General features: G+C 36.8%; 1 protein-coding gene across 2 annotated transcripts; it reads left to right on the top strand.

The window, feature by feature from the left end:
- Positions 1 to 47,754: 47,754 nt before the first annotated feature.
- Positions 47,755 to 65,002, top strand: LRFN5 (leucine rich repeat and fibronectin type III domain containing 5; the record flags this gene model as incomplete). 2 transcript variants are annotated; one of them, XM_079778762.1, is made up of 4 exons in its annotated part: positions 47,755 to 49,139; positions 51,705 to 52,417; positions 59,411 to 59,454; positions 64,985 to 65,002. In XM_079778762.1, the coding sequence occupies 4 exons, from the start codon at positions 47,755 to 47,757 to the stop codon at positions 65,000 to 65,002; spliced, it is 2,160 nt and encodes a 719-aa protein (XP_079634888.1). The 2 variants fall into 2 exon arrangements, with proteins under 2 accessions (XP_079634888.1, XP_079634887.1); XM_079778761.1 differs by lacking the exons at positions 59,411 to 59,454; positions 64,985 to 65,002 and having other exon boundaries at positions 51,705 to 52,647.
- Between the last annotated feature and the right edge of the window lie 7,087 nt (positions 65,003 to 72,089).

Raw genomic sequence — 72,089 nt, 5'->3', positions numbered from 1 at the left:
ATTGTTTCTCCCTTTTCCTCTTCCCTTTGACATACTTTTACCTGAGTTGAATATTTACCTTTTCCTTTTTGAAAACCAGTTTTTACCTTAGCACTAGCTTTCCCTATCATGTCCTAAGCCCCTTGCCAAAAGTTTATTCTCCTTGGCTCACAGATTTCCCAAAACCTCTATGCTAACATTCTTTTAAATATTAGTGTTTCTTTGGTAGTAGTGGATGACCGTACTATGAAACTGTCTGCACATTTTTATTGTCACCAATGAACTGTCATATTGGGATAAGTACCATGACTCCTCTGCCTGATCTTATCTAGTCACCTTCAAGCAGGTTGCTTTTAAAGGGAATTGTCTGTTTTACTTTTTGCTACTTAAATCATTATTGCATTTTCTTTTTGCCAGGCTACCTCTTATGGGTAATTAAGGTACATTAATATGTCTCTTACTTATGTTATTGGACTAAAGGTGTTTGAGTGCATCAAAGCCCAATAAGACACAAGCAGGTGCTTCAGCAAAGAATTTAAGAGTTTATTACTTGAGGAAGTGGCCCAGGACCGGCGTCACAGGTAAACTAATGCTCAAAAACCTGGCTCCTCAGCCCAGCCGGTGTGGCTTAATGGTTGAGTGTCTACCCATGAACCAGGAGGTCACATTTGATTCCCACCTGCTTTGTGGGCTCGATCCCTGGTAGGGGGTGTGCAGAAGGCAGCTGATCGACAATTCTCTCTCATCATTGATGTTTCTGTCTCTCTTTATCTCCCTTCCTCTCTCTGAAATCAATAAAAACATATTTTTAAAAAATATATTAAAGTAAATAAATAATAAATAAAAATAAACCTGGCTGCCAATAGCTTTCAGAAGATGGGTTATATAAGGGAAAAGTCATTGATCATGGTGACTAAGGGAGTTAGAGTGGTGAGTCCAGGTCACGGTCTCTACTTATTGGTCAGCGCTGGGTATGGGGTAGTTTATCAGTGCATCTTGTACTGTTGTCAGCTATGGTGTCACTTCATCTGGTTTCTGCCTCTCTTCTAGGTCTGGAGCTGAAGCATAACTGAGGCTTAGATGTTCTCTCTAGTTTGACCAAAACTCTGCCTCTGTGTCAGCAGACCTAAGACTTTGTTCTTAAGATTATTTGATGTTGATCAGAACCTCATTGTCCTGAGGGCTTTTTGTTTAAGGAAGTGAATATGCAAAGGAGAAGGAGACAGGTGAGTCAGGGTTGAGGCCAGTTTTACTTAAAACTGGTTGAGGCCAGTTTTACTTAAAAGGAAAGAAAGAGCCCTAGCTGGTTTGGCTCAGTGGATAGAGCATCAGTCTGTGGACTAAAGGGTCCTGGGTTCAATTCTGGTCAAGGGCACATGCCTGGGTTGCAGGTCAATCCCCAGTAGGAAGGGAGGCAGCCGATGGATGATTCTCTCTCATCACTGATGTTTCTATCTCTCTCTCCCTATCCCTTCTTCTCAAAAAAAAAAAAAAAAAAAAAAAAAATATATATATATATATATATATATATATATATATATATATAAATTTTCTTTTTTTTAATGAAAGAAAGCAGAAAAGGTTATATTAAAGAAATGAAGTTTCCAAGCGGTTATACTTACAGGAGCTATTTTAATGCAACGTTAGTGTTCTTAGAAAAAAGGGTCTGCAGTCAACATGGGTAAAGAAGCTGATGTTTTTAATAAAGCCAATGCCATAGCATTCTTGAATTTACTATCACCCAGTTTGATAATGCAAATGATTTTAAGTAAATATTTTAAAATATTAACCTTTTGCACTCGGATGTAGAGTGTGACTCGACACGGTTAGCATTAGAATAAAGGAATCGAGAAAAAAGCAAGCGAGTGCAAAGGGTTAAACAGAATCAATTTAAAGTTTTCAAATAAATTTTAAAAGAATGTGGGAGAACATGTTTTTATTCATTTATTCATATAACAAGTACTTATTTTAAAGTTAATTGTTCTCATATCTATTCTAGATACAATAAGTGGAATGTCATGACTAGTTAGCAGGAAATTACAACTTTCTGATCAAATGATAATGGAATCTTGGTCTATGAAAGTGACAATAGATATGAAGATAAGTGTATGAATTTAGGATATATTTGGCTACAGATTGTTAAGATTTTCCAATGAATTGGATGCTGGGGCACTGGGGGGAAATGGAGTTGTTGGGTTAAGTAAGGCTTCCATTTTATATATGTAATATTTGAGATACTTATAAACATCTAAATGTTTTATCAAGAAGCAGGCAGTTATAAGAGTCTGGAACTCACAATGGAATTCAGGGCCAGAGGTATATTTGAGTGAGTAACAACCTTACGGAAATTGAAACCATGGGGAATGGTGAGCTAACTTTGAGTAAGAATGTAGATAAAGAAAGATAGAAGCTTACAGATTCTTCTGGACACTGGAGGGACATCAGTGTTTAGATGTCAGGTAGAGGAATGGCAGAGAGAATAGTCATGGTAATAGTGACAACAGCAACTATGATTTATTGTGTCCTTATTCTGAGCCAATTGGTATTCCAAGCATTTTACACTATTTTAGAACAACTATTTAATCCTCATGGCAACCATATACTGTATGTACCATTACCATCTTCATTTTGCATGAGGGGAATAAAATAAGGTACAAAGGAGTAAAGTGACTTGTCCAAGATGAAGTGGGTTTTGTTTGTTTTTAATAAGAAAACACTAGAACCCACAACCTATTACCTAGTAGAGCAAGAGAAACATTGTTACTGTAATAAAGAGGATTAACTACTAAAAGAATGTCCTTGAGAAGATAGAAAGGAAGAACTTCCATAATCCAAAACTCAAGAGATTTGTCTTTGAGGAAATCAGTGATTGGAAGGAAGACATAAGGAATAAATGTGCAATATGAGTATATTGTGGGTTTGTAGTTCATGTATGGCAAGATGAGGTCGTTCCCTTTTTATTGTTTCTGTTTTTTGTTGTTGTTTTTTTCCTTCTTTTATTATTTTTTAAACTTATCTTTATTATTGAAAGTATTACAGATGTCCCCCTATTTTTTCCCCATTGACCTCCTCCAACCTACACCCATCCCCCAGGCCTTCACCACACTATTGTCTGTGTCCATGGGTTATGCATATATGCATATAGGTTCTTTGATTAATCTCTCTACACTCACCTATTCCAACCTTCACTCTAAGATTCTTTGTCTCTAGATCTATTTTGTTCATCGGTTTATTTTGTTCTTTAAATTCCACATATGAGTGTGATAATGTGATACTTGTTTTTCTCTGACTTACTTCACTTAGCATAATACTCTCCAGGTGCATCCATGCTGTCTCAAAGGGTAAGAGAGTCTTCTTTTTTATTGCTGCGTAGTATTCCATGGTGTAAAAGTACCGCAACTTTTTTATCTACTCATCTACCGAAGAGCAGTTGGGCTGTTTCCAGATCTTAGCTATTGTAAATTGCACTGCTATGAACATAGGGGTGCATAGATTCTTTCTGGTTGGTGTTTTGGGTTTCTTAGGATATATTCCTAGAAGTGGGATCACTGGCTCAAATGGCAGTTCCGTTTTTACTTTTTTGAGGAAACTCCATACTGTCTTCCACAGTGGCTGCACCAGTCTGCATTCCCACCTGCATTGCACTAAGGTTCCCTTTTCTCCACATCCTTGCCAGCACTTGCTGTTTGTTGATTTGTTGATGATAGCCATTCTGACAGGTGTGAGATGGTACCTCATTGTTGTTTTGATTTGAATCTCTCAGATGATTACTGACTTTGAGCATTTTTCATATGTCACTTGGCCATCTGTATGTCCACTTTAGAGAATTGTCTATTTAAGTCCTTTACCCATTTCTTAATTGTATTGTTTGCCTTCCTTTATTAATGGCATTTTATACATTAATAATGAATTATCAGAAATAGATACTAAAAAAAAACAACAAAAAAACCCAAAAAACAAACCAACAATCCCATTTACCATTGCAACAACAAAATTAAAATAATTAAGAATAAACTTAACCAGGAAGATAAAAGACGTGTATTCAGAAAACTATAGGACATTGTAAAAAGAGATAGAGGAAGATATAAACAAGTGGAATCATATACTGTGCTTATGCATTGGTAGAATTAACATCATTAAAATGTCGATACTACCCAAAACGATCTATAGTTCAATGCAATCCTATTAAAACACTCATGGCATATTTCACAGATCTAGAGCAAATACTTCAAAAACTTACATGGGAAAAAAAACACAACTCCAAATAGCACAGCAATATTGAGAAAGAACAAAGTTGTTGTTCTTTTAATAGGTATAATCAAAGGGAGTTGATTTGTTGGGACATTATCATGTAAAACTAGAATCTTTACATCTCCATTTCATAAAACACCAGTTTACATATAGCATTAGTCATCAAGTATCTGTCATATGAATTGTCTGTCTGTGAGGACCCTGACTCTAGACATGAGTTAATTAAATGCTCCAAGTGAAAGACAGAAATTTTTTAATAGAGCCCCCAAACAGGAGCACTTAAACCCAGTGACCTTGAAAGGTTCATGGAGAAAAACACATTTCAGCTGACAGTCTTAGAACTAATGGGATTTTGATGGGCACAATTTTGAGTGAAGGATATTCCAGAGGGAGTTGGCAGGGTGATCAAAGGCATGACCAGAAGCTGATTTGGCTTAAATGTAGGGCAAGGAAAGTTATATAGTAGTATATAATTCACCCAAAATATTATGGACAGATTGTGAAAGCCTTGGATATCATACTGAATACAGATTTATTTTGTAATAAACCAGGAGACATGGGAGGTTTCTGAGCAGTAGTGATGAGACAATATATTTGGAAGTAGATAATGAGCCCTACAGTTGGGTGATTTGGAATGTATGATACTTTAATACCACTGAACTTACCTAGTACACATTAGTTTGGCATAAGTTTTCTTTATATCATCTTTCTATTCCAAGCCTAGGGCAACACTTGAGGACAATTTTCTTTTGTGCAGTTGTGCAAGGATGTCCTAGATACAGGGTGGTTTTTGGTCTGTTAAAAGACAGCTAAATATTTTAAGCTCTTAGCAGCCTATGCACATTTCCACTTTGAAAATGTAACTGTAAAGGGATTCTTGTCCACTAAGGCTTTCGATGACTACTGTTAGCAAGCTGAATAAACATTCCTATAAATGTTTAATTAGACCTACTGGCTAAAATAAAATTTTGATTTACCTATAACAACCCCAACAGGGCTTAGTCTAACAGATGTTTTTAGCAAAAAAAATATATTCCCTTAGGGATGTAACAAACACAAATTTATTTGGTGAGATTATGAGTATGTGTCACTGTAGACTCTTTTTCTTAGTGTATAGAAGCCTCACACATACAATTTAAGAAGTCCTCACCTGTTTTCTTTTGGAACTTATTTTAGCAATGAACCTGTAACCCTTTTTGTCTCCCACTTTGCCATCCAGATTCTATTTATTTCCAGAAGTTAATTTTGTGTTATAAAGGTGTTGCCATTTGTGAATGTATTGGATTCAGATTGTTATATTAACACAGAAATTGAAAATATTGTTTCTCATCAGTGAAAAGTCAAAACTCAGTAATCCTTCTCAGGAGAGGGATGTGGCATGTTTGGATTAAGGCACTCTCCCCTTTACCTGGTTCTTCTTGTAGCAATCAGAGAAAATTGTCTCTGTGAATCACTGACCATAGATAAGTCTAGCCAGTAAACAGAGAGAATCATTTTTTATAAATACATAATCAAGATGTATACATTGAATGTGTGGTTTTAACCAAACGATTCATGCATTTAACAAATAGTCCTTGATTGTATATTATTTATTAGGCATTGTACTTGTAGCTAGAGATGGAAATGTAAATAATACATAGTACTTTCCCTTAAGGAGTAACACCCTAGTGGGGCAATAATAGGAGAAAGAATAATGGGAAATGCACCCCACCCTTGCATGCCTGCATTTCAAACTTTTTTTTTCCTGAATCATTGATTGAACACATTTGAATGCCCAAGGTTTTACAGATATTCAGTGACAGAACCATGTTTTGAAAAAGCCCAAGAAATTTAGCCCATGCTTTAAAATAATTTCATTTTACTATTACCCTGAAAACAAAAAGAGATATATGACATGAATTCTGTTATCTATGCAGTAAAATACTTAGAAAATACATAGATGAAGTTACACAACTCTCAGAAACTGTCTTAAACTGGAGTGCAATTAGTCTTTTCATTCATTCGTCCATTCAGTCACTCATCCTTAAATTTATTGAATATGTTTCTTTTATACCTCCTACATGATAAACACTGAGGCAAAATGTATACTAGGTATTGTGATACAAAGATTCAGAAGACACATTCCCTATACTTGTACACCTCAAAATTGGAAAAGAAACACCAAGTATGGAAACAAATCATTATGCAGTCCTGCAAGATTGTATTATTATACAATCCATAATAATAAAAGCATAATATGCTAATTAAACTGGATGGCCGAACAGCAGGACGACCGTCTGGGGACGAAGCTGGGGCTGCAAGGGCTGAGCCCCTTGAACGAATTTTATGCATCGGGCCTCTCGCAGGTCTTATAAAGAGTGTTACTAGAAGATAAAGCAAATAGTAATTCATCCTCAATAGGAATGTTAGTGAAGACCAATGTGGAGGTGAGGACACTTAAACTGAAACTTGAAGCTTGAGAATGAGTTAGGCAGGAGGAGAAGTGAAACAGGATATTTCCACTGGAAATGAAAGAGACCGATGGTTTCTCAAAGAATAAGCCAGCCATGTGATTAGAATGCAGTCTCAGCAAGGAGTCAGGGAGATGACAACAGTAAAACAGTTTAGAGCCACATGTGAAGAATGTTTGCCTTTACCTTGTAAATAAATACATATGTGCAAATACTGTTTTGTTGAGGGAAGTCATTGTGAGACTTGCTTGTAATACTTAGCTGTTCCCCAGGCAGAGTCCTTGGTCACAAAACTCAAGGATTATTCTAAATCTTTTCCACTCTCTCCAAGCCCCCTGTGGACAAGGTCAGCAGAACGTGTCACCTCTTCTTCAAGAAAAATGCCATTATACACACCCCCCTCAACTTCCTGATTCCAAACAAACTTCATGTGATTCTGCATCCTCTATTTCCTGTCTCCTGATCAGATTTTGCTCTAGACCTCAGCACCTCTGGGCCTTAGGGAGGCCTTGCTCTCTAATAGATACTTTTTCCATCATTGGAGTCATCTTTTCTCTTTTGGATCTTTTCCTTAGCTACCTATGGGTTTGGACTATGCTAAAAACAAAATGAAACAAAACAACAAAGTAAAAATCCTTCCTTTGATCCTACCTGGTTTTCTAATCTTTCTCCTTTCAGTCTCCTCTCCAAAGCCAGACTTTCCTGAGTACTGCAAAGAAAACCACACTTACACTTGCTACCCTCCCACGTTCTCTCCAATCCATTGCAAACTTTTTCTGTCGACCACTACACAAAAATTAATGCACTGTTAACCTCTAACTTCAGTGGATACATCTCAATCACAGTCTCATGAGCTCGCCAGGCATTTCACAGGGTTTACTCCTCTTGGTATGTTCTCACCTCCCTAATATTGTTCTACCCAGTTTTACTTCTAGGTCTCCTGTACAAAGTCTGTCCTAGATTAATGGTCCATGTGGTTTTAGGGATGATGTGAATTAAGCAAAGACCATTTAGTTGGCAGGCTGTTAAATGATAGCAAATGTATAAGAGCTGGCCGGCAGTTTGGGTAATTGTAGCATTTTTTTTAATTTCTGTAATAAATTATTCCTACCAGGGTCAAATTCAAAGTATCTTGTGAGGTGAACTAGCTCAGAAAATTTAACAACAGTGTCTCTCACAATTCAGGGTGTGCCATCTCCAGGACACCATTGGATTAGAAAACTATCAGGTATCAGTCATGAGAAATTACATTATGTTTAGGACTAACTTGATACAGACAACAGTTCCAAATGATTTTATTAGCCCCAAACTTGTATTAACTTTCTAAGTACCTTTCCATCAAATTCAATTCTGTAGGTAAACCCACATCCATTTACATCCATTTGGGAGAGAGGAGGAGTGCTTAATAGAAGTAACCTTATGAGGAAAGTCCACTATTCACCCTAATGATTGTTTCCAACTTTAATACAACAAGTAGACAGTGGCCAAAGTCCTTCGTGCCTCAGGCCACAGAAAAGGCCACTCTGTTTCCCAGAGAGGGGCCCATTTTCCGCAGCCACCATGCCTCCCTGCAGCCATGGTTAGGCGGTGCTATACATGAGTTCAAAATCTGGAAAAATTATTCAAAGAAAGTTTTCAAACAAGAATAAATGTTAATGCATTATTCAGATATATAGACATTTAAGGTTATCTTGGCAGAAAGTACATAAAAAAGGAGCAGTTTCAACATTTCTGAGATTATCCCCAATAATATTTTAATAAATATTACACTATTGTAATTACTGTTAAACTTTAACACCCCTCACTGTGCACCATATCAAAAGCATCTCTTTCCTCTTATTTATGCCAAGTCTCTTCTACATTATAACTGATCAGTTATCACAACAGTCACCCTACTCTATCTTCTGCGCTGGGTTTTGGAGTCAGCTTACTGTTCACTCACAGTCAGACAGAGATACGTGGATTACCCACCACAATGGCGTAGCCATAATGCATTCTTCTGCTTGAATCTTGTCCAAATATTCCAGAACTGACTCCAAGAACTATGAGTCCAGATAGCTCACACTGCCAGCACCACCTTAACACAGGGCCAGCTATCTAGAAAGAAAAGTAAAGCCCAGAATCTCTACTGCAGGCCAGGAAACAAACAAAACATAAAAACCCCAGGAAAGTTAAAGGCATGATAAGGTACCTAGCATTTACCAAAAAAAAAAAAAAAAAAAATACTTGTATGTTTCACACAGACAGGGATGAACAACAAAAGCACTTGCTTTCATTGCATTTGTTTTATTTATAAAATAATTATAAACGTTTCAAATACTGCAGGGTTTTAGAAAGTAAAAGTGTGATTTTTCATTTCTTTTCCAATGTTAGTAGCTTTGTTTTATATGTATTTTATTTTAGGTCTATTCCTGTATAAACCCACATAGGTAGCATTTTTAATGTAAGTTGATTTAGTAAAGTATATTTTTCTGAAACTAATTATTTTTCATTTAAAATTGTATCATGGACATTTGTCTATAGTGTACATCAAGATTTACATTTTTTTTACTGACTCATAGCATACTTTTTACTTTTTCCTCAACATTTATTTATTTTTTTTTGATAAAAATTCTGTGAACCAGGGACATGTGGTCTGAGAAGTTCAGAATAGAGGGTGGAGGGATTAAAGCAATTTTCACTTATTTCCTTCACATTTTTGTTTAGGGCTCATGTTCTTTTAGTGAGTTTCTAAAGCATGGGGGGGCAGCACATATCCCAGTAACTTGCCCACACCCAGGGTTATTGAAAGGAGCTATTGAGATAATATTTGTAAGGTACATAAAACAGTGCCTGACACATGGTAAGCACACAGTAAATACTAGCTATTATTGTTGCTGCTTTTATTTTTTATTAAGTTTCTTTGGAGAAGTGGTCGAACTGTTTACATTTTCTTTTTTGGTTTGTTTGTTTGTTTTCTGTTATATTTAACCAAGTTGCTGAAATCTTTAAAGATTTGTTTGTTTGTTTTCTGTTATATTTAACCAAGTTGCTGAAATCTTTAAAGAGTGATCTTTAAAGATTAAATGAGGAAAGAGAGGGCTTTCTTTCCATTTTCATCCAAGATTGAATAAAGGCAAGTGACCCAGATTGGCCTAGTTTGGCTCACTCACTTCCCCTGTGTCCAGGGCTGGCAGGCAGAGTACTACTGTGACTAGTCATTTCCTAGAACCACCTGGGGAGACAGAGGCAGGTCTCCAGCAGATGCAGGAGTTTTTTAGCAGGTGAAGGAGGATGGAATGCTTGGCAGAAACAAAAAAAGAAAAGCAGCAGACATCCACTAAAAAGTGAAATCCCTGAATATTTATATCAAAATGAATTTAAAGGGAAATAATTCACATTTTAATTAAATAACACTTTTAAAGAGGGTTTAAAGCCAACTGTCCTAATGTTGTTCTTTATAGAAAATAAATAATTCTGGTTCAGGGTCTAATCTATGTTGCATTTAGTTTTTAGGTCTCTTTTAACTTAGAATGGTTCTGCAGAATGATGTTGATGTTTATAAATGTTTAATACTTTGTCTAATAGGTTTATTTTCTATAAAGCTAGTACATATCTCTTTAAATTACTAATTTGTGTGAGGAGATATTTTGAGACTATGGAAATATCCTATTTTTATCGAACTTTCACCAACTCTTTTAACACCTATTAATGATTAATGGCCTGGATCAATTATTACCATGATGTTTGCCAAATGATTTCTCTAGCTCTATTATTACTTCTACATTTATCAGTTGCTATTCTACTATAAATATCACCATTTTCTTCTCTTCCAGTTGTTTGTATATTTATTTATTTGTATCAGTATAATCAGCATTGACTCCTGGATTCCTATTTCAGTCCACAGATTATAATCCACGGCTACATTTTGATGTTCAAACACTCTTTGAGCAGCAAGGTTTAAACCAGCTTTATTTTAGCAAATTCTGCACTGCATTTTTAATGAATATGTTTTTAACTTTCACTGGCACTCTCTGAGGAGAGGGACCTTGTTTCACTCATCTCCATATTTCCAATGTCTGACAGAATACTTGGATTGGATAGTGATCAACAAACACTTCTTGGATGGTTAAAAGACTACAATATGAATGAGACCAAGATGGCGGCATAGGCTAATGCCTGTACTCACCACCTCTCACATCCACATCAGAATTACAATTAAAATACAGAACAACTGGAAAGCTGACTGAATGGAAGTCCTACAACTAGAGAAACGAAGAAGAAAGCACACTGAGACTTGTAGGAGGCGCAGAGGCGTGGAGGTGTGGAGCAGGCTAGTCCAGCACCCGGGTGGGCCACTTTTTTAATTGGGAGGGAGATCATCTCTGCAGAGGCCACCCTGAGGAGCAAGGGTCCCAGCCCCACACCAGACCCCAGCCCTGGGTCCCAGAGCTCGGGAAAGAAGTCACTATGGGCAGTAAGAACTATGGGCTGTAAAAACCAGTGAGAATTGGGGCTGAGTGACACACAGGCTGCTGGAGACCCAGCTGCTCCTCTTAAAAGCCGGCAACATGAGCTGAATTTACAAGCTCCTGCTTCCTCTGAGCTCCAGTTCTGGGAGACCCAGACACATACAAGGAGGAACTGGATTGTCTGGCATCGGGGCAGGATCTCAGGGGTGCCTTTCTTCCAGACAGAGGTGCTCACAGGGATCATTGTTCTTATGCTGGGACCTCCCTGGTTGTAGGACTAACTGGCAGCCATTTCTCTTTGCTCCCCTCTGGTGATTCCTTAAGACCCTGCTTCATCCAATTTGTAGCACCACTCAAGCTGTGTACAGAGCATTTTGCATATAAATGGCCTGTCCTTGTTCAGGCTAAAATCTGTCAAACAAGCTGCAGCTGGGTGAGGGAGCCCCAAACCTGTCAATAAAAGGCCCAAGACCCAGCACCAGCACCAGCCTACCTTGCTTCACAGCTGGGCCTATTCTGGGCGGTTCTAAACCCTATACAAAGAAAAAGAATCTTCAAATATCTCTGTAGCTCCTGCAGGGTGATCCCAGTCAGTGGCTGACTTTATTCATCCCTGAAGACCCAAGAGCCAGTGTACCCAGTGGTCAGCGTCAGACCATACCAGATTACAGCTCTACACATCCATAAGCAACACACTCAAGGGGCAGACTCAGTGAGCACCAAAGCCCCACTGAAGCAAGTCCTGCTCCATAAGGGTGTCTCCTGCATAGCAGCTCTCCCACTGTAGTCACAGTTGGTCCTCACAACCAATTGGCCTGGAAGTCAATTCCTCCCAGTGACACCAATATCAATCAAATCTCAACTACAACAAGACTGTGCACATACCCCACAAAGGGGTGCACCTAGTGTGTCCATCTCAGGTGACTGAGGAGGCTGAGCCACTGGGCCCTATAGGACACCAACCACACAAGGCCACTCTATCAATTCAAGGAGATGTAGCAGCTCTACCCAATGCATAGAAACAAACACAGGGAAACAGACAAAATGTGGAGACAAAGAAACATGTCACAAATGAAAGAAATGGAAGAAAGCAAACTACTGAATACAGAGTTCAAAACCACAGTTGTAAGGTTACTCAAGTAACTTCCAGAAATCTCCGAGGGCCTTAGTGACACTTTCAAGGATCTTAGTGAGAATGAAAAAAAAAAAAAAAAAAGGAAAAGGACTGGTCAGAAATTAAGCATACACTGACTGAAATAAAGAATAAGATACAGGGATTCAACAGTAGACTAGAGGATCCTGAGCATCAAATCAATGATTTGAAATATGAGGAAACAAAATACACCTAATCAGAAGAGCAAAAAGAAAAAAGAATCCAAAAATATGAAGATAGTGCAAGGAGCATCTGGGACAACTTCAAGCATACCAACATCCAAACTATGAAAGTGCCAGAAGAAGAGCGAGAGCAAGATATTGAAAACCTATTTGAAGAAATAATGACAGAAAACTTCCCTTACATAGTGAAAGAAATAGACTTACAAGTCCAGGAAGTGCAGAGAACCCCAAACAAGAGGAATCTAAAGAGGACCACACCAAGACACATCATAATTAAAATGCCAAGGACTAAAGAGAAAGAGAGAACCTTAAAATCAGTAAAAGAAAAGCAGTTAGTTACTTACAAGGGAGTGCCCATATGACTGTCAGCTGATTTCTCAACAGAAACTATGCAGGCCAGAAGGGAGTGGCAAGAAATATTCAAAGTGATAATAGCAAGGACCAAGATTACTCTACCCATCAAAGCTATCATTTAGAATTGAAGAATCAGATAAAGAGCTTCACAGACAAGAAAAAGCTAAAGTAGTTCATCACCACCAAACCAATATTATATGAAATGCTGAAGGGTATTCTTTAAGAAGAGGAAGAAGAAGAAAAAGATCAAACATATGAACAACAAAATGGCAACAAATACATATCTATCAACAACTAAATAATAAAATCAAAATAAACAAATGAAAAATCTAATGAACAGAATAAACTGGTGAATAAAATAGAATCAGAGGCATGGAAATGGAACAGACTGATGATTCTCAGAGGGAAATGTAGTGGGAGGGCAGGAAAATATTAAACAAAGACAAGACCTTATATGCATATATGCATTACCTATGGACATAGACCATAGGGTGGCAAAAGCCTGGGGCAGGGCAGGACCTGGGCAGAGGAGGGCTATGGGGGGAAAAAGATGGACATCTGTAATAATCTCAACAATAAAGATTTTAAAAGATAATTTTTTAAAAAGGCTACAATAGTTCTCATGTGCATTATTTAGCCAAAAACTTATGTGCTTATATGCATTACCCATGAACACAGACAATAGGGTGGTGAAGGCCTGGTGTGAGGTGGGAACAGGGTGGTGGGAAATAAGGTGGGAAAAGAGGGGACATCTGTAATACTCTCAACAATAAAGATAAAAAATAAAATAAAATAAAATAAAATTTATTGAAAGAAGTACAACAACCAAAAGAGTACAAAAATTAAATTTACAGCTCAATTATTTGTGTAAAAAGTATCTTTTTAAAAACAAAAAGACCATTGCTGACACCCCAAACACTCCTCTCATGCCCGTTCCAGCCAGTAACTCATCCTTTCTCTTCAAAGGTAATCACTCTCTTGACTTTCACATCATGAGTTATTTTTTGCCTGGTTTTGTATTTTATGTAGTAGAATAATGCAGTATTTTTTGTGTGTGATCTTTTTCTGCTCAACATTATGCTTGTGGAATTCATTCACATTTTGAGTGTTACAAGTGGTTTAATTAATTTTCTTTCTTGTGCAGTATTGAACTATATAAATACCCACAATATATGGACATTTGAATTCCTTCTGTTTTTTACTATTGAATATAATAATAATATGAACATCCGAGCATGTAGGTATTAGTACCTATCACATGCATTAGTGTTGGATATATTCCATGTGTGCAAAGGCTGGGTCATAGTATATAAAATATATATGCTCAACATTAAATAGAAAATCCAAACGTGATTGAGCAATTTACCAGCAGGGTGTGAGAGTATCCATTGCTCTATATTCTAACCATGCTTAGAATTGGCAGTACCTTTTCATTTTGGTCATTAATAGATATGCATATACTAGAGGCCTGGTGCACGAAATTCGTACACACAGGGGGATCCCTCATCCCAGCCTATGACCTCTCGCAGTCCATGAGCCCTCGGGGAATGTCTAACTCCCGGCTTAGGCCTGCTTCCCATGGGGAGCGTTGGACATCCTTAGCGCTGCCACAGAGGTGGGAGAGGTTCCTACCACCACCACTGCACTCGCCAGCCGTGAGCCCAGCTTCTGGCTGAGTGGTGCTCCCCCTGTGGGAGTGCACCGACCATCAGGGGGCAGCTCCTGCGTTGAGTGGGATTGAGCCAAAACTGGCTCTCTGACATCCCCTGAGGGGTCCTGGATTGCGAGAGGGTGCAGGCAGAGGGACCCCACGGTGCACAATTGGGGTCCGGGAGGGATGCAGGAGGTTGGCCAACTGGGGAGGGACAACAGGAGGGCTCCAGGGCATGTCCGGCCTGTCTTGCTCAATCCTGACTAGCCAGACCCCAAACAGCAAGCTAACCTACCTGTCGGAGTGTCTGCCCCCTGGTGGTCAGTGCATGTCATAGTAACTGGTTGACCAGTTGACTCTCTACCCCTTGGTGGTCAGTCATATGTTATAGTGAGCATTTGAGCAGCCTTAGCATATCATTAGTATATTATGCTTTGATTGGTTGAACGGACAACCAGATGACCGGATACTTAGCATATTGGGCTTTTATTATATAGGATGTAGTCACAACACATTGTAATTTTATTGTGCATTTCCTTGAAGACTAAAAAGGAGAATTCTGTTCTATATGTATATTGGCTTTTTTATGAATTACCTTTAGTAAAATGATTATTCAATTATCCTATCTAATAAAAGAGTAATATGCAAATTGACTGTCACTCAGACACATAAGATGGCTGCCCCCATGTGGACACAAGATGGCCTCCATAAGATGGCCAGCAGGGGAGGGCAGTTGTGGGCGATCAGGCTAGCAGGAGAGGGCAGTTAGGGATGACCAGGCCTGCAGGGGATGGCAGTTGGGGGTGACTGGGCCTGCAGGGGAGGGCAGTTGGGGGCGACCAGGCTGGCAAGGGAGGAAAGTTATGGGTGACTGGGCCAGCAGATGAGGCCATTGGGGGTGAACAGGCCTGCAGGGGAGGACAATTAGGGGTGACCAGGCCACTAGGGGAGGGCAGTTAGGGGCAATCGGGCCGGCAGGTGAGCAGTTAGGCCTCGATCAGGCTGGCAGGGGAGTGGTAAGGGGGATGATCAGGCTGGCAGGCAGAAGCAGTTAGGGGCAGTCAGGTAGGCAGGCAGGCAGGCAAGCGGTTGGGAGCCAGCAGTCTTGGATTGTGAGAGGGATGTCCGACTGCCTGTTTAGGCCTAATCCCACCAGGATCAAGCCTAAACGGGCAGTTGAACATCCCTCGAGGGGTCCCAGATTGGAGAGGGTGCAGGATGGGCTGAGGGACACTCCCCCCTCATGCACAAATTTCATGCACCAGGCCTCTAGGTTTACATATTTGTACTAGTTATTATTTTTCTTATTTATTTATATAATTATATAATTGTGAAACCCAAAATATGAAATATTAAACCCAAAATATGGTCAGGTCCAAGCTCTTTGTTTCATAAAACCAAAAATGGATTAATGGACAAAAATGGTGGGAAGAAAACAAAATTTATTGGGGGGAAACAAAGCTGTTGGGGTGATATATGGACTTCAGCCTGCAAACAGGAAGGGAGCCTAAAATGGGTTACCACTTAAGCTCTTTGTTTAGGGCTGTGGTCGGCAAACTGCGGCTCGCAAGCCACATCCAGCTCTTTGGCCCCTTGAGTGTGGCTCTTCCACAAAATACCACGGCCTGGGCGAGTCTATTTTGAAGAAGTGGCGTTAGAAGAAGTTTAAATTTAAAAAATTTGGCTCTCAAAGGAAATTTCAATCCTTGTACTGTTGATATTTGGCTCTGTTGACTAATGAGTTTGCCGACCACTGGTTTAGGGGATAGTCATATACTCTGCTAGCTTCTGATCGGTCCCTCCAAGGAATTCTGGCAATAACCAGTTATATCAAAGTTCAAGTTCCCTCCTGTGGGAGTACCTGATTGAGGACTGCCACTCCAGACCCAAGGTGACATCACTGTTCCTGCCTAGCAGCATCAATAGTCAAGTTTCCCCGCCAAGCCCGGTTTTGCCTAGCTAATTCTAGCCCCTTTGTTCACTTCCATGTCTGACTTTCCTTCCCCCTACCTCCATATGGTCCCTGTCCCTGACTGCCTACCTACACCTATTTTTCTATCTCACTTGGATATGAATTTTTATTATTGTATGTGTATCCAAAACCTTCTAGACAGTTGCTTCTACGCTCTCTTTATGGTGTGCAACATCATACAGTTTTAATTATTGCAGTTTTATAACATATCATGCTTCGTAGTAGGAAAAAGCCACACATCTTGTGATTTTGTTGAGTTTTAATCAATGGCATTTTTAGACTATTGAATCTTATAGCATTTTTATTTACCTTATTTTTATTGAGTGTTTCATCTTATTTATTTATTTTGTTATATTATTTTCCTAAGGGTAACCTTAGGTATTTGACTTTTTTCCTGCTATTTCAAAGAGTATATTTTTATCTCTAGCTTTAACATTTTTCTTTGTACATTATCAGTTTCAAGTAAAAAAGTTTTTATTTCTTCCTTTCTATTATTTATACTTTTTATTTATGTTCTTGTTTGTTTCAGTATCTAGAACATCCAGTACATTGTTAAATAAAAGTGGTGACATTGGACGCAGTCATATTGTTACTTTCTCAGACAGAAAGCATTCAATGATATTTTTAGATACCATTTATCAGGTTAAGTACACTCCATTCTATTCCTAGTCTAGAAAAAGTTTTGTTTTGTGTAAGTCAGATAGATGTTGAATTCTATCAAAGTCTTTTTCTGTTGACATGATCATAGTTTTGTGTGTGTTTTTCCCCCTCCTTTGCTCTGTTAAAGAATTACACTGATTTTGAAAGGTTAAAAATGATTCTCAAAATCCATCCAATTTCATCATTATGTATTTTGATTTTATATATGGCTATACTCAGCTTAATAATAATGTGTGAAGAATATAAGTGCCTGTGACCCTTACTGAGATCAGTTGCTAATTTTCTTCTTATAACATTCTCATCAGTATTTACTGGTAATGTTACAATGATTTCATAATAGAAATTGAGAGTGTCTTATCTGCTTTTATTCTCTGAAAGAGTTATAAGATTGCTATTATTTCTTCTTTACTTGTTTAGAAGTATTAATCAGTGAAACCATCTGTGCCTGAAGATTTCCTGGTAGGAGAATTATAATTATAGATTTTAATTAAATTATAGAATATTAATATTTTTATACTTTTTCTTATGCCAGACTTGGTAATTATACTTTTATATAAAATTGTCCATATTATGTAAATTTTCAAATGTATGATTCTAGTTGTTTTAATAGCTTCAGATATTTTTATTAAGTGCCTTTATTGTATCTAATGAAGTTCTTTTTCCTTGCCATTATGAGTCTTGATAGGGGGTAATTACTTTTAATAGTTATTTTAAATAACGTTTTCAGATTGTTGATGTTTACTTCTGTTATATATTTATTTTTTATTTCAATAATTTCTGCATTTGCCTTTATTATTTTCTTCTGTTTTTAAATTTTCCTCAGGCTTAATTTGCTCTTTCTTTTAAAAATATTCTCATTTTATGTGATGTTAATGTTTAATGTGATGATTAGTCATTGCTTTTTAGTTTTCTGCTTTTCCAAAATTTTTGTCTATTAGGCATTTACCTCTTTATGAATTTAGCTGTATTCCACAAGATTTGATATGTAGTTTTCATTGTCATTCAATTTAAAATACTTTCTGATTTGCATTATTAGTTCTCTTTGACCCATGGGTTATTTAGAGTTACTGGTCAATTTTCATATATTTACATATTATATAATATGGTTTTCTTATTAATTTCTAGCTTAATTGCACTACATATAAAAATATTCTAAATAATTCCTGTCTTTTGACATTTTTATACACTTGTTTTAATTCAAAGAATGTTTGATTTTTATAAATACTTTGTTTTTTACAGTTGATGGACACAGAGTAATATATGTTTTATATAATGTTTATTAGAGCAACTAATTAATGATGTGTTACACTACTCTATATTCTTACTGATTATTTTTTGTGTTTTTTCTGTCATATATAAGAGGGTGAGTGTTAAATTATACATGATGATTATTTATTTATGTTGCTCCTTATATTTTGAGGGTTGTTTTGTTGCTGTTGTTGTTTTTCAATCCTCACCCAAGGATATTTTTTTCCATTGATTTTTATTTTATTTTAAGAGAGTGGAAGGGAGGGAGGAGGGGGAGAGAGAGAGACAGAAAGAAAAACATTGATGATGTGAGAGAGACACATCTATTGGTTGCCTCCCATTCAAGCCCCTACTGGGGCCAGGGATCAAACCAGCAACTAAGTTACGTGTCCTTGACCAGGAATGGAACCCATGACCATTTCAGTCAACACTAATCATTGAGCCAAACCTGCCAGGGCTTGAGATTTTATTGGTTAAAAAAAAAATACAATTTTATAATTTGTATATTATCCTATGGAAGTGCATTTTTTCTCTAGTAATGTTTTTTGTCTAAAAGTTTATGCTTTCTAATATGAATATAGCTATACTACCTTTCTTTTTTAGCATTTTTCATCTTCTCTTTTTAGCATTTATATGTATCTCCTGTAAGCAACATAAAGTTTAAATTTGTAATTAAGTTGAACAAACTTGTATTAGTTTGTTGAGGCTTCTGTGACAAAGTACTTATCAAGTACCACAAACTGAGTAGTTAAGTAACAGAAATATATTGTCTCACAGTTCTGGAGACAAGAAGTCTGAGATCATGGTACAGGCAGCACCGTTTTGTCCTGAGGGCTGTGAGAGACAATCTATTGTATACCTCTAACTTGGCTCCTATTGGTTTTCTGGCAATCTTTGATGTTCTTTGGCTTGTAAAAACATCTTCCTGATTGGTCTTCAACTTCATCGTGTTCTACCTTGTATCTGTTTCCAGATTTTCCTTTTTTATACAGACATCAGTTATATTGGGTTCAGAGCCCAATCTGCTCCAGTATGACCTCACTTTAACTAATTATATCTACAATGGCCCTATATCTAAATAAGATCACATTCAGAGGTATGGGGATTAGGACTTCAGCATATGAATTCTGGGGGAATATAGTTCAACCCATAACAAAGTATTTATTGTATTTAAACTTCATGTAAATACAGATAGATTTTGGAATAAATATACTATATTAGTATCTCTTTCCTCTTTCACTAGTATATATTTTTTCTTTTTCTCTCTTGTCTCCTTTCTGGTTGAATACTTTCCCCTTGAGATAATCAAGAGCTTCTTAAATGATTCATTTTTTCTCTCTTTATTAACTTTTCAATTTCACCTTATTTTATTTCTAATATAACAATATTCTTAATATATTATAGGAAAACTAAATTAGTTATTTTGCTACTTTTCAAGCAACAAACCATACAACACTTACACATTTTTTCTTTGTTTTGGCAGAATTTTATATTTCCATGTATTTTTTTTAAATGTGTATCATTATTTTGGAACATCTTTATTGAGACTGTCATGCCATACAATTCACCCACTTAACATAATTCCCTAATAGAAGGCCATAAGATAGTTTAGGTCTTACATTTAGGTCTATGAGTTATTATTTGTGTGTAGTGTAAGGAAGCAGATTCATTCTTCATCTTTCATCTTTCTTTCTGCATGGGAAGTCTGACAATAATAGATTACATTAACAGGATCTCTTATGCTATAGCTGACCAGAATGGTAACACCTTTGAAAGAATTTTTCAACTTTTGTAGGCTCAGGTAGGTGGCTGAGGACTAAGTCCAGGTTACCATTGTAAGGGTTGCGTAATTACTGCCATTATTAAGTGCTCTACTCTTGGCTCTCTGCTGGGGAAATGGTTCACCCCAAGTGATAGTATATCTGACTTAACCCAAGAATTTCCAGAAGATGCAAATAAACTGATTGAGCAGGTTGATCAGATTCCTGTGGTACCTGTTCTTCAATCCACCTTGATAACCCCAGGCAGAATTTCTTATTATTTATAAGAAAAAAACAGTTCTGCATTTTCTTGCAATTTCTCTCATCATATTATTGATTATGTGGAAAGAGTCAATATGAAATAGAGAAGCTCCCTTATAGAGCATACTACATAATTTTAAATAATCACATCATTAGCAAATTGCATGAAAGTGATAAATTGTGGAAGTACCTAATGTTAACATATTGTTGACTTAATCTCTAAGAACACTAACATAAACAACTCTCCATGTTGTCTTTTAAAAGATCTATGAGCAATCCCAATGAATGAATTCAGAATGATCTAAATCATATTATTAAATAATATTAGATTGTGTTAGTGTATGAACAAAGTACTCTAATGTTATTGTTGTAATAATACTTGAAATTGTAGCCATACTCTTTTATAGCACTGTCACTCTTGATGATTTACTTAAACTTTTTTGTTTCTAAGTTTTAAAATGATTATAATAATACCTACATTATAATGCCATTGTGAATGTTATTTGATATATTATACACATAAACAAACCTGTGTGTACATGCACTGCAGAAATAATATTTTAATCCTGATATTTTTAAAAAAGAGATTTATGTTTTATATAAATCAAAAGCTTTACATTAAAATTTATGTTTTAACCTAATTACGTATCATTTAATTACATATCATTAATTACATATCATTCCTCCTTTCCAGTCCTTTCTGCAGAGTGCCAACTAAGTTTTATACCGGGATAAGGGTCAAGTCTTTAACATTATTCCACATTGGCATTGGAGTGTACTGTGTACATCATCCCAGTTGATTCTCAGATAGCAGCAAACCTTTATATTCTTATCTGCTTCAAAGTTTTATTCCCATCCGATCTCTGTCATTTCGTTTGACCATGAATCCTCTCATTTATTTATTTTTTAAATATATTTATTGTTGATTTCAGAGAGGAAGGAAGATGGGAAGAGAGATAGAAACATCAATGACAAGAGAGAACCATTGATTGGCTGCCTTCTGCATGCCCCACACTGGAGAATGAGCCTGAAACCCAGGCACGTGCCCTGACCGGAAATTGAACCATGACCTCCTGGTTCTTAGGTCAACAATCAATCACTGAGCCACATCAGCCTGGCGAATCCTCCCATTTAGAACATTTATATTCATCAGCTCTCACTTTCTCTCTGCCTTCCTTCCTCCTTTCTCTCTTCCCTACCCCAGGCTTTCTTATACTACTTGGGTATGCTATTTAATGCTTTCTTTATCTCTAATACATAGCCTTTTTATACCACCCATGCCATGAACACTAACTGAACTTTTATGAAGAGAAACATTTCCCAGAAATCCAGACAGAAAGTGTAGGACAACACTTCTCAACTCCTAGAATCTATGAGTGTTTATTGTTTTCTCTGTCTTCACCTTGGAGGTTCTGTCCCTATGTATGCATTTGTCTTTATTCTCTTTCCCTAGGCAGAATATTTTTTATAATCCTCCACTATGATTGAAAAAAAAAAAACCCACAAAAAAACAGAAAGCAAAACAAAAGCAACAATAAACTAGGGGTGATAGGATACCTTAAAATATTTTTCAAGACATAAGCCTTTGGAAATTCATGAGGTAAGATTTAACTTTTCTTTATTTCTATTCACCTTTTTTTATGTTCTGTCTATCCCTTGAATAGTAGATGAAATGGTTATAAATAAGTGACCATGGGATAGAATGAGTAATGGACTATATTAAGGGATTAGGAATTGTAAGAAAATAAAACACCTCATTGGCTAATATTTTCAACTAGAGGCCCGGTACACAAATACATGCATGGGTGGGGTCTGGCTGGTCCTGCCCCCGATTGGGGTGGGGAGGGCCGATTGGGGGTAGAGCATGTGGAGGGAGGGGCCATGGGTGGTTGGTTGGCCGGCCCCACCCCCAATCAGGGTGTTGGGGACTGGCTGGGGATGGGGTCGTAGGCAGTTGGCCGGCTGGACCTAGCCTCAATTGGGGTGTCAGGGGCTCATGGGGGCAGGGCTGGCCAGGGGAGGGGGGTGCAATTGGGGCCTGGATCAGGCCAGTTGGCTGCTGCAGTGCGTGTCATAGCCACTGGTCATTCTGGTCGTTCTGGTCGTTCTGCCATTCCAGTTACTGAACTTTTATATATATAGATTACCCTGTTCCCATAAGCTTAGCACAATTCTTGACACACAAAAAAGCAATCAATACATGGTAACCAGATCATTAGTAGTCCTAATTTTAGTAGTGCTAATAGTGGTAATATAATTCAGTCATGTAACAAAACCTGAATAAATTCTTAAACTTTCTGGTTTCTCCAATAGGCACATAAAATTAACTTCTACCCCCCAGAGCTCACCATGTAATAAAGCTTGGCATGAATGGAATATGCTAAACTTGGAATATGTCTTTCAGGTATAAAGACACACTCCTCACTCCCATGACCCTTCTGTTGCCTTAGTTCTACTTACTTGGCCTAAAACAGAAGTACTTGAATAAAGGTCATTATTAATCACGGGACTCAATAACTACTTTTTTACATTTTAGACATTTTAAAACCATTTCTTTTTTTCTTTTTTTTTTAAATATATTTTATTGATTTTTTACAGAGAGGAAGAGAGAGGGACAGAGAGTCAGAAACATCGATGAGAGAGAAACATCGATCAGCTGCCTCTTGCACACCCCCTACTGGGGATGTGCCCGAAACCAAGGTACATGCCCTTGACCAGAATCGAACCTGGGACCCTTGAGTCCGCAGGCTGACGCTCTATCCGCTGAGCCAAACCCGTTTCGGCTTAAAACCATTTCTTATTAGATAGATCATTCAGACTGAAAAGTACATACACATACTGTATTTGTGCAGTAAATGAGTAATTATAAAATGGATGCTCCTAAGTTAAGAAATTGAACATACTGCCTGGCTGGTTTGGCTCAGTGGATAGAGTGTCAGCCTGTGGACTGAAAGATCCCTGGTTTGATTCTGGTCAAGGGCACAGGCCTGGGTTGTGGGCTCAATCCCCAGTAGGAGGCGTGCAGGAGGCAGCCAATCAATTATTCTCTCTCATCATTGATGTTTTTCTCTCTCTCCCTCTCCCTTTCTCTCTGTAATCAATAAAAATATATTTTGAAGAAAAAAAATTGAATATACCAATAATCCCCAATGCCCTATGTGTCATATGGAAACCACATTTTTCTCCATCCCATAGAAAATAACATAATCCATAAATATGGGTTAATGACTAGTAGGTATTATGCATAATTGAATCATGCATTATATGGGCATACAAATAAACAAACATTTTATGTTGATAACTTGCTTGCTTTTCTTTATAGGTTTATCACTTTTTAAATACATTCCTGGTTTTTCTAATTTATGTAGGCCATCCATTGTGTTTACTAATATGTGGTTTTCATTTGCCTATATTATGCTTATAAACAACATGTTGCTTCCTGTAGCAGTAGTCATTTATTTTCATTGTTTTGTAGTATTCCCTCTTAAAAATATACTCCAATTCATATTTTTATTTTACTCTAGATGAACAACTGGGTTGTTTTCCATTTGGAGTTCTTACAAATAACACAAGTAAAACATCTTCCTGCATGCCTCCTGAGCTCATGTGCAGCACCACAAGTGTATTAGAAAGTCTCTGTTCCATGATCAGAAAAAAAATTCTCAGGACAGAACTGTTTTGGAGAATTAAGCTTATCTCTGTATAAACTTCTGTTTCCTAAAATTTAATCTGGTATACCTCCCTGCCTTGTTAACTTTATGGACATTTTTTAAAGAGATTTTCATTAGTATTTCATCAGCTTTTTAAAATTATCCTCAGTGAAAGGGATTATATTATTTAGCCCAACATTATTGGAATCAGAATTATATGAACATTGTTTATAGTTTTAGTTTATTTTTAAAACAATTATGATCATAATGACATCAATTTTATTACCCACTTTTTTAATCTAAATATTTTGTATTACTTTTCTATTGCTGTAATATTCCATAAACTTGGTGTCTTAAAAAAATAGAGATTGATTATCTTAACAGTCTCCACAGTTTATTCTGGCACATCCTACCTGAATCCTCTGCTGGTTTCATAAAGCTACAATAAAATGGTTGGCTATGTTGAATTCTCATCTGGAGGCTTAACTAGGGAAGAACCACTTCCAAGCTCCATCAAGTTGTTGGTAAAATGAATTTTCTCACTGCTATAGAATCCAGACAATTTATATCTTCAAAGCCAGCAATGGAGAGAGAAAGTCGCTGCTACTTGCAGTGTCTAAATTCAAGGAAAGTTAGGACCTTCTTTTAAAGGACTCACTTGATTGGTCATGCCCCAGCATATTTGTCATGCCCTCTTTCTATTAAGTCAAAGTCAAATAATTAAGCATCTTAACATATGCAAAATATTTTTACCTTTGCCACATGCTATTGGTTAAAAGCAAGTTACTAGGGAGGGTGAATACGGGGACATCTTAGAATTCAGCTTATCATCCTATCTAATAAAATAATAATATGCAAATTAACCATCACTCCACCACACCCACCAGCCAATCAGGAGCAAATATGCAAATAAACCCAACCAAGATGGCTTCGGCCACAGAGAGCAGGAAGGAGGCTTGGGTTTCCCCGGCAATGGAGGAATCCAAGCTTTCCACCTGCCCTTGCCGGCCTAGGCCTCCACTCAAGGCTACAAAGTTTCAATGATAGAAGATACATAAATCCAAACAGAAATGGCAGCAGCCATGGAGCTGGAAAGTGCGGGAGGCTAGGGTTGCCCCCGGTGATGGAGGAAGCCAACTTTCCACACACCCTGGCTGGCCCAGGCCTCTGTTTAAGGCTACAAAGTTTCAATTATAGAAGATAAATAAATTCCAACAGAAATGGCTGCCACCACGGAGCAAGCAGAAGGCTTGGCTCCGCTTCAGGCTACAAAGTTTCAATTGTAGAAGATAACTAAACCCCAGATACCAGGGCCTCTGCTTGGGTCAGGGGGCGTGGCTGGCCTGCAAACCACTACAGGCCCCTCACCCAGGCTGCCCCATGCCCCAAGGGAACCTCCACCCTGATCTGGGACACCCTTCAGGGCAAACCAGCTGGCCCCCACCCATGTACCAGGCCTCTATCCTATCTAATAAAAGAGTAATATGCAGATTGACCATCACTCCAACACACAAGATGACTGCCCCCATGTGGTCAAAGAGCCTGCCTCCATGTGGACACAAGATGGCCACCACAAGGTGGCCAGTAGGGAAGGGCAGTTGGGAGGGACCAGGCCTGCAAGGGAGGGCAGCTGGGGGTGATCAAGCCTGCAGGGGAGGGCAGTTAGGGGTGACCAAGCCGGCAGAGGAGGGAAGTTGGGGGCAACCAGGCCTACAGGGAAGGGCAGTTGGGAGGAACCCAGGGCCATGGGAGAGCAGTTGGGGGGGACCAGGCCTGCAAGGGTGGGCAGTTAGGGGTGACCAGGCCTGCAGAGGAGGACAGTTTAAGGGCAAACAGGCTGGCAGGGGAGTAGTTAGGGGGTTATCAGGCTGGCAGGCAGAAGCGGTTAGGGGCAATCAGGAAGGCAGGCAGGCGAGCAGTTGGGAACCAGCAGTCCTGGATTGTGAGAGGGAAGTTCAACTGCCCATTTAGGCCCGATCCTACTGAGATCAGGCCTAAATAGTCAGTTGGACATCCCTTGAGGGGTCCCAAATTGGAGAGGGTACAGGCTGGGCTGAGGGACACCCTGCCCACTGTGCATGAATTTCATGCACTTCATGCACCGGGCCTCTAGTCTACATATATAAAAGGCTAAGCCACTGTTTGACTGTTTGACCAATAGCTATGACATGCACTGACCACCAGAGGGCAGACACTCAATGCATAAGCATGGAAAATGGAACAGACTGATGAATCTCTCAGGGAAGGGAGTGGGGGGAGGGCAGGAAGAGATTAACCAAAGATCTTATATGCGTACTAGAGGCTTGGTGCACAGTTTCGTGGCCTGCAGGGATCAGGTCAAAACCAGCAGTCCAACATCCCCCAAGGGGTCCCGGATTGCAAGAGAGCACAGGCCAGGCCAAGGGACCCCACCAGTGCACAGGGTGCATGAATCCATGTACCGGGCCTCTAGTACATTATAACACACATTTTCCTATTATTTTTAACTGTGATAAAGATTTTTCATGACTGTATTACATTTAAACATGATGTACATTATAATTCACTTGAATACTAGATTAACAGGAAATATTTATATTTTATATACTCTAATCATAATCTGAAAAATATTTGAGTGTCAGTTTTCTCATATGTAAATCAGTGTTCTTAACAACTGGACAAATATGAGGGGTAGGTACATTATTAAAAAAAACTACTTGATCTCTAACTTTGTTTTTAAAACCCTAAAGCAAACACTAGACACTAGATTCATCTCATTAAAAAATGCTAGGATTACAAGGTTTGACAGGTGGCACTTAAAATAATTATGAATCAAAAAGTAAACATTATTTTATAAAATAATAACTATGAAAGTGTTCCCAAAAATAGGCAATAGAGTGCTGTCAAGATTTTTAAAATGACACATTTTTTTATTTTTTTAAATTTAAATTCTTTATTGTTTAAAGTATTACACAAGTCTTTGTTGCCTGCAAACCGGCCATATTCATCATATCCTTCAGGAATTACATACTCACAGATTGTAACACTACTATCTTGTTTATTTTAAAGTTTATCCAGCTCTAATTTAAATAGCACAGATACCTTCAAAAATAGATTATTCCAAACCAACTCATTATATCATATCACATTTATATCTCCTTTCTTTCCTATGTGCTATGCTATAATTAATGTATCCACTCCATTCCCCAAGACAAAATTGAGGAAGTAAGTTAACTCTTGGCATTTACCTTATACAATCAATCAATGACCAAGTTAGAAATCTATTTTTAAATTGCATTTTCATAGAGAATATCTACAGTGGAGTCAATACCTAATTTTTATAAAATTTTCTTTGGTTAGCTTGAAATCATTAAAGAACTTGTCTAACTTAATATCAAGGAATGCCTCAGGGATTGAATAAATAGTGTCTGCTTGCTAATATATGACAGTTTTATGCTAAATGTATTTACTAACTTGGATCATCATAACTATTTTTAATAATTTTGTGGGATTTGCTATAGCTCAGACTAATACCTGCCAAAAATCTCTCAATAAGCAATTTTATAATCATATGTCTCATTATTAACACATATGAATTAGTATTAAAGAACCCACATTAGTTTACCTTTTTTTTTTATTTTACAGAAATGATGTGCTCATTCCATACAATGTTTTAAAAATATTTGGAATTTTGAAATATTGAAATAGAAATATAGACTTAATTTATAGTAGGTTGTCCCAGTCATTTTTAGCATATTCATATTTGGAACCTTTGTGTTCTTAAAATCATACATAACAAGTTGAGATTAGTTTGGCTATGAGTAGCAGGGACTTTTCATAACAGTGATGTAAATTTGTTGGTAGATAATCCAGGGCTGGTAGAGCAACTCCATGATAATGAGGAAGGCCTCCTCCTTCGTTCTGACTCATGACTCCCATCTTTAGAGTCACCTCAATGTCCTGATTGGCTTCTAGAATTACAGACATCATGTCAAAATATAGTTCAGAAGAAGGCAAATGGACAAATGGACAAGTGGGGTACATCACATCTTGGTCATCTCCCTTTAAGCAGCCTTCTCTGAAGTTGTGCCTACATTTTCAGTTACACCTCATTGGAAGGAAGGAAATCACATGATTATCCTTCCCACAAATGAAGCTAGAAAATAAACTCTTCATTCTGAGAATCAATACAACATGTAAAATTAGGGTTCTGTTATTAAAGAAGGGAAGAGTGGAAATTAAAAAGGCAACTAGTACTTACACACACATGATCATGTACACATGCACACATTCACATACACACATAGATTTGGATGTATTAAACACACACACACACACATATATGTGTGCATATATATGTACACACACATACACACACACACACACACAAATATATTAGAGGCCTGATGCACAAAATTCATGCAAGAGTAGGCCTTCCTTCCCCTGGCTGCTGGGACCCAGGCTTCCCTCACAGCCCCAGTTTCATCTGGAAGGTCGTCTGGAAGGACATCCCGTCTAATTAGCATATTATGTTTTTATTATTATAGATTATTATAGATGTTTTTTTATGTTGTTTTTTTGCACTAAACACCTGTCTAACTTCCACTTCTTTATGATTCATAAACATTTAATGGCTTGAGTAAAAAGTCACCAAATTAAAATATTTTATTCTGAAGTTGCTAATGGGCTTTTCTACATTATTAGTATTTTTACTGCTTGCTGCAGGTGCTGCCATGATGACTGTTGCTGCTACTGTTTCTATTCATGGAGCATCTATCGTGAGTCAGTCATTCTGTTAAATAGCTCAGAATGTGAGTATCTTGGCAAGCCAGTATGGCAAGCAGGTCACGGTTTGATTCTGGTTGGGGCACATGCCCAGGTTGTGGGCTTGATCCCCAGTTGGAGGCTTGCAGGAGGCAGCCAGTCAATGATCCCCTCTCATCATTAATGTTTCTATCTCTCCAAAAAAGAAGGTGTGTATCTTTAGGCATGGGCTAGCTTAGTGTAGCATTTGAAGGTAACAGAAAACCCAAAACCAGAAGCATTTACAAATTACAGTTTTTCTTCAGATGTAGAAGAGAAGATCGCCCTGCTCAAAACACAATAAAACATCCTCTGATGCTCTTAATTAATCATTTCCTTCAAAACTCAAGGTTGCTAAATTAATGACTTAATCTCCCTTTTCAACAGCCAGCCAATATTGGGCTTTTCCTTTACTTCCCCATTCTATACGTATTCTTTTCTCCAGCCTTCAGGATCTTTTACATTGTAGAGGCCATATCACTCTAAATGTCTACTGCCTGTAGCAATGGATGAGACTACCTTTTCATTGTAGTCTCATCAGCACTGATATTATAATATAAAAATTAAACACTAGTTTTAGAAAATATTGTTTTCATTTATATTTTAATTATTAAAAACTTGTAATATTTTCTCAGACACATGCTAAAAGTTAGATTTCCATCTTTATTCACTCAACGACTATTTATTGAGAACCCTCTTTGTGCCAGTCCTTCCTCAAGGTGTTAAGGTTACAGTGGTAAACAAAAGAGAAAAATTTATTCCCTCATAGAGCATTAATTTTATTTTGGTGGAGTTGGAAACTAAACAAAGAAATGAAATGTATAGAAGGTGAGTTAATAGTAATTGTTATGTAGAAAAAATAAGGGATTGGAGGGGGGGTTAAAACATAAATAGGATGGATAGGATAGACCCACTCTGAAGGTAATCCTATCTAATAAAGAGGGAATATGCAAATTGACCATCACACCATCACAAAGATGGTGGCACCCATAGCCACAAGATGGCGGCACCCAGTCCTCTCAGCCCTGCCAGAGTCCCCTAGTCCTTTCAGCCCCACTGGGGGCGAGGTGGTAGGCATGCAGTGCGTTCGGACCTGCCCTCAGCCCCACAGCTGCCCAGGGCCAGCCCGAGGTGCAGGCAAGCCTCGGATGGCGGCTGCCCGGCCGCCCAGAGCCGCCCGAGGCTCAGGTAACCAGGGCCGGCCAAGGCTTGCACTGCCAGCAATGGCAGCAGCAGAGGTGTGATGGGGGTGTCGCCTTACCCTGATCACCAGGTCGCCTCCCGCCCCTGAGGGCTCCCAGACTGTGAGAAGGGGCAGGCTGGGCTGAGGGACCCCCCCCCCTCCAGTACATGAATTTTCATGCACTGGGCCTCTAGTATTCAAAAAAAGACTGGAAGGAATTGAGGGATTAATGAAACATATGCATAATGATGGGTGTTGAAATCCAGAAAAAAGGAAGTGAGTGCAGCCTTTAGCAATAGTTTGCCCACTGTGTTTGAGAAACAGCAAAGTGGCCCATGTGATAAGAGTGGAGTGATCACCTAAATCAAAGAAGCAGTGGTAGATGGATCAGGTAGGAATTTGTGGCCATTGTAAGGATGTGAGCCTTTCCTCCAAGTGAGCATTTTCTCCAAGTAAAACGTTTTTGGTTTGCTTTAAGTTTTAATAAGATCACTTGGGTTACTTCGTGGAAAATATACTGAAGGGACATAATGTCTGAATCAGAGTGACTGGTTATGAGGCTATTTTTGTACTACAGGTGAAAAATGATGAAATGTCATTGTGGTAGATATGATCTCATCATATATATTTTTACTGTATAGTAGAAATATTAATGAACAAGATATGGTACATGACAGAAAGAGAAGAGTAATGAATAACTATTGTTTGGGGTCTGGGCTTTGAAAATAATGTAGTTAACCTACAATTAGAGGGAAATACTACAGGAGCAATAAAGCAGATTTGAGACACAAAATTAGGAGCTCAGTTGTAGACATGTTTTGAGGTTATTAGAGATCAAAGTGGAGTAGACAAGTTGTCAGTTCAATACAGAGAGGGAGTGGTCCAGGTTTCTATGAATCATCTGTTTGTGTCCTTTAATCAGTTATCTCTTAAATTTTTAATTTTTTATATAAATGAGCATGGACTTTTTATGTGGTAATATATTACTTTTTGAAATATGTATAACATCACATTAAAATGACCACTATGTTGTAAAAGGTATAAAATTTCAATTAAAAAAACTAGGGGAATCTAATAACACTGTATAGGGTGAATGTGTTTGAGAGAGATGGGAGGGAAGGAGGGAGAAAGGAAAGAGAGAGGAATATATATATATGGAGAGAGAGAGAGAGAGAGAGAGAGAGAAAACATTGCTTTCAGTGGTATAAAAGCTTCCATATGGTGTTAGTTTGTCAAAATATTTCTGTAGGAGTACTGCCAGAACTTTCCACCCACACACATATTTAGTATTTAAACCCTCAGTTGTAAACTTCTTCCTTTGTATGTGTGTATTTCTTTCTTTGTTTTCCCATTTTCTCAGCTTTTCAATTAGATTTTATATTGGCGATAACTTGGCTGCCTCAATGACCACAATAATATCAAGAGAAACTCTAAACCACTTTTTTTTGAAGACTTGTCCAGATTTCTAGATCCCTGAATTGTGTCAGACATCATATCTGTGCTGATCACTCTGTCTGCATTGCTCTGCAAATGTACCTCCTTAATTACTATGGCAACAGCACAATAGAGCCAATATAACCACAGAGACTAGTTACATGAAACGTTAAACACCATCCGGAAACTGTAGCATAATGGATAGCATGCCATCTCAAAAGCTCGGAGACTCACCCTTCAGCATATCAAAGGAAAATGGATAAAGTATAAAATCGTTTACTAGATTTGAAAAGCCAATTAATGGAATTTATATTTGTATTATAACCCTCTCTCTGCCCTTTCAAATTGTCATAAAATCGAGGTGAATTCTGAGGAGGAAGCTTCTGTATTCTTGGAAATTGGAAGAAAGCAAAGGTCATCTACTATTCTGCCTAGGCAGGGTAGTCATTTCTCTGTGTTTCACAGTTGCTATGTTTCATGTCCCGGACATTTCCTTCTCCCCTGTGTTCATTGAAACCTGATTATCCTGCAAGGAGCTACAGTCAAAAGAGAAACCAGTGCATTAAATCCAGATTGGACTCTAGCAGGCCTACGCTGGGATTCAGTTTCATCTTCATCTAGAATCAGACCAGACATAGAATACAGCTCCTTTTCCCCTGATGTTACCCACACAGCATGGACTTGCTGGGGCAACTTCTTCAGGTTGAATTTGATGAGGAACATCCATGTAATAATACTGAAGCAAACTAGATGCTCTTTATCTGAGAGGTTACTTATCTGTGACTATTAATCTGAAGGCCCCATGCCTATCACTGTTCTACACAGAATATTCTCCCTTTATGTACTTCTGTCAGTACTCTCTGCTCTCACATCTTCCCCACAGTGGACATTAGCTTAAACTTATTAAACATGGAATTTGGCTATCCTTTGTTTGATTTCCCTTTAAAAGCATGCCTTCAGATGCTCACCATTCACACACAAGTGGATTATCAAATTATTTTGCTAAACAAATAACCACCTGCTCTCCAGAGAAATTAAACCTATTTCTTAGAGGCATTACTGTCTTAATTGAAGTTTTAAATATAAATTATCTTGCACTTTTATACACGCATCAACCCTCTCCCTTCTCAAATAGTTTCCACCTATGTCTGTACACCACATAAGGAGTACCCACAATCAATACACATTCATTAAGAATCTACTTGCCCCCTGTGCCAGCTGACCCAGCTCCAAACTACGGCAGTTCCAGCACTGTTGGGAATCTTCACATCCTCTTAGCCCTGGGTTGTTCTAGGCTGCTTTCTCTCTCCATGCTGTTTTCTGCAAAAGTATGCATTCTCCTACAGGATTACTACTGGTATTCACTAACCCTAACCGTCAATGGCATGATCGTCTCTGCATACAGGCTGCCAGGTGGGCAAGAAGAGAGACAACTCAGCCCACGTCAGTGGGAGAATACTGACCTCTTTATACACAGAAACCACTGTCCTTCCTCTGAGGTGGAATTTATATTCTTAAAAATAATACTTAGCTTTATGGACCTAAGTATTTGGGTAACTTTGGTCATGTCTTGACATATCAAAGAAAAATGAATAACAGTGGCTAAATGTGTCATTTGGTTGTCATCCAAGGTGCCTTGAAGTCTCTACCATGATAATATGCTAGAAACCTTTTAAATGTAATTTGGTTATACAAACAGACAAGGAAAATAACTGAGTACATCAATTAATGAGTTTAAGGAATCGTCGTTGGAGTCAACAACCTTTTATGTCAAGTTCTACATGATCAGAAAAACATAATATTTATAAGCATCATTTTATCCAAGGAAGAGCATAGGTTTAAAAAAATAGATATATCTTCATCTTAAACCTACTGTTTAACCATGAGGGATTGCTTAACATTTCTTAAATTTTATTATATAAAATGGGAATAAAAATAACTACTTTATATGGAGTTGTGCAAGGATTAAATGGGATATGGTATGATAAGTACATCACATAACAAGTCTACTTTTGTTTCTAATGTAAGCTAACAAAATATTAAAAACATTTTATAAAAGAAATAAAACATTTATATAGCTTTTACCTTAATTTTTAAAAGCAAAGAAACATTTACACATCTACTAGTTAGATATTTGTACCTTTACTAAATGATATATTTCAGTTAGTAAACTGGTTTAATTTAATAGTTATCAGTATTCAAATCTCATTTTTTCATCTATAAAATAGTCCATTACTTCCTTCATGTTTACCTGTTCTCAATGAATGGAAACTATTATTTTTTCAAATTTGATTTAAGTAATTAGCCTCTTATCTGTAATTTATTAGTGTAAATAATATGTGTTTATGTACACATTAGAGGCCTGATGCACGAAGATTCGTGCAAGAATGGGCCTTCCTTCCCCTGGCTGCCGGCACCGCCTCCGCTCCAGCCAGAGCTGCCTTTTTGCTCAGGCCCGGAGCTGCCTTTCCGCCTTCCCACGCTGCCCAGAGGCCCGGAGCAGCTGGGGCAGTGCGGAACTCCTGTGTCATCACCATGGCGACGACGCAAGCGTCCCGCCCCAGCCACTAGGTGCCTGTGTATGCAAATTAACCCACCATCTTTGTTGGTTTAATTTGCATACTCACTCCTGATTGGCTGGTGCGTGTTACGAAAGTACGGTCAATTTGCATCTTACTCTTTTATTCGTGTAGACATGCTATTAAATAAAAGAAAACATACATGTATACACACATATTGAGAATAAAAACTACAGGATGCTGTGTTAACTCACAGAGCCATTAGAACTGTGTAAACTAAAATATTAAAATATATATTAAGTTCAAACTTTTAAGTCAGTCTTCTATTAGAATTGAGTATGTATTTGTCCTAGTTAGACTCCAGACTTCTAAGCTTGGTATGTTCTAGCAGTCACCTTGTATGTGGTGCAGATATTAAATAAATCTTAATGCATCCTATATAATAAAGAGGTAATAAGCAAATTAACCCTCACGCCCTCACAAGATGGCTGCCTATGACCAGGCTGGCAGGGGGGTTCGTGAGGGGCGACCAAATGACTAAACAAGCAGGCTGCGTGGGGTGACCAGGTTAGCAGGGGGGTTAGTGAGGGACAGCGAAACGACTGAACAAGCATGCTGCGTGGGCGACTAGGATGGCAGGGGTGCTGTGAGGGGTGACCAGGCTGGCAGGGGAGGCAGTTGGGGGTGACCGAGCCAGCAGAGGGGGTAGTTGGAAGTGACCAGGTTGGCAGAGGGGGCAGTAAGTGGTGACCAGGCTGGCGGAGGGTGCAGTTGAGGGCAACCAGGCCAGCAGAGGTGGCAGTTGTGGGTGATTAGGTTGGCAGGGGGTGCAGTGAGGGATAACTAGGCCAGTGGGGGGGCAGTTGGGGGTGACCAGGCCAGCATGGGGGTGCAGTTAGGGGCAACCAGGCTGGCAGAGGGGGGCAATTGGGGGAGACCGGCCAGCAGGGGGCAGTTAGTAGCGACCAGGCTGGCAGGGAGGGGGCTGTTGGGGGCAACCTGGCCAGCAGAGGGGGCAGTTAGGGGTGACCAGGCAGGAAGGCAGGTGAGCAATTAGGAGCCAGTGGTCCAGGATTCTGAGAGGTATGTCTGACTGCCGGTTTAGGCCCAATCCCCGTGATCAGGCCTAAACCGGCACTCGGACACCCCCCAAGGGGTCCTGGATAGGAGACCCCCCCATGCACGAATTTTGTGCACCAGGCTTCTAGTAAATTAATAAAAGTATGAGTGAATGGATGCAGGGTGAATTTTAAAAACGTATTATGTTCAATGTGTTTAGGACTTTTACTAGTGGCTATCATAATCAAAGACCAAAGGATAATTGTTGTAGGTGATAGCTGTCATATTTTGAGGCCTGGATTTAACAGATTCAATGGTCATATACTCAGTACATATTTTAGTACAGAATGGAGTTATAAGGTTATCATTTATAGTCCTTAAAATTTGGCAGAAATCTAAAATAGTTAAGTGAATATCACATGAGTTTCATATCTAAACTATATTATAAAAGTTCCATTACAACAAATCCTAAAACAGCTCATCAGCATCAACAGGCATCTGCTTCTGTCCCTCAGCATTGGCCTGGGCAAAGGCATGCTAACTGAACTGGTAGAGCTCTGCTGAATGATGGCAGCTCCTGAGTAGCCCAATAGCTTTTCTTTAATGCAACGTATAAATTGGTACCCTATTGGTTTCTGCAGAAAATAGATTATACTCTCAGTTTGTTGTAAAGTCTAAATTTGCTTTTATATCTTAGTCTAATTGCAAAAAAAAAAAAAAATACTTCCATCGGCTGAAAGAAGAATGCAGTACTGGACAGTCATTTTCCAGTTTGTATGTGGTTGATTCTTCTTGTTTATAAAAGTGTCACTTTGTGTCTGAAAGGAATTAGCTTGAAAGAATATAAAGTATAGAGATGTGTAAATACTATCTTAAGAGCTGCAACTGTGTGCTGTTTACTGAGTTATAGTTCCTCTAAAGTATTATTAAAAACCCATCAGTGTTGTTAGAGAATTGAACTATTTAGAGAAAGCAATAGACTAATCATGTTTTAGAACAGTGTCACTTAACTAGATAAGATGAGAATAGTGTCTTTGATGACCTTTATAAATTTTAAATCATGAGTTCCAGTAAAATATGACAACGGCTCTGCTCTACCATTCACATTTATTTTCTTCAAGTGGTCATATATTAATCTAGTAAGTATGTCAATAATTAGTATGTGAAATTGTAAGAGTTAAAAACTGTTTGTTTATATGATTCCTTATCCTTTGTCTTTTAGAAATCTCCACCCTGCCCTTAGAAAATGGGAGAGCTCATGAATCACAACTCATATGAATTTTTTGTACTAGTTATAAGTGTCACTTAAACAAAAAATAAACATAGAGTTAAAAACATGGCCCATATTTTATTCTAAACTTATCCTTACTTTCTAAATCACCCTATTGACATTGAGATCATATTACATTAGGAAGTATTTATATTACTGGTAAAATAAATCAGATTGTGAAATAAGGTACATAATTTGGGTTGGAATGAAATGACATCTTTGAAGATATATGACAGCTGAGAAAAATATTGGGTAAGTTCTGATTAACTACCAATAATGTGTCATTTTATAAATTCTTTCTTTTGAACCAATATTTGGAAATATAATGGAAAATCCATATTTCCTTTATTAATCTGATGAACTATATTGAGATATTCTTAGATTTTACATATATAATTAATGAATTGTGAAAAATGGGTATATCTGTATACTGCTATTCCAAATATAATATAGAATACTAGGGGCCCAGTGCACGAAATTCGTGCTTGGGAAGGGGTGTGTCCCTCAGCCCAGCCTGCACTCTCTCCAATCTGGGACCCCTCGAGGGATGTCCTACTGCCCATTTAGGCCCGATCCTACTGCCCGTTTAGGCCCGATCCTAGTAGGATCGGGCCTAAACGGGCAGTCAGACATCCCTCTCACAATCCAGGACTGCTGGCTCCCAACTGCTCACCTGCCTGCCAGCCTGATCACCCCTTAACCACTCCCCTGCCAGCCTGATTGATGCCTAACTGCCCCCCTGACAGCCTGATTGCCCCTAACTGCCCTCCCCTGCAGGCCTGGTCACCCCTAACTGCCCTCCTCTGAAGGCCTGGTCACTCCTAACTGCCCTCTCCTGAAGACCTGGTCCCCCCCAACTTCCCTCCCCTGCTGGCCATCTTGTGGTGGTCATCTTGTGTCCACATGGGGGCAGCCATCTTTGACCACATGGGGGCAGCCATCTTGTGTGTTGGAGTGATGGTCAATTTGCATATTACTCTTTTATTAGATAGGATTTGTATGACCCCCAAATTTTCTTGTACTCCTTTCCAATCTATTATCCTCCTACTAGGCAAGTGGTCGGAAAACCGCGGCTCGCGAGCCAGATGCGGCTCTTTGGCCCCTTGAGTGTGGCTCTTCCACAAAATACCACGTGTGGGTGCCCACGTACAGTGCGATTGAAACTTCGTGGCCCATGCGCAGAAGTCGGTTTTCGGCCTGGGCGAGTCTATTTTGACGAAGTGGTGTTAGAACACTCAAGGGGCCAAAGAGCCGCATGTGGCTTGCGAGCCGCTATTTGCCAACCACTGTCCTAGGCAATCGCTGATTTGACTTCTGTCACTAAGGATTAGTAAATGAACATACAGGGTGGGGCAAACAGTTTTTCAGTTGTGAGTATGGGCAACACAGAGTTTATTCTCTTATTCAAATTGTTAATTATTGTATTATTTTCCATATAAGAAACTGTAAACCTACTTTTGCTCCACGTGGTATACTTGGAAGCTTGCAATATGTATTGATATATATCTGCAATTCTTCTGTTAAGGGAAATGTTTTAGAGACTCATAGTTTAGAGTTAGAGCTGCTGTAACACTGTATCACAAACTGGATGTCTTAAATGGAAATTGCTTCACAATTTTGGAAGCTAGAAATTGGAAATTAAGGTGTCTGAGATGGTTGGCTATGTTTTGAGGGCTGTGAGGGAGAAACTGTTTTCTTCCTCTTGCCTAGATTCTGGTATCATTAAGCTTTCCTCGTTTTTATAGAGAACATTCTCATTGTGCTTCATGTCGTCTTCCTTCTATGAATATCTGTCTTTGCATTGAAATTTCCCCTTCTTATAAGGTTACAATCATTGGATTGCGCATAAGGGAAATTAATGCAATATAGTAATCAGTCATTAGCAAACGTTGTAGTTCGTTATTAATAATTATGTATAATGGGATATTGTAAAAATTAACTTACAAAATTTTTATTAAAACATTTCTTACATACCGTTATATTGGCTGGACTGCAAAAGTATTCATTGTAGGCCACATGCAACCCACAGGCTGTGAATTTGACATGCTTGGTCTACAGTAATCACCTCCCTTCAATTTGATAATGTACAATGACCTTAGTTCCAAACAAGGTCACAATTATGGGTTAGGACTTCAGCATCACTTTTTTGTTGTTAATTGAGATATAATTTACATATAGCATTGTGTCAGTTTAAAGTGTACAATGTGTTGATTTTATAGATTTAATATTGCAATGTGATTGCCACCGTAGCATTGGCTAACACGTCTGTTGTGCCATATAATGGTCATTTCTTTTTTGTGGTGGGAACAATTAAGATCTAGTCTCTTGGAAGTTCTGATGTTTATGATACAGTATTATCTATAATCAGTGTGTTGTGCATTAGTAAATTTGCAAGACTTATTTATCTACTAATTGCAAGGTTTTACCCTTAAACAAGATCTCCCAATTCCTTCACCCCATAGCATCTGGAAACCACCATTCTACTCTCGGTTTTTACAAGTTTGGGCTTTTTTAGATTCCACGTGTAAGTGATACCAGAAAAATATTAATATTTCTCTCTCTGACTTATCTCACTTAGCATACTGCCCCAAGGTTTACCCATATTTTTTTTGAGAGGATACAATTAACCTATAACAAAACCCACCCATGTAATTGAGCATATCAGTAACATTCATTATCCTCTCTATTACTCCCTAGCATATCTTGTATGAATATAGTGGAATTTAACTCTTCCACTGTTAGTAGACATTTGAGTGGTTTTGAATTTGGGGCTAATAGCTATTTTGAGCATTCTAGAGAGCACCTTTTTGTATACCTGCAGTTTTGTATCTCCTGTAAATACTTGGAGTGCAATTGCTGTATCATTAGGTAAATAAGAAAATGTTTAATGGAGCAAAACAACTGCCAAGCAGCTCTCCACAATGGTTGTAACATTTTGCACTTGTACCAGCAATGTAGTAAGATTCCAGTGGTTTCAGAACATTACCAACATTGGGATCACCAGGCTTTTTGTTTGTTTATTTTTAATTTTCAGGTTGGGTAGTGAGGATTTTAGTTTAAATCTGATTTCACTGATGACTAATAACATTGTGAATATTTTTATTTGGATATAGGGCATCCTTATATATTTATTGTTAAGTATCCTTTCCATTCTCTTGCCAATTTTATTATTGGAAATAGTGTATTTGATTAAGTTGTAAGATTTCTTTTTATATTCATAATACAGGGATTTTGTGAGATACACACACACACACACACACACACACACACACACACACACACTTTGAATATTTTCTCCCAGTCAGGGAATTGCTTTGTCATTTCCTCATGATACTTGTATTATCTTTTAACATTTTTGGTTATAATTTTGTAATTACTAAAAGTTGAAAAAATAGCATGAAGAGTTTCTGTGTACACTTTACCCAGATTGCCAAGAGGTAACATTTACATTTGTGTGTGTAGACATTTTTTTTTTCCCAATGTGTGTTTTTTAAATCCTTTATGAGTTGGCCACCCTGTTATTTTAGGCAAACTAATAGCCTTTGCTTTTAAATTTTAGATTCAATTTATGTTTAAAATAATTATTGATATCTTGGGATTATATCATATTTAAATTATATGTAATTTATATGTACTATATATTTAAATGATCATATGTTATATCTGTCCATTTCAGAGAGAGAAAGAGAGAGAAAGATCCTACTTGATTTGGAATTACCTTTGTAGAAAGGTGTTGTTATGCATTGAGTTTCTTTAATAAATGTGGTATTTTTATGTTTTCAATGAGCTTTCTTGTGTTAATAGTTGTGGTAATTTGTATTATAAAACAAATTTCTTAATGTTATCTAAACTGAATTTATTGGCATTTCATTGTTCATAAAAATCCTTGTATTAGTCTTTTAATGTCTTTGGGATGTATATTGATGTCTTTTTTATTCTCTTTGTTAATAATTTTTGGTTTTTCTTATTTTTTTCTTTGTATGTCTTGCAGAGTATAGATCAATTTTATCAATCATTTTTGAAAGCTGATTTTCACTTGTGTATTTCTCTATTTTTGTCTTCTTTCAATTTCATTGATTTCCACTCTTATTTCAATAATTATGTTCAGAATATTGATTATATTCCTTTGTGGTGTTTTTGGTCATTGTACTTTTTAATTTGCTAACATGTTAGAAGTTCCTAAATATTTTATTTTTATTGATTTGTAACAAAATACCAAGTGATCAGATGATATGTTTAGTTGAATTAAATCATTTTATATATTTTGAGAATTCAGGTCTTTTATATAGACTATCTTGGTAACTGTTCCATGAGCACATGCTTATCCTATATACAAAAAAACATTAAATGCAAATCAACCAAACAGTAGAATGACTGGTTGCTATGTCGTGCACTGACCACCAAGGGGCAGACGCTCAACGCAGGAGCTGCCCCCTGGTGGTCAGTGCACTCCCACAGGGGGAGCACCGCTCAGCCAGAAGCTGGGCTCACGGCTGGCAAGCCCAGCAGAAGTGGCAGGAGCCTCTGCTGCCTCTGAGGCAGCACTAAGGAGCAGCGAGCCAGTGATGTGGTGGTGGCAGTGGCAGGAGCCTCTCTTACCTCCACTGCATGCGGGCAGTAAGGAGCAAGGGGTCCTGGACTGCAAGAGCCCTGGACTGTGAGAAGGATATCTGACTGCCAGCTTAGGACTGATCAATCCCAGGGGTTCGGGTCTAAGCTGGCAGGTGGACATACCCCAAGGGGTCCTGGACTGTGAGAGGGTGCAGGCTGGGCTGAGGGACCCCCCCGCCCCCCGAGGCACGAATCTTATGTACCTGGCCCCTAGTCCTATATAATAAAGAGTTAATATGCAAATTGACCCTCACACCCTCACATCACAAGATGGCCGCCCCCACGTCATCACAAAATGGCCACCACAAGATGGCTCACTGGGGAGGGCAGTTGGGGATGACCAGGCCTGCAGGGGAGGGCAGTTGGGGGTGATCAGGTCGTCAGGGGAGCAGTTAGGTGTCAGTCGTGCTGGCAGGGGAACGGTTAGGTGGCTATCAGGCTGGCAGGCAATGTGGTTAAGAGTAATCAGACAGCCAGGCAGGCGAATGGTTAGGAGCCAGCAGTCCTGGATTGTGAGAGGGATGTCTGACTACCGGTTTAAGCCCGATCCCACAGGGGGCATCCGGCAGTTGGATATCCCCAGAGAGGTCCCAGATTGGAGAGGGTACAGGCTGGGCGAAGGGTCACCCCCCTCCCCCGCAACCCTGCATGAATCTCATGCACCGGGCCTCTAATGTTCCATAATTATAAATTATGACAAGTTGGTTTATAGTGTTATTGTGTTCAAATAATTTATAGCTACTGCTCTTTTTATTTTGTCACCTTATTCTATTAATTACTGAGAATTTATGTCTCCAGTTGTAATTGTGGATTTTAATGAATTAATCCACTTCATTCTGTCATGTATTGTTTTGTGTATTTTGAAGCTCTAACATTAAAGACATGCACTTTTAGTGTTTTCATATTTTCTTGATGAATGGATCCTTTTCTTTATGAAATGCCCATGTTTATCTTCGGTATACTCATTTCCTTCTTCCACTCTGTTTGATAATAATTTAGCCATGCCAAGCTTTTTATGTTAAATATTTCATGATATATCTTTAATATCCTTTGACTTTCAATAGTCTGTATTTTCATTTTTAAATTGTGTTTTTTAATGCTGTATGCATGGGCCCCTCTGCTATTTTAGGCAGACTAATAACCTTTACCTTTAAAGATTGAAGTTGTTTTAAAGAAATTATGGGTATCATTTGGATTAAGTCTACCATCTTTTCTTTGATTTTATACTTTCTCAATGGTTGATTTTTTTCTCTTTCTTCTGTCTCATGAACTTCTTCCATTATATCTTGCAGATAGTATCCAAGATTAATTTCTCTTTTGGCCTTATTTATTATGAGAATTCAATTATAGTTCATATAATTATTCTCCTATATGTAATATTTTGTGCTCTGCTCCCTTTTCTAATTTCTCTCTCTCTCTCTCTCTCTCTCTCTCTCTCTGATATATATATATATATATATATATATATATATATATATATATATGGACTCTTATGTGTTTAGGTATGATTATCTTTGTGTTTATACTGCTTGGAGTTTATTGGCATTTTTGGATCATTAATTTTATCAGCTCTGTAAATTTCTCAATCATTATTACTTCATAACATTTCTTTTACTCCACTCACTGTTTCCTTTTTCTCTGGGATTCCAATTATGATTATGTCAAACATTCTGATATTTTCCTTCAGATCTCAGACTTTATGTGCTCTTCTTTCAGTTTTTCCCTCATGTGTTGGAGTTGGGATTTTTTCTATCAATCTGTACTCATTGATACTTTCTTCTGCTGTGCCCAGTATTCCCTTAAGTACAACTAATGGTTTATTCAAAACCATTTCAATTTTTATAACAGTTCCTATGTCTCTGCTAATATTACCCATTACATGCAAGTTGTCTACCTTTTCTGTCAGACACTTCAGCATGTTTTAAGTAATTATTTTTATTTGCTGTGACAGTTCTAACATCTGGGATGTCTATTGGTCTGTTTCTATTGACCATTTCCTTTTTGGAAGGTTAGCCACTTTTTCTTGCTTTCTCATTTGTGTGTGTGTGTGTGTGTGTGTGTGATTTCTTACTTTATGCAGCATATTTTATACTAAAGCACAGTAGAGAATGAAATAAATACTTTTTTTAAAGGTGGGGTGTTTCTTCTTCCAGTCTACTAGAGTGAGGGCTGAGTCTACATGTGCTGCAGGTTAAGCTCAGTCTATAATTTCTTAGGGTAGTGTTGTGATTCCGTTCGCCACAGTGTCAAATGCTTGGAGGGCCTGGTTGGGAATTTCCTGTTTATTCAGACAGGGGATCCTAGCAGGGGAGTGGTTTGGGAAACCTTTGTTTCACAGATGAACCATGTGATGTCTAAACTTTTGGAAACCTCACCCTATATAACAGCACAGCGGCCAGCTGTTTTGGTGGCTAAGGACATCTGTTTGATCTCTAAGCTCACCCCTAGATGTCTTTGTTTTGGGCTAGAACTGAGCTTCTATACATTCTATGAAGGTAGTAATATTTTCTAGGAAAATGTTCTCACCTCTCCAGTGCCACCCCAGGTATTCTGTGGTTGAAAGTCAGAAATATCTGGATAGGAGGAAAGGAACAGAGCTCTGCATGCCCTCTTTCAGTGTTTTATAGCAGAAAGTCCCGAGTGACGGAAATGTTTATTTCAGGCCTCTGCTTCTTACCCATTCTTCCAAAGATGGAACTCTGGTTTACTTGGAGGATTCAATTTAATTTTTCTTTTTATCTCTGATTCTTTTTTATTCACAAATATAGAATATCTGTCTATGTTCTCTTCCCATCTCCATATTTTCCAAGTAAGATCCCCATGACTCAATGAAGAGAAATAAGAATGAAATGTGGGGAAAACACTTTCTTGCCTTCGTATGGGGGTCTTCAGGATTTATTTTCTTATACCAGTCTCCATGTGGTTCTTAAAAATCCATTAAAATTCTGGTTTCTTGTCCTACATGTTAAGGAGCTTAGATGTTGCCACTCTCTTATAACAACAGTAAAAAATACTGAGCAGGGAGTCCCAGCTGACCGGGGCAAAGACAGAGCAGCAAACACTGCAGGAACTGGGGCAGAGTAGGGAAACCTCAACTGCTCTGATGAATTGCTGGAGACTCATTGCACACACGTCTGAGTTAAAAACTTCAGGGGAACCCAGCCATCAGGGAGGGGCCCACAGTATTTTGAGATTTACTTCCAGGAGCTCCATCAAATTCCCATAGCAAATATTTGAGCAATATCTGCTCCTGCTTCCAACAGGGAGAAGGAAAGGAACCCTTATGTTAGAGCGTTCTACTTCTTAACAAGGCCTGTCTTCGGGGGAAACAAAGTAAGCAGAGCTTAACTGCTGTGGTATTATCTGAGCCTGTCGGACCTGGGGAGGAAAGAACTCAATCCCAGCCAGCTCTAGCCTGACACGAGGGAAAGGCTGACTCCAGCTCACTGTAGCCATCCTGTCTTACCTAAGGAGAAGGAGAGGGGAACACAGGAACACTTGTGTTTTTGTTTTGTGATTTCTTTTTAATCTTTACCGTTGAAAGTATTACTGATGTCCCCTTTTTTTTTTCCAATTGACTCCCTCTTCCCTGCACCTGCCCCTTGCAACCCTTCGCCACACTATTGTCTGTGTCCATGGGCTATGCGTATATGCATATAAATTCCCCGATTAATCTCACCGCCCCCCCCCCCCCCCAACCCTACATTCCCTCTGAAATTCATTAGTCTGTTCACAGTTCTATGTCTCTGGACCTATTTTTTTTTCTTCAGTTTATTAGATTGCACGTATGAGTGTGATCATGTGATACTTGTCTTTCTCTGATTGGCTTAATTCACTTAGCAAAATACTCTCCAGGCCCATCCATGTTGTTGCAAGTGATAAGAATTCCTTCTTTTTTCCCACTGTGTGATATTCCATTGTGTACATGTACCACAGTCCAGAGGCGCTGGCTCACTAAAACACTGAGACCTAATCATAGACTATATACACTTGCCCTCACTCTAAACCTTGCCACCATATGACTAGGTCTATTCACAGTTGTTCCAGAAGATGGAAATCCTAAGCCAGAGACTGGAAGAAATTATTGTACTTACAAAGACATATCTGATAAAGGACTTATCATACAAAAAATTCTTAAAACTCAGAAGTTGTTTTATGGATGTTGACAAATGAATCTAAAGTTCATATGATCCAGAATAGTCAGCATCACATATTACTGAAGGAGAAGAACAACATTGGTGGGTTCTCCAATCTACCTTTCTGTTGGTGGGGAAAATAAGAGACCATCCATGGATCTCTCCTTTTTCATAAGAGGATTCACTTCCTGGAATATAGTTCTTTTAAGTTTATTTGCATCCTCAGCATTATGATGTTATTTTAAAATATATATATGATTTGTAGCTTATCCAGCTTATTTGGTGGTTACGGTGAGAATGATGGTTTTTGTAACTTTAAATCTATGCCAGAAGTACTATTTATAAACATTAAAACACAAAAAATATTTTATACTTATCCACAGATATACCATTTATGTTGTTTTTCATACATTTATAAAGATTAAAGATGCCATCTGATATAATTTTCTTTCAGACTGAATAGAATTCCTTTATATTTTTTATAGTTCAATTCCACTGGTGATGAATCTTTCCATTTGTTTCTCTCTCAAAATATCTTTATTTTACTTTGATCTTTTATGAATGGTTAAATTCACATCCAAGTTGACAGGCTTTCCTTTTTCTTGAAGCACTTTAGAAATATTTTTTAGTCTTCCATCTTGGTTTACTTCCTAAGGGAAGTCAGTGAGGAGTCAGCCATTATTTTTATTTTTTTCATTTTATCTTCTTGTGATGTGTCTTATTTATGTGACTGTTTTTAATACTATTTTTTTTTTTGCAGTATAATTGTGATGTGTGTTGATGTTGTCTTTATTATTTTGAGCTTATATTTAGGGGTTGCTTCCGTTTTTTAAATCACAAATTTTGCCGTTATTTCTTCAAATATATTTTGACCTTACAGCCTTCTTCTGATAATGCAATTATATGTATGTTTGACTGCTTAATATTTTCTCACAGGTCACTGAGTCTTTGTTCACTTTTATTTCTATCTTTCTTTTTAATCAGTGTTTCACTTTGGCTAGTATTCACTCCCCTGTCTCTATTTAGAGATTACTGGAGTTCTGAAAACTCGCCTTTCTGCTACTCTGCCTTATACATTCAAGCCACTGAAGACTTTCTGCACTCCAATCTCTGTTTCTTCAATTAATTAAGACCATTGATGCTTTGCCTTGTTTTCCCTTCTGTGCTGTGGTTTAGAAAGTGTCTCCAGAAGCAATAATGGGGTTTTCTTTTTTTCTAATTCACTTATCTCAAGGAACACAGTTTTGTGCTTCCTCTTTTCTGATGTCTGAAAACTATAGTTTTATATATTTTTGTACATTTTTGCTGCTTATTTTGGAAAGGCTAGCTCAGTACTAGTCATTCTGTCTTGAACCTAGAGCATGACTCTATTTCATTTGTTAAAAATGACAATCCTTACTTATTGAAACCACATTTAATATGGCATAAAATAGGCATAAAGAAAATTGAACCTACAACAATACGTTTTATTTTGGAAAACCAGGTGCATTATTTCTAGAATAACTCCTTATTTCATATTTTTTTAAATTAAGAATTTTAATGACTTCTCCATCTACTTTCCCTCTTGGCTTATAAAACTACATGTACTAGTAAATTATGAGAATTTTTAAAAAAATATATTTTATTGATTTTTCACAGAGAGGAAAGAAGAGGGATAGAGAGCTAGAAACATCGATGAGAGAGAAACATCAACCAGCTGCCTCCTGCATACCCCCTACCTGGGATGTGCCCGCAACCAAGGTACATGCCCTTGACCGGAATCGAACCTGGGACCTTTCAGTCCGCAGGCCGACGCTCTATCCACTGAACCAAACCGGTTTCTGAGAGAATTTTTAATTATACATATTAATATATTTTTGGTTTTGAGCATTAATTTCAAGAACAAATCTTAAGATCAAACTTGAAAATGAAAGCATCAGGTTCTTTTAAATTAAATTTGGATAAATGTAAATTCTTCAAGATTTTAAGAAAAAGAAAGTGGAATATGACATCTTTTTGGACTCACTGCCAAGTATTTTGATAATTTATCTTCAAAAATTATCTTTAAAAATACATGTTTATATCAAATAAAATTTTCTAATATTATAGAAGCCAGAGCATTTGTGGTAAATTTTCAGCATTTCTATTTTTGAGAATAAGATTTTGTATTATTGTTAGAATGTGAAGGTTGTACTATGTTTAATATAACTCATAAAGATGAATAAAATTTAATAAAAATTAATTATTTTCAAATATAATGTCACAAGGTTAACAATAACAAATATTGTCTCTCATTGTTCCTACCCAGGCCAGTAAATTAAAATACTTGCAAATCCTTAAATATGTCTAAGCTTTTGAACTTATGTCTTTTGGGGTCTATGGGAAGTTTTCCAGAACTCCTACCCTACAATTTGGGCTAAATACCTCTTTTCTGTGCACCCGGGGAGTACCCCGACCATATTTCAAAAATAACAATTTACAGAATTATAGTAATCTATTGTCTTCTTTTCCCCATTTGATTTTAAATCCCATGAGGCCATAAATGGTATATTTTTACTAGTATCTTAGTGTCCATAATATCCTCAGGTCCAGGGTGGGTATTTTATACTTACTTGTTAAATAAACAAACTAATAAATTGTTTCTGTGTTTCAATTGAGACAAAAAAGATTATTCAAATAGGAATACGAACCTTGGTGAAATGATTAAATGCTAACTCTGCATTTTGTCTTTTCTTACAGGCTCTTAAATCTGATCTACAATGGAAAAATTCCTTTTTTATCTGTTTTTCATTGGCATAGCAGTGAGAGCTCAGATCTGTCCAAAGCGTTGCGTCTGTCAGATTTTGTCTCCTAATCTTGCAACCCTTTGTGCCAAGAAAGGGCTTTTATTTGTCCCACCAAACATTGACAGGAGAACTGTGGAGCTGCGCTTGGCAGACAATTTTGTTACAAATATTAAAAGGAAAGATTTTGCCAATATGACCAGCTTGGTGGACCTGACTCTATCCAGGAATACAATAAGTTTTATTACACCGCATGCTTTTGCTGACTTACGAAATCTGAGGGCATTGCATTTGAATAGCAACAGATTGACTAAAATTACAAATGATATGTTCAGTGGGCTTTCCAATCTCCATCATTTGATACTGAACAACAATCAGCTGACTTTAATTTCATCTACAGCATTTGATGATGTCTTTGCCCTTGAAGAGCTGGATCTGTCTTATAATAATTTAGAAACAATTCCTTGGGATGCTGTTGAGAAGATGGTTAGCTTGCACACCCTTAGTTTGGATCACAATATGATTGATAACATTCCTAAGGGGACTTTCTCCCACTTGCACAAGATGACGCGGCTAGATGTAACATCAAATAAATTGCAGAAGCTACCACCTGACCCTCTCTTTCAGCGAGCTCAGGTACTAGTGACCTCAGGAATCATAAACCCGTCTACTTTTGCATTAAGTTTTGGTGGCAACCCTTTGCACTGCAATTGTGAATTGTTGTGGTTGAGGCGTCTGTCCAGAGAAGATGACCTAGAGACCTGTGCTTCTCCAGCACTTTTAACTGGTCGCTATTTTTGGTCAATTCCTGAGGAAGAGTTTTTGTGTGAGCCTCCTCTCATTACTCGCCATACACATGAGATGAGAGTCCTGGAGGGTCAGAGGGCAACCCTGAGATGCAAAGCCAGGGGAGACCCTGAACCTGCAATTCACTGGATTTCTCCTGAAGGGAAGCTGATTTCAAATGCAACAAGGTCTCTGGTGTATGATAACGGAACACTGGACATCATGATAACAACTGTAAAGGATACGGGTGCTTTTACCTGCATTGCTTCCAATCCTGCAGGGGAAGCCACACAAACAGTGGATCTTCACATAATTAAGCTCCCTCACTTACTAAACAGTACAAACCACATCCATGAGCCTGATCCTGGTTCTTCAGATATTTCAACTTCTACTAAGTCAGGTTCTAATGCAAGCACTAGCAATGGTGATACCAAAATGAGTCAAGATAAAATTGTGGTGGCAGAAGCAACGTCATCTACGGCGTTACTTAAATTCAATTTTCAAAGAAATATTCCTGGAATACGTATGTTTCAAATCCAGTACAATGGTACTTATGATGACACCCTTGTTTACAGGTAAGAAAAATTAAGCAAATTTGTATACTGGCCATGCATCTTAGTGTAGGGCTTCTTATGGTATTCTGATATTTTTGTCAGTGCTACACTATATTGTAATTATATGACTTCATTTCTAAGTGTAAGGCTTAAAATGTGAGGCTTGTGAAAGATGAATTCATGTGGGAAACTATTTTGAGTGGTGTTATGTTTAGAGAGTTCAAAGTTATATCTAATATTATGGCTACTTTCCCCCCTCCTCTAAGAGATGTGACTATCAGAGAACAAGATTGATTTATTTTAAAAAGTCAAAAACATACCAGAACTTACATATCCATATGAGTGTTCTTTCCTTCAAGGAAGTCATGTTGGGAGGCTATACCATTATCCCAATGATGCTGCCATTGCTCAAAGCACTTTTGGAATTATCTTTAGAACCTTCGTCATACTATTTTGAATATCCTCAGTGGTGGCAAATCATCGTCTTTTGAGGGTGAATTTGAATTTTGGAAACAAGCAAAAGCCATTTGGAGCCAAGTCTTATGAATAAGGTGGGTGATCAAGATGGGTATTGCCATTTTTGGTCAAAAATAGGATGTAACTATAAAATAATGAGACTGATACCTTGAGTGATTGACTTATGTGTATGTGTTGTATTGTCTCATATACACTGGTTCTTAAGACAGTTCCAAAGGGAAACTTCACACATATTTTGAGCAGTGAGAGTATCACTGAAGATAAATATTTAATCTCCTGTAAGGACATTGATGGAGAGAATTTGCATCTGACTAAAGAATTTCTGGTATGTTTTTCTAAAGTTCAGCCTCATTGATTTATAGTCACATCTTGTCCAATTTTCAGTTGGAAATATACCTTTTTATCCCTCCAGATAATTTCACTCATGATAGATTCTTATTAATCCTGGGAAATGATGCAAAATCATGGCTTTGAAATATATCTTTTGTGAAATCAGATCAACTCAGTTCTTTCATACCTATGTGAATTCTTGAAGATAATTTGGTTTTCCCTCATGTATGGAAATGAGATAAGCTTTTTAAAGTGAGCATAAGCTGGTAGGAAAAACAAAACTAGCCCAGCTTGCCATGTGATCAATCCTGAGCAAGGTTCTCCCTGGCTGAGTTTTAATTTCCTCATCTTTAAAAGGAAGAGATTAGAGTAAATGGTTTCTAATATCTCTCTTATTACTAGATATATGGGATGCAGACTATGATTCATGTAGTTTGTATAAAATAGTTTGGGTCTTTGTTATACTCAGCTCTTCACCTGAGCTATGAGTTATTTAACCCACAGTGAAAGACAAGCATCCACCTCTATCCCCTTACCTTCCTGTAGCTACTACACATTCTATATGTTTTAAACATTAACTCTGTGAAATAGGTTAGTTTCTGTTTTCTAAATTCCAAGATTTTAATCCTGCCATGACAATTAAATTCTATTTAAGGAAATGGCTTAAAATCCGGTCCCTAATGTTTGTCATGTGTAAAATTGTGATAATGCCTACCTCATACAGTCATTGTAAAAATTAAATTATAATGTATATAAAATGCTCAGAAATGTCTGTTATTTATTAGCACTCACTAAATGGTGGTGATTTCAATTACAAATACATACTCTGGCCTAAGCGTTTCCTGGTACAGTTAGACAGCATTGCTTAGGTTGTACAACATGTTAGTATTGCTAAGTTTTTCCAAAATTCTCTTTTAGGAAAAGATAGAGTTTTAAGCCTTTTTTTTCCACATTAAATGTAAGTTTTGGTCATAGTGTAAGTTACTACTGAGTTAGTGGAAAGTCTTCTACAGAAGACTTTGGTAATGTAATGGATTCAGAGATATCTATAGACTCATCAAATTTTAGAAACTGTTTTGAAAGTAACTCCATCATCCCACAATGGAGAGGTCGAGGGACTTATGCTCTCTCTGGTAAATAGCCTTGACCTGTTCATGTTTATAGGATATCACACATACATTTTCATCGACCTCATATTCATATAAAAACATACAGGGAACCAAGTGTTGAAGGATTAAGAGAGGGGTGAGATTCCTAAAAACACTTTAATGTTAGTAATGATCTTATTTATTAAAGATAGTTTTACTGGGTGCCATTCCATAGCAGCTTATAACTGATTTGGAAAATAAATACTCCAAAATGCATTTCCATTCCGGTTTCTAATGTGATTGTCAGTGTTTTCCTTTCCTTCAAATTGGCTTTTAGTCACAGAGGTGTTGTAAGTGCTAAATGGATTTGTTTAGCAGTCTGATAATGTCACAGTCACACCTTTCAAAAGCAATTTGTCATAAGTTATTTCTCAGCAGTGGCTTTTATGTGGACTTCTGCTTTGCCAAGCAATGTCATTGATAAGCTTTTCAAAGACATGGTGCAGAATACAACATTAACTTTTAGCCATTTTAACTGGGATAAGATTAGATCATTTCCCCATATTTCATGTTTGTTATTATTGGGCTTATCTTAATGAGCACTGAAATGAAACAGAGCTGAAGCCGTAATGACTCTGTGTGTATATATGTTTTTCTTTTTAATATTAACACAAATTCCATTGTCCCTCAGAATGATACCTCCTACGAGCAAAACTTTTCTTGTCAATAACCTGGCTGCTGGAACTATGTATGACTTGTGTGTCTTGGCAATATATGATGATGGCATCACTTCTCTCACTGCCACAAGAGTCGTGGGTTGCATCCAGTTTACTACAGAACAGGATTACGTGCGATGCCATTTCATGCAGTCCCAGTTTTTGGGAGGCACCATGATTATTATTATTGGTGGAATAATTGTAGCATCCGTGCTGGTTTTCATCATCATTCTAATGATCCGGTATAAGGTTTGTAACAATAATGGCCAACACAAGGTCACCAAGGTCAGCAATGTCTACTCTCAAACGAATGGGGCTCAAATGCAAGGCTGCAGCGTAACGCTGCCCCAGTCCATGTCCAAGCAAGCTGTGGGGCATGAAGAGAATGCTCCGTGTTGTAAAGTTGCCAGTGACAGTGTGATACAATCTTCAGAAGTTTGTTCAAGTCAGGACTCCTCTACCACTACCTCTGCTTTGCCTCCTACCTGGACTTCAAGCACTTCTGTGTCCCAAAAGCAGAAAAGAAAGACAGGCACAAAGCCAGGTACCGAACCACAGAATGAAGCTGTCACAAATGTTGAGTCCCAAAACACTAACAGGAACAACTCAACTGCATTGCAGTTAGCTAGTCGACCTCCTGATTCTGTCACAGAGGGGCCTGCATCTAAAAGAGCACATTCAAAGCCAAGTAAGTTTCTCACTTTGCCTGCTGAGAGGTCCAGAGCAAGGCACAGGTACTCCCTGAATGGAGAATTAAAGGAATATTATTGTTATATTAACTCACCGAGCACATGTGGACTATTTTCTAAAAGAAGCATGTCTATGAATGTGATGTTAATTCAGCCCAACAGTGCTGATGGGCGTAGCGGAAGAACAACTCTTTCAGATTCTGAGTGTATATTGGAAAGCACTGTGTAACCTGTTTTTTTTTTTTAATGAAAAAATTATTTTGAGAACTCACATAGGAAGTTGGAATTTGAAATGTCAGTCCTGTTTCTCTGACACATGGCTAATAGAACCGAGGTGTATAAACCTTCTAGGATATAGTTATTCATATATAAATTTATATATATGTATATATATATCCATATATATGTATATATATATATGCATATGAATGTATATATATCCATATATATGTATATATATGCATATGAATGTATATATACATATATATGTATACACACACACACACATATATATATACATATATATATATACATATATACATATATACATATATATATATATATATATATATATATATATATATATATATGAATGATTAGGAAAAAAGCATGACATAGTAGCAGTGCCTTTCCCAAAAAGAACTGGCTTCCAGGTTCTGCAATAGCAGATCACAAAATGAAAGTTGTCATAGGAAAAATAAAGTCTTGCATAAATAATGATATTTCTCCTCCAGTCTTAAAAGGACCACCTGTGAATAATTGGTATTTTTCAGTGAATAGATGGCCTATTTCTCTCAATGACAATGGTGTTTGTTTTTAGACAAATATTATAGAGAACAACTTTGTGTTGTTATGTTATTTAAAATAAAATATTAAATAAGTATATCCAGACAAGTGTTAAAATAAGTACCCTTCTGAAAAACATTGTTGGTTCTGATGCCTTAATGGTTCTATGGTATTTCTCATCCAGGACATACCTTTTACAGTGGGAAGCAAAAAAAAAAAAAAATGCAATTGATTTTGCATTTATAAAAATATCCAGTTCAGTTTTAAATTATGTGCCACAATTTTATATGCATCTACCTGGGCATATGAAAGTGTTTTCATTACATTTAATACACATTTGCTAAATGAATGAGTTTTATATTTTTCTCAATGTAAGTTAAAAAGGGAGACAAAAATACAAGACTGCCTTTATCAGAGGGATGTTTATTTTTATTACCAGGTAATTTAAAAAACTTTAAATGAATTTCTTATTACATTTATAAACAATACAAAGTCATCGCTCATTAACCAGATAGTGGTTTCATTTTTCCTTCCTGCACTGTGATTCTGAATTGAATGTTTAACTTTTAGAGTAAATTCACTTATTATTTTAACAAAAACCTGCGATGAAATGTAATTAGAAATCATACTGCTTAAAAAAGAGATTTTAAATTTAGTCAGGCAATAATAGTGCTCCTTGTTAATGTGGTGTTTTTGATATTCACTGAAATCAAGGTCTACAGATAAATGTTCCTATCAACTTGTTGAAAACCTTACAACATTATACGCTAACATGATGGTCTCTTATTAAAGATTGGTAAATGAGGGTTAACATTAAGGCTTTTTCATTTTTGGTTTTGTTTTGAGAATAAGGTTCATGTGGGAAACTTGCAGAAAAAATTAGTCATAATATAATAAGCCTTTATTAACTCAGATCACTTTAAATACCATTCAAAGCACAGTTGAAGAATGTCAATCATTAGTTTAATTTCCTTCTGTTAGAGGCCTATATAAAAATTTCTGTTAATTTTAACTTTATAGAAGTACTTCTTATCGCACATGACTCATTATGAAGACATTCAGAAGAGGGCAGGATTAAAGCAGTGAGAGATTACTCTCCAGGCCAGCCTTGAAAATAATTGTCTAATGGGCTTTTATTGGCTTGGCTGTTTCCTAAGTGCCTTCTCTGCCCTGCTTCTGAAGTTTGCCTTTCACCATTTCTAAAATCAAATCAGCACGCATGTGTCAGCTACATAGCTCTTGTGAAGAATAAAGGAGATCACGTGTTGTAGTAGTTTATAAAATCAAAAACACTATGTGTATTTTCAGCACTATTTCTGTCATAATGTTCTAATACCCACTAAGTATTTTTGTTTATTTTTAACTCATGTTGATACACACACTTTTCTTTTTTAATTGTGGTATAATTCAGGTATTAACATAATGATTCCATATTTGTATATATTGTGAAATTATCATCACAACAATCTAACATCCATCACCACAGTTACTACAGAATTCTTTTTTCTTGTGATGAGTACATCTAAAATACACTATCTTAGCAACTTTCAAATCTACATACAGTGTTATTAACCATATTCTCCATGCTGTTCATTACATCCCCATGATTTATTTACTTTATAGCTGGAAGTTGGTCCCGCTAGACTTCCTTCATCCATTTTGCCCTCCCTACCCTCCCCTGTCTCCAACAACCACCAAATCCATTTTCTGTATCAATGAGCTTGGGTTTCATTTTGTTTTATTTAGTAGATTCCACATATAAATGAGATCATATGATATTTATCTTTCTGTAATAATGCTCTAATCCCAACTAAACATTTTAATGTAACATGAATTACTTAATTCTTAGGTGGTGCTGATTGAGAAAAGTATATTATTTTACCCCTTTCTAGTTTTTACCTACATAATATTTAAAAATCATGAATATAGAAAAGCTTTTGAGACTTAAATAAATGAATCCCCAAAGAAGGAATCTCTGGCATTATTAAGATTGTGAACAAGTGGGCTCTGAAATCATAGGCAACATAGGCAGCAGCTTAGCATATTTACTCCAAGCTACTGATTCATGGATTTTGTATTTTCCAGTTGCCTGTGTTTTTAAAAATCAATTTCCTGCTTATGTTTCTAATGAAAATTTTATTAAATATTTTTATTTCTCATAAACATTTGGAAATCTTTAATATCTAGCCATGTGAAATGTATTCTTGTTTGACTAAAGCTATTTAAATTATTTAAATTTTTATTACTTTTTCAAGACTTTCAGGGTGTATTAACCAAAGGTTTGACCGCTTGTTCTTAGAAGTGATAAAAAGTCCTGTGTTCCCTTCTTTCAAAATGTTTCTATTTTGAGAGATTAACAAAAGATTGGCCTATCAAGAAGGTCAATTGTTTTTTTGTCTGTTTATAAGTATAAGGAAAAAATTTGCTCAGGGTAGTTTCAGTGCAAAGTAACTAAAAAATAAATCTATGGGAAGGTTGAGATTGATTAAAGGTTCCTGGTATAAGGTCTGAAACACAAAGACTCTGGTGCATGAATGAGTGAATGGATAGATAAATAAGGGAGGTTCAGTAATAACATCTTTTGGTAATGAGCACAGTGAAGAGATTTGTGGTTCAGATATTATATTACTATCAGCAGGAAATTCTTTGTCTCTTTCTTGTTTTCCTTTGTCATTTCTTGCATTCCTTATTTAACCAGCCATGTATGCTTGTTTGTATGCATGTATGTATGTATGTACATGACCCAAAACATATGGTTTGCTATTTCATGACCCAAAACATATGCTTTGATATTTGGTGTTGTTGGCTATGTATAGGTTATATATATGGTTTTTGTTTCCTTGTTCATAATATTTTTTTTCAGCCATTTTACACTATGATTTCAGCTTGTTCAATAGTAAAATATATTAGCAGTAATATATTTACAGTGATTTACTTCAAGCATTTTAAATTATATGTGTTCCTTTGCTGTCTTTGTTTATTTTGAATAATTGTCTCCAATTTGAAAATGTCAAAATCCTATTAAAGTATATTTTTTTAAAAAGTATATATAATATCTGAGTGTCATAAAGGGATAATGAAGCATTGAAAATTGCCTCAAAATTCTAAAAGAAAACAAAATTTGTTTTGGAGAATATTATTTATTTTAAATCTAAAATAGATTAATACAGAAGTACAATAAATACAATAATTTAAATTAGATACTGTTAACACCCTCATTGTGGCCAATTTATTTCCTATGTTGTTGTTTTTTCCATTAAATATAGTTAGTAAACTTGAGGTCACAATAACCTGTTTTATGTTTTCAGGCAGTTGATTACAGCTGCTTTATAGATATATATTTTACTAAAAAATTTTAGAATATAAGTTGTGGGACTATTGTACACCATCTATAAACATAACAAGACTACTACAGAATACTACATATTTTCTCCACAAGAATTTAAGGAATTTGTTTAAGGTAAACATATTCCATTTATCTTTTTTTGTCAAGTATGTTCTACTTTATTTTAAAGCACTCATAGAATTCTTACTTCCAAACTAAATTTTAATTTAGTTTATTTGTTTGTATTAATAATGAAGGAAAACTAAATGTTTCATTTATAAAGCTAAAAAATAATAGAACTGTTATCACAAAGTTCACATCAATTGACTTTCATTTCCTAAATTTTAGTATTTCACCCCTGTTTACTCACAATAATAAACTTAAAAACAATCATTAAAATACCAATAGCTAACAAAGTTCCAGAAACATGAAACAGCTTATTGTACATATAATTGCAAAGGTAAATGGGATGTTTTCCAACAAAGACTGCAGATATGAGCCCATTCTCTTCTCTGTGTGATGGAATTTCACTTCCATTCTATAATGCTAAAAAGACAATGTTCAGTTAGATTAGACAGAATGAAGACTATCTACTCCTTTTCCTTGCAAAGCCTTTTCTTGGGTCTCAGGGAGAGTCCAGTAGTATTTCTACTTTAACTGTATGTGGAGGTGCCTATGTGTGAAGTGTTTGGGGGAAAGGACTTCACAGAGAGGTGGATTAGATGGGAAAGGCATAGTTTCTTATCCTCCTCAGTTGACGGTGATAATAATAATAAAAATAATAATGACAATAATGACTTATCTTATTACGTTTGTGAGGTAAATGTTAGTTGAGTTATAGTTATGGGTAAGAAATATCTCATTTTTAAAGTTTCATGGATAAAAGAGAAAATAAACCAAATGTAATGACTGGAATTTTACACCTAAATAAATGTTCTATCAAGATTTGGAAGCAGGAAAGTCTCTCAGATTACTCAATCATTTCCCTCTCATCCTAGATTAACAATGCTGGGATTATAAAAAAAAAATTGTTTTGTCTTTTGTTTTTTTTGTTTTAGGTTGTTTTTTTGTGTGTGCATGCTTGTTGTTGTTATTGTTGTTGTTTTGTAATAGAAACTATCCTTCTTGTATCAGTACAGGGGATCACTCAATGTAGAAAGAATGATAAACATATTACTGCAATAGAGTTATACTAAAAATGTGGTACTATATGAAGAGGGACGTAAGAAACAGCAGTTTGTTACTGGGTGCATATTTAAGTATGAAATTACCTAGATAAGGTAATGCTAAAACTTTGCAATTTTATCAAATATTACAAACTAGAGGCCTGGTGCACTAAATTCATGCACTGGGCGGGGGGCGGGGGTGTCCCTCAGCCTGGCCTGCACCCTCTAGCAGTCCGGGAAACCTCAGGAGATGTCTGCCAGGAGCCCTCGTGGGATGTCCTAAGCCAGCAGGCGGACATCCCTCTTGCAGTCCGGGACCCCTCACTCCTTACTGCCTGCCTCCTTGCTGCTCCTTACTGCTCAGCTCACTGCTCCTTAGCGCTGCCGCAGAGGCAGGAGAGGCTCCCACCACTGCTGCTGCTCTCACCAGCCATGAGCCCGTCTTCTGGCTGAGTGGTGGTCCCCCTGTGGGAGTGCACTGACCACCAGGGGGCAGCTCCTGCATTAAGCGTCTGCCCTCTGGTGGTCAGTACGCATCATAGCAACTGGTCTTTCAGCCATTTGGTCGATTTGCATATTAACCTTTTATTATATAGGATACTATGTAGGCTCTGCCATAATGCAATTTCCTAATCATTTTCTGCTGTATAATGTGGACATGTCTTAATATTGCTTTCAATAATCTAGAGATGTAAAAACTAATCTCTAGAGGCCATTGTAAATTTATATGGATGTTTGTGCTGGAGTTTTATAAGTATTTTGTACTATTCTCGTTACACTGACCTGTGAACCCTGAGAATGACTTTCCTGAGACACCTAAATTTTCTTTATCATGTGTCACTTCTTAATGACCAGTAGAAGTAATTGCTTCCAAAAATATTTTGGAAAGAAATAGAATGTGTGCTATACAGGGCTACATAATGGAATTAAACATTTATAGCCAATTATTATATACATACAGACATTTGAGGGCAGGATGTTTGTATTTAGAACAGGGGTCCTCAAACTTTTTAAACAGGGGGCCAGTTCACTGTCCCTCAGACCGTTGGAGGGCCGGACTATAGTTTTAAAAAAACTATGAACAAATTCCTATGCACACTGCACATATCTTATTTTGAAGTAAAAAAACAAAACGGCAAAAACACCCGCATGTGGCCCACGGGCCGTAGTTTGAGGACACCTGATTTAGAACATTACTGTTTCATATAAGGATAAATGGGTACATGGTAAAACATGCTATTTGTGGGGTTAATGAATAATGGCTTATATTGCAAGTGATTATTTTATACTCTGTGTGGTGAATATTGTGAAATTACATTTTCTCCTTTGGATTTTGTTTTTCCTTGACATATCTTTCATATTAATGAAATGCAACACTGTAGTTGATATGTTAACTTTGAGCAGGAAAAATGAATAGAAGCCTTATTCTCCTATTAAAGTTCTTGCAGGAAAAGTGCATTCCATATTGATAATTACTCATTTTAGGAACTAGAGTAATATTCTTAAAAATTCTACCTTTATAGTATTATGTATCAGTAAGTAGCCATAGAGAATTATAAAAGTCAATTGCAGTTAACCCAAGAACTGGTAAGTTAAAGAAAAAAGTGTGAATAAATCTTTGTTAAGAGGAATCTTATCAAGATTTCAGTGACGAGTGTTTTAGGGTCTGTTTCTCAAAAATGAATTGTTCATGATATTGAAAATTTTATTCCCAGATGCTTTGCTGTCTAATATTGACCAGATTGTCCAGGAAACACAGGTGAGATTCTTATCTGTCACATACATCAGCACTTTAAATGGGTATATTCTTTTATAAATGAATTTTAAATTTTTGTTTTGCTAGCTTATGTACCTTATTGAAATTTCAATTTCAACTTAATGTCAACAGTAAAGAATGAAGTTCAGTTCAGTTAAGTGCATTTCCAATTCCTAAATGTACATATTTCTGGTTAAGTGAACATATCTGACTCATGCTGTAAGAATAAAGGGAACACTGATATGACTGAGTCACTGCTGGAGTCATGTGTGATATAATGAGCATTTAAAAATATTTTCCAGTGGGAAGACAGCAGCTTAATAAGAATTTGTTCACTCCTATCCTTGACATCCACATCCGAAGAGGAGTTGATGATACTTTACATTTCATTAAAGTGGAGGAGCAGGAGTGTTTCTCTCTTATCTAAAATGAGTGAAGCTGCTCTAAAATGGAGCAAAAGACAATCCATGAAATATTCATGGAGTCCTTTTGTCAGCAACAAATTACTCTTCTTGATGTGTTTTTATTTTTTTTAAGTTTCAAATGAGTATTTGATTCCTGCATTTTAATTGGATCAGAAAGTGTGTTTCCAGAGCAGAATAGCACTTTAGCAATCTGGTCAAACAGCTGGAATCATCAGCCATTTGCTTAAAGTTTGGCACAGGAAAAATGTCCTGCTTTTAAAAGTTCTAAAAGAGGCCATTGATTTATTTCTTGGTAATAAAAATAAGATCCTGGTTTTGTTTTTTACGTTTTGCAATAACTTGGATAATCATTGAAGGTTACTACTAAAAAATTATATCTCCAAATCAAACAAACGGTTTTTCATGCATCATTTCTTTGCTGAATTTAGGATTCAATTCCTATGTTGGAAAAAAAAGAGCAGATGGCTCACTAGAAACAATCAATAGCACAGCATCTGCCACATATTTTATGTTCTATTTTGTGTACTGAACTGACCTGCCTGAAGGTGCACCATGTTGCCACCACCCCTCTTCTCCTTCTCAATCTTAACCCCTCTCTTCTCTGTCTGCCTCCTCCCCTCCCCGGCTTCTTTCCTTCCTTTTTTTTTGTTTGTATTTAAAAAGTGCATTTATCATGTAGCTTTGGACAACTAGCTGTCCTGAAAGTTAAGATATCTTTTGAAAGGTGTAAGGAACTAAATGGTTAATCTATCAGAAGCAATTCAGAATGATGCTAAATGTTCTATCAAGATTTGGAAACAGGAAATCAGTCTGAATCCCAATCATTAACATTTCATGGGACATGTTACATATTATTGGGATTGTTTGTTTATTTATTTATTTACTGCATTCTTACAAGTCGAATTTAAAGAATTTAAAGTCTGTGTACTACCGGAGATAGCACAGGATTTGCCAATATGATAAGTAAGATTTATAATAATGACATTTTTGTCTTAAAGTAATTAGTATTAATTATAGCAACTTCAAAAAGTATAGTTAAAAAGTAAATATAAATCCATCATAGTCCAACATCTAGACACAGACACTAATAATCTGGGGTATAATCTTTCAGTGATTCATCATTTGCATATGCAGTAAATTCATGTGTATGTATGTGTGTTTTGTATTAAGTTTACACAGTGAATGTGTATATGTGAAATATGTCACCTTTTAAAAAATATTTTGTTGAGCCTCTTTTTAGTTTATTTTATGAAACAAATGACTATGTCATCACGTCATAAAAAATGTCCTTCCATATTGTCTAATTATTTTTGCTTTCTACAAGCATTAGCAAAAAAAATCACACGCAAACAAGTATTTTAACAAAATTTAGTGGCAATACATCATTCACTTGTTACCCAACTCCTTGCTACATTCTATTATCGGATTTAAGTCACCATATGACCTCAGTATAATTAATCTTGCTACTTGGTAAGTGGTTCCTGCTGCAGCAGGCCTACAGTGCCTACAACTGTCAGCACAACCATCAGTGGTGCCCCTGTGAGGAGACCGTCGCCTGTGTGCTCTGGGTCATCTCCTGGCCTTTCACATGTCAGCAGGACGTTCTGCGTGTGAATGAAGGGAGGAGGAGAGCTGGCAGAGATTCCAGCTGTGCTCACAGCTGACCAACTCTTTTTGAAGGGGCATGGGAAATATAAAATTTAATCTTAACTGTATAGTTTCTTCAGGATTCTAACACATGTCTATTCCTACCTAGACACAAATATATTTCCCAAAGGTTTGGACACTTCTTGTTGTATTAAATTTAAATCAAATGCTCTTTCTGTAAATAGAAAATAAAAGTAAGCAATAAACCCATGTTCCTTTTAATATATAAAAATGTTTCCAAGGCAACAATTTTAAATTGATTACACCACAGTCCCTAATAGAACATCAAGCTCTAATAGGAAAGTACAAAGAGGGCAGAACAGTTTCATCCAGTTAGGGGTTTAGGTATATTTTTCCATACGCAGGTATCCAATAAGGTAATTTTTATCTGAGGGTGAAGGGTTAATACATTTATTTTATTTCCATTAGCCAGAATATGCCTTATGTCTATTTTCTTCCTTAAGATCTTTCCCGTAGTGTATAGATATAGAGTGAGCTTAAAATAGTTAAATGTATCACATATAATACTTCTATAATGAAATCATGAGAATCTAAATCACACTAAATGAGTTAAGAGCAAAGGAGAGAGAAATCAGTGATAAGTTAGTGATAATTACTCTACAAGTAAACTGACACTTACATGTAAATTAACCTTATCTTTGAAAGATTTTTATGCTTCAAATGTACCTGGTAAAATAATTGGCATGCTAATTTGGCTGTTTAAATAAGAAGAGTTGACTAGTTTGCATTTAGACTGCAAATACCTTAAGTAAAATGTCTTAAAAATATCTGTTGTATTCAGACCAACAAAATATGTGTACATTGCTTATGTTGTGATTGCTCATACCAATATTTAAGATAATTGGTTCCTGATTTTAATAAATTTGATTTCTGATTATTTTGCTTAGCATTAATTAAGGTATTTTTTTTAACTTTGTCAGAAAAACTCTGCTACAGATGCAATAACCATGCAAAAAGTGCAGTTCTTTTAGAGAAACTAATCCTATATAATAAAAGGCTAATATGCAAATTGTCCCCTGTGGAGTTCAACTGACCGGGAGTTCAACCACTCACTATGATGTACGCTGACCACCAGGGGGTGGCACAGAAAGAAAGGAAGGCCCTGGCTGGCAGCCAGAAGGCCTTATGGGCCCTGGTCGCTGGCCAGGCCTAGGGACCCTACCTGTTCATGAATTTCATGCACTGGGCCTCTAGTAATATATAAATTAATAAAAAGTAATTTTGTTTATAAATAAACAGCAAATCTAAATAACTATGTGAAAACACACAAAAACAAAGGAAATAAGAGCTATGCAGCAAAGCAAATGTGTGTATATGATCCAGATATCTCTCCAATGCTTTTATTTTTTAAAAAAAATAAGAAAAATAAGTAGGCCCTGATATAGAAAACATCTAATTATTTTTATAATAATTAAAGCACACTTTTGACATATTTATTTAAACATTACAAAAAAATCAGAAAAAAGTGAACCCTAGGGTCAGCCCTGACCTTTAGAAACCATTTCATTCTTTTATAGATATTAGAACTATATAAGATAAAAATCTTCCATAGCTCTTAATTATATCAGAGTAAGGGCAGCAACAGCATTTTCCCACAATCCATTCAACATTAGGACATTTTCCCAACTCTTTATGTTGAGGTAGCTTTAATTTGTTCTCTTCTTTGTACTTTTAAGAAGACTATCCACCATGTTGTACATGATACCCTTTAACTGTTATATGAGGGCCATTACTGAAACACCCTGAATCTACCCCACATTCATCCTTTTTAGTTCTTGTAAAATTTTGTCATAATTATTACAATCTATTTTGTTTATTTATTTCTAATGCTCTTGTAATTTTTTATATTAAAATAAAGTTTGCTATTCTGGAAGGGTTTATTTACAAAGTCAAACTAGTTATACTATCCACTATATTTTTTTTCTATATTTAGTTACTTTCTGAAACTTGAACTTGGGCATAATGGAATTATATATTTTTTCTATTAAAGGGAACATATTAGGTATACCAAAAAAATCCTGTTGAGATCCAATTTCATCAAAATAGGCTATGCTATAAACCCAACAGAGAGGAATATAGATATATCCCATTGTAATTTAGTGATTTTGCATTTTTAAAAATAATCTTCCAGGTAAAGTATGATAAGTGATACCTACATTTCAGTTATTTCCAGGGTTATTATTTATTACAAATAGGATACACATCTCTTATCTATTAACAATCCTCCAACATTGTGTAAATTCCTTGTTCATTAATTCTAAAAAATTAGTTTGTTCCAAAATTAGTTACACTTACTTAGATTACCAAGTGGTTGAAATATATTTTCTTCAATATATTTCAGTATCTTGCCTACCTTTATCAAATAATCTAAATAATCATAATATACTTTAATAATTTTATCACCAAGTTATCCAAATAGGATCTACATCAGCATTTTGATATAGAATATTTAGTAGATAACTAAGAAACTATATTTCATGATTTATTTGTGCCATATATTTATAACCCCTAAGTTGTAAATATGTGGTTGTTTTTGAATGGGAAGAAGAAAAATTATTTTTATTTTAAATGTATGAAATTGTATAGTTCTCAAAAATTACTTTGTATCTTTATCAAGCATAGACTTTCTGGACAAATATTAAATGTAGTATTAAGTATTAAGTGCTCAGAACATAGAGGAAAACATATCTATAGTTTATTATTATTATAAATTTATTATAGAAGTATATATTGTATGTGATACATTAATACATTTAGATATTTTAATAATGGTTTTTATATTATTTCTTTTAAAATCTTGTTAACTATTAACTTTTCTTGTGAATTATTGTCAGTTTGCACATTTATTGTATTTGTCCTGTTGGTGAGGAACTAATTATTGAATATGTATAATTGTCTTCACCATCATTAAATTTATAATTAAATTTTATAAAATTTAAATATTATACTAAACTCCAGAATATATTTATATATTTAAAAGGTAGAGAATATGATCACTCAGGTTTTAGATGTAATGAACAAATTTTATGTAACATGTTCATGTTTTAAAAAACAGTATAAATGTTTATTATAACTTAGATGCTACACATTAATGAATAAAATCATTATGTTTTTTATCTTGATAATGTACAAGTGAAACATCAAAGCAAGGGAAAATTCCATTTCACAATTTGGCTTTGACTTGCATAGCGTTTTAGGCTAAATACATTTAGATTCTTTTTAAAATAAAATTATTTTATATATCCACCAATTTGAACGACCAAGCAATATCATAAGTGCTAATGGGCATGTCCAGGCTGTTTTCATAGGAGTGTCATGTATTTTACACCAAGGCGCTCCTGCCTGAGTTCTTACAGTTCAGCAAGTTCTGGATTTTTAGCATGATGATCTTATCAGCTATGTGTTTCTTTTTTAATATATATTTTTTCCTTTCATTTCAGAGGCTGGAGTTAATCTGAAGAGCATCACTTCTCTCTCCTGAAAAAATGTTGCCACTGATATTTTTACTGGATAAAATTCAAAAAAAGTTTCAATTCACAAAGGCTAATTGTTGAACTGATGTCCTAGAAGAAATTGTCCACAGGAGCTGAAGCAGAAGTCTCTGATGCCGGTGCAGCTGGCTCCATCAGATCACTGTTCATCTCTTTTAAAACCAAATTGTTTTTCTTCTGGCCCACAATTATTTTTTTTAAAAGAAGGAAAGAAATAAGCCTATATTGGGCATCGAGTTCTGTATCAATCCATGTTACATTGCCATCCATGATTTAAGACTGTAGAATCTTGAATAATCTATACCACTTTAACGAATAAATGTTTTACTATGACAGAATTTGCACATTGCCTGATTTGTGGAAATATCACTTCAAGTATGAATGGTGAAATGATGATTGCAACAACTAATAATATTATTTTACATTTATGTAGGGCAAAAACCTTAAGGCATTAAAAATAGTTTTGTAATACTGGAACTATTTCTCCCGTGACTGAAGTGCACCCACTTCTATGGGAGAGCAGTTCAGCTGTTTAAAAAGCATTACAGACATTGTGTGCCTCTGTGTAAGACAGAAAATGATGAGGGCCTCTTCTCCTGGTGGGACTTCAGAAAGCATTAAGGTAGGCATATTGTAATTAATACAAATTTATTCATTGCTTTTCTGGAGAGCTAGGGCAATGATGTTTTAATAATTTTAGGCCTTATGTTTCATTTTAAGTGCCCATTTCTCCAATTTTGCACAATTCCAGAGAAAATAACGAACATACATCTTATTTAACACCAGTAGAGACAGTAGTAAGATATCTTCGATGGCTAATAAATATTAATACTGTCACATTTAAGCAGAATCAAAGCCTAGCATTTAAGAGGTGCTCCTGGTGCCAAGCAGGCCTGAGTTCAGACTTGAGCTAAGCGAATCTGGCCATTTGTCTACTCTGCATTTCCATGGACTTACAGGATAAATATATTGGAAAATTTGAAAATGCACACTAATCACTGCACTTGGCTTAAGGAGGAAATTCAATTAGAAATGTTAGTAGCATTGTTATTAACAATTGAAGTAAGGTTCTCTAAAACATCAGATTTTATTTTTGCCCCTTGACAATTCTGGTAGTTATCAAGTATTAAAAATAATATGTAGTTTAATTTTTTTTATTAATTAAAACTAAAAAAGCCAGAAAACTTTGTCTTTTAAGAAATTTAGATTAATCTGTTAACCATTTCACATCACTTAGACTATTTTAAATATGCAGTCATCCAAAGAGAGGTTACAGAATGCCAGCCATTAAATGCACTTGGAATCTGTCGTAGTAGCCACCTATACTAAACAGCAATTTAAACATCTACACACACACACACACACACACACACACACACACACACACACACACAAACACTCCCAAATACATGCAATACATGATTGAAACAGAAGTAAGAGGTTTGAGTTGAAATGTTATAATTGATTTGTGACCTTGGGCAACTGGCTTAATTCTGTTTCTTTACAACTCTGGATCAATCTTGTTTACAAATGTTTATGTACTAGTATATGCATGAAGAAATGTTTATGGGGACAAGGGAACAATGAACAATATTTCATATGAGTGGAATCATACAGTATTTGTCTTTTCATGTCTGGCTTTTCCTACTTTTCCTACCAAAATGTTCCAAGATTCATCCATGTTGAAGTATGTATTAGAACTTCCTTTCATAGCTAAATATTATTCCTTTGCATATATATGGCACATTTTATTTATCCATTCATCCTGTGATGGACACTTGTATTGTTTCCACCTTGTAGGCACAGTGAATAATGCTAAAATGAACATTTTTATACAGGTATACATATTTGTTTCAGTTTTCAAATTGTTGGCTATAGACCTAAAGGTAGAATTGCTAGAGCACATGGCAATATTTTGTTGCGTTTATTAGGGAACTGTTAAATTGTTTTTCACTGTGGCTACAACATTTTACATTCACTCAATGTGTAAGTGTGCAAGAGTTCCATTTTGTCCACACATGGAATTTTTAATTTTTTAATAGTCATCCATGTAGATATGAATTATCTCAATCAAATAACAATGATATTGTTCTTCTTTTCATGTACTTATTGGCCTGTTGTATGTCTCCTTTGAAAATGTTAAGTCCGTTGCCCCTCCTTTTGTTATTTAGCCACTACACATTCTATATATTTTCAACATTAATTGTGTGAAATAGGTTAGTTTCTATTTTCTAAATTACAAGATTTTAATTGGCCATGACAATTAAATTATATTTAAGGAAATGGTTTGAATTCCAGACCCTAATGTTTGTATATCATTTGCCAGTATATTAACCCATTCTGTAGATTACCTTTTTACTTTCTTTTTTTATATATATGTTAATTTTTTATTATCTTTTTATTTTATTTTTTACACAGGATTTTATTTTTGTTTAATCTTTATTATTGAAAGTATTACATATTCTCCTTTTTATGCCCCCTCTCCCCCACTGACGCATTCTAGCTTGCTCCCTCCCCTGGCCCAAGCCTTCACCACCCTATTGTCTGTGTCCATGGGTTATGTATATATGCATACAACTTCTTTGATTGATCTCTTCCCACCCAGATATCCACCTCTGCCTGCCCTCTAAGATTCCACAGTATGTTCCATGCTTCTATGTATCTGGATTTATTTTGTTCAGCAGTTTATTTTGTTCAATAGATTCCACATATGAGTGAGATCATGTGATACTTGTTTTTCTCTGACTGGCTTATTTCACTTAGCATAATATTTTCCATGCCCTTCCAGGCCATCTCAAAGGGTAAGAGTTCCTTCTTTTTTACTGCTGCATAGTATTCCATGGTGTAAATGTACCACAGCTTTTTTATCCACTCATCTGCTGGTGGGCACTTGGGCTGTTTCCTGATCTTAGCTATTGTAAGTTGTGCTGCTATGAACATAGGAATGCATACATTTTTTCTTATTAGTGTTTTGGGTTTCTTAGGATATATTCCTAGAAGTAGAATCACTGAGTCAAATGGCTGTTCCAGTTTTTTTGTTTTGTTTTGTGTGGGGTTTTTTTTTAGGAAACTCCATTTTTTTCCATAGTGGCTGCACCAGTCTGCATTCCCACCAGCAGTGCACAAGGGTTCCCTTTTCTCCACTAACTTGCCAGCACTTGTCATTTGTTGATTTGTTGATGGTAACCATCCTGACAGGTGTGAGATGGTACCTCATTGTCATTTTAATTTGCATCTCTGAAATGATCAGTGACTTTGAGCATGTTTTCATATGTCTCTTGGCTATCTGTATGTCCTCTTAGGGGAAGTGTCTATTTAGGTCATTTGCCCATATTTTTTAATGGGATTTTTTATCTTCCTTTTGTTAAGTTGTATGAGTTCCTTACATATTTTGGATATTAACTCTTTATCAGATGTATCATTGCCAAATATGTTCTACCATACAGTGGGCTCCCTTTTCATTTTGTTGATGGTTTCTTCTGCTGTGCGGGAGCTTTTTATTTTGATGTAGTCCCTTTGTTTCCTTTGACCTAGGACCGTGGTCGGCAAATTCATTAGTCAACAGAGCCAAATATCAACAGTACAACGATTAAAATTACTTTTGAGAGCTGAAAACCGACTTCTGCACATGGGCCACTAAGTTTCAATCGCACTGTACATGTGCGCCCACACGTGGTATTTTGTGGAAAAGCCACACTCAAGGGGCCCGCGAGCCGCAGTTTGCTGACCACTGACTAGGAGATGTAGCTGCATAAATATTGCTAGGAGAGATATCTGAGATTTTGCTGCCCATGGTTTCTCCTAGAACTTTTATGGTTTCACAATTTACATTTAAGTCTTTTATCCATTTTGAGCTTATTCTTGTGTATAGTATAAGTTGGTGGTCTAGTTTCATATTTTGCATGTACCTGTCCAATTTTCACAACACTATTTGTTGAAGAGACTGTCTTGAATAATTGTATGCTCTTGCATTCTTTGTCAAATATCAATTGAGCATAATGGCTTGGGTCGATATCTGGGGTCTCTGTTCTGTTCCATTGATCTATATGCCTGTTCTTGTGTTAGTACCAGGCTGTTTTAATTACAGTGGTTTTGCAGTATAGCTTGATATCTGGTATTGTGATCCCTCCAACTTTGTTCTTCTTTCTCAAGATTGTTGCACCTATTTGTTTTTTGTTTTTTTGGTAACATATAAATTTTTGCAATATTTGTTCTACATCTATGAAATATGTCTTTGGTATTTTAATAGGGATTGCATTGAATCTATAGATTGCTTTGGGTAGTATGAACATTTTAATGATGTTAATTCTACCAATACATGAACACATTCTTCCACTTGTTTATATCTTCCTCTATATTCTTCCACTTGTTTATATCTTCCTCTATCTCTTTTTTCAAAGTCCTAAAGGTTACTAAGTACAAGTCTTGTACCTCCTTGGTTAAGTTTATTTCTAATTATCTTAATTTTTTGTTGAAATTGTAAATGGGATGGATATATCCATCCCATTTACAATTTCAACAAAAAATTAAGATTCTCATCATTGATGGTTCTATCTCTCTTTCCTTCTCTGAAATCCGTATATATATTTGCAAAGATAAACAAGAGAATGATGAGAATCACTGATTTGTGTGATTGATGAGAATCACTGATCGGCTGCCTCTTGAAACCCTACTGGGGATCAAGCCCACAACCAGGGCATGTGCCCTGACCAGGAATTGAACCGTGACCTTCTGGTTCATAGGATGATGCACAACCACTGAGCCACAGTGGCCAGCTGGGAGGTTTTTTTTAGATTCTCTTTCTGAAAATTCATTATTGGTATAAAAAAATGCCATCAATTTCTGGGTGTTAATTTTGTATCCTGCTTCATTGCCAAATTCATTTATTAAATCTAGTAGTTTGGTGGAGTCTTTACACTTTTCTATGTACAATATCATGTCATTTGCATATAATGAGAATTTTACTTCCTTCTTTCAAATTTGTATCTTTTTATTTTTTTTCTTTTTGTCTGATTACTGTGGCTAGCACTTCCAGTACTATGTTGAACAAGAGTGGTGAAAGCTCAGATTTCCATCTTTTGCCTGTTTTTAGGGAAAATTGTTTTAGTTTTTCCCCATTGAGTATGATGTTGGCTGTAGGTTTTTCATATATGACATTAATTATGTTGAGGTATGATTCATTTTTCCCACTTTGTTGAGAGTTTTTATCAAAATGGGTGTTGGGCTCTAGCCGGTTTGGCTCAGTGAATAGAGCCTAAGCCTGTGGACTGAAGGGTCCCAGGTTTGATTCCAGTCAAGGGCACATGCTCAGGTTGTGGGCTTGATCCCCAATAGGGGGTGTGCCAGAGCCAGCTGATCAATGATTCTCTCACCATTGATGTTTCTATTTCTCTCTCTCCCTTTCTCTCTGAAATCAATAAAAATATATTTTAAAAACAAATGGGTTTTGGATTTTGTAGAATGCTTTTTCTACATTTAATGAGATGATCATGTGATTTTAAACTTTCATTTAGTTTATGTGATTTATCACATTTATTAATATGTGAATATTGTACCAGCCTTGCACCCCTGACATAAACCCCACTTGGTAAAGGTTTATGATATTTTTAATAAATGCTGGATCCTGCATGCTAACATTTTGGTGAGGATTTTAGCATCTATGATCATCAGGGATATTGGCCTGTAATTCTCTTTCTGTGTAGGGTCTTTATCTGGTTTTGGAATTAGGGTAATGCTGGCTTCATAGAAAAAGCTTGGAAGTGTGCCTTCCTTTGGGAGTTTTGGAATAGTTTGAGGAGGATAGGTCTTTGTTCTTTGAATGTTTGGTAATACTCCCCTGTGAAGCCATCTGGTGGGGACCAGGGCTTTTGTTTGCTGGGAGATTTTTTTATTACTGCTTCAACTTAATTATTTGTTATTGGCCTATTCACGTTTTCTGACTCTTCCTGATAGAGTTTTGGAAGATTGTATTTTTCTAGGAATTTGTCCATTTCATCCACATTGTCCAGCTTGTGGACATATAGTTATTCAAAGTATTTTCTCATAATCCTTTGTATTTCAGTGGTGTCAGTTGTTACTTCACCACTTCTGTTTCTGATTTTATTTGGGTCCTCTCTGTTTCTTGATGAGTCTGGCTAAGGGTTCATCAATCTTGTTTATCTTTGCAAAAAAAATAAAACAGCTCTTTATTTCATTGATATTTTGTATTGTTTTTTGTCTGTATACCATTTATTTCTGCTCTAATCTTTACTATTTCCTTCCTTCTACTTACTCTGGGCTTTTCTTGTTCTCTTTCTAATTCTTTAAGTTGTACAGTTAAATAGTTTATTATTAATTTATTTTTTTTTTGAGATAGGCCTGTAGTGCTATGAACTTCCCTCTCAAGACTGTTTTTGCTGTGTCTCAGAGATTTGGGGGTGCTCTATGTTCATTTTCATTTGTTTCCAGGAAGATTTTTATTTCTTTCTTTATCTCGTTGATAACCCATCCAGCCTATCTAATAAAAGAGTGATATGCAAATTGACCGTCACCCCAACACACAAGGTGGCTGCCCCCATGTGGTCAAAGACGGTTGCCCCCATGTGGACACAAGATGGCCAGCAGGGGAGGGCAGTTGTGGGTGATCAGGCCAGAAGGGGAGGGCAGTTGGGAGGGACCAGGACTGCAAGGAAGGGCAGTTGGGGACGATCAGGCCTGCAGGGGAGGGCAGATAGGGGCAACCAGGCCTTCAGGGGAGGGCACTTGGAGGGACCAGGCCTGCAGGGGAGGGCAGTTAGGGGGGAACCAGGCCTGCGGTGATCAGGCCTGCAGGGGAGGGCAGTTGGGGGGGTCCAGGCCTGCAAGGAAGAGCAGTTGGGAGCAACCAGGCCTGCAAGGGAGGGCAGTTAGGGGTGACTGGCCGGCAGGGGAGGGCAGTTGGGGGTGACCAGGCCTACAGGGGAGGTCATTTAGGGGTGACCAGGCTGGCAAGGGAGGGCAGTTTGGGGTTACCGAGCCAGAGGAGAGGGCAGTTACGGCAATCTGGCTGGCAGGGGAGCAGTTAGGCATCGATCAG

Source organism: Cnephaeus nilssonii (genome assembly GCF_951640355.1).
Source record: "Cnephaeus nilssonii genome assembly, chromosome: 1".
Classification (NCBI taxonomy): domain Eukaryota; kingdom Metazoa; phylum Chordata; class Mammalia; order Chiroptera; family Vespertilionidae; genus Cnephaeus; species Cnephaeus nilssonii.
Note: the sequence above shows the minus strand (reverse complement) of the source record. Positions and strands in the feature narration are given on the sequence as shown.